This window comes from Triticum urartu, chromosome 7A (assembly GCF_056163025.1).
Source record: "Triticum urartu cultivar PI428250 chromosome 7A, HENAU_Tu73, whole genome shotgun sequence".
In the NCBI taxonomy this organism is placed as follows: Eukaryota; Viridiplantae; Streptophyta; class Magnoliopsida; order Poales; family Poaceae; genus Triticum; species Triticum urartu.
In genome coordinates, this window is record NC_141879.1 from 454,132,924 (window position 1) to 454,205,012 (window position 72,089).

General features: G+C 43.4%; 1 protein-coding gene and 1 non-coding gene across 2 annotated transcripts; one reads left to right on the forward strand and one right to left on the reverse strand.

Moving 5' to 3' along the window:
- Window positions 1–37,516: 37,516 nt before the first annotated feature.
- On the reverse strand, window positions 37,517–44,301 carry LOC125525145 (WD repeat-containing protein 26 homolog). Its single transcript, XM_048690162.2, has 5 exons — window positions 43,885–44,301; window positions 41,066–41,958; window positions 39,995–40,096; window positions 38,610–39,239; window positions 37,517–37,960 (listed from the first exon to the last, which is right to left on the reverse strand). Exons 2-5 carry the CDS (start codon window positions 41,855–41,857, stop codon window positions 37,691–37,693), a joined length of 1,794 nt encoding a protein of 597 aa, XP_048546119.1. The 5' UTR covers window positions 41,858–41,958; window positions 43,885–44,301; the 3' UTR covers window positions 37,517–37,690.
- TRNAD-GUC (transfer RNA aspartic acid (anticodon GUC)) lies at window positions 42,457–42,530 on the forward strand. Its single transcript has one exon. It is a non-coding gene; the product is annotated as a tRNA-Asp (tRNA).
- Window positions 44,302–72,089: the final 27,788 nt, after the last annotated feature.

The window sequence follows — 72,089 nt, forward strand, 5'->3', positions numbered from 1 at the left end:
ATGCAAGTTGATTCTTGTTCCCACAAGTTGTTTGCTCACAAAATCCTTATGCATAGGAAGTGGGTTAGACTTAAATGTGCTAGTCATATTCTTCATGATGCTCTCTTATGTTTCAATTCTTATATTTTATGTGAGCATCATTGAAATCATCATGCCTAGCTAGGGGCGTTAAACGATAGCGCTTGTTGGGAGGCAACCCAATTTTATTCCAATTCTTTACTTTTTGCTCCTGTTTAGTAATAAATAATTCATCTAGACTCTGTTTAGATGTGGTTTTATGTTTTAATTAGTGTTTGTGCCAAGTAGAACCGTTGGGAAGACTTGGGTGAAGTCTTTGCGATCATGCTGTAAAAAACCGAAACTTTAGCGCTCACGAGAATTGCTCCCATTTTTATTTGGAGAGTGCTATTTAGTTAATTATTTTTGCAGATGATTAATAGATAAATTCCTCACCTCCAGAAATTTATTTGAGAATTTTATGAGTTCCAGAAGTATACGTTTGATCCAGATTACTACAGACTGTTCTGTTTTTGACAGATTCTGTTTTCATTGTGTTGTTTGCTTATTTTGATGAATCTATGAGTAGTATCGGAGGGTATGAACCATAGATAAGTTGGAATACAGTAGATATTACACCAATATGAATTTAGAATGAGTTCATTACAGTACCTTATGATGGTGATTTTCTTTCTTATACTAACGGAGCTTACGAGTTTTCTGTTAAGTTTTGTGTTGTGAAGTTTTCAAGTTTTGGGTAAAGATTCGATGGACTATGGAATAAGGAGTGGCAATAGCCTAAGCTTGGGGATGCCCCGGAAGGCATCCCCTATTTCGTCTTCGTTCATCGGTAACTTTACTTGGAGCTATATTTTTATTCGCCACATGATATGTGTTTTGCTTGGAGCGTCATTTTATTTTATTTAGTTTTGCTTGTTGTTTGAATAAAATACCAAGATCTGAAATTCTTAAATGTTAGAGAGTCTTAACATAGTTGCATAATCATTCAACTACTCATTGAGCTTCACTTATATCTTTCGGAGTAGTTTGTTGTTGCTCTAGTGATTCACTTATATCTTTTTAGAGCACGGTGGTGGTTTTATTTTATAGAAATAGATGAACTCTCATGCTTCACTTATATTATTTTGAGAGTCCTAAACAGCATGGTAATTTGCTTTGGTTATGAATTTAGTCCTAATATGATGGGCATCCAAGAGGGATATAATAAAAACTTTCATATAAAGTGCATTGAATACTATGAGAAGTTTGATACTTGATGATTGTTTTGAGATATGAGGATGGTAATATTAGAGTCGTGCTAGTTGAGTAGTTGTGAATTTGAGAAATGCTTGTGTTGAAGTTTGTGATTCCCGTAGCATGCACGTATGGTGAACCGTTATGTGATGAAGTCGGAGCATGATTTATTTATTGATTGTCTTCCTTATGAGTGGTGGTCGGGGACGTGCGATGGTCTTTTCCTACCAATCTATCCCCCTAGGAGCATGCGCGTAGTACTTTGTTTCGATAACTAATAGAATTTTGCAATAAGTACGTGAGTTCTTTATGACTAATGTTGAGTCCATGGATTATACGCACTCTCACACTTCCACCATTGCTAGCCTCTCTAGTACCGCGCAACTTTCGCCGGTACCATAAACCCACAATTTACCTTCCTCAAAACAGCCACCATACCTACCTATTACGGCATTTCCATAGCCATTCCGAGATATATTGCCATGCAACTTTCCACTGTTCCGTTTATTATGACATGCTTCATCATTGTCATATTGCTTTGCATTATCATGTAGTTGACATCGTATTTGTGGCAAAGCCACCGTTCATAATTCTTTCATACATGTCACTCATGAGTCATTGCACATCCCAGTACACCGCCGGAGGCATTCATATAGAGTCATATTTTATTCTAAGTATCGAGTTGTAAGTACATAAAAGTGTGATGATCATCATTATTAGAGCATTGTCCCAGTGAGGAAAGGATGATGGAGACTATGATTCCCCCACAAGTCGGGATGAGACTCCGGACAAAATAAAAATAAAAAAGGCCAAAGAAGCCCAAATAAAAAAAGAGAAAAAAGAGGCCATAAAAAAAGAGAGAAAGGCCCAAATAAAAAATAAAATAAAATAAAAAATGAGAGAAAAAGAGAGAAGGGGCAATGCTACTATCCTTTTACCACACTTGTGCTTCAAAGTAGCACCATGATCTTTATGATAGAGAGTCTCCTATGTTGTCACTTTCATATACTAGTGAGAATCTTTCATTATAGAACTTGGCTTGTATATTCCAATGATGGGCTTCCTCAAAATGCCCTAGGTCTTCGTTAGCAAGCAAGTTGGATGCATACCCACTAGTTTCTTTTGTTGATCTTTCATACATTTATAGCTCTAGTGCATCCGTTGCATGGCAATCCCTACTCACTCACATTGATATCTATTAATGGGCATCTCCATAGCCCGTTGATATGCCTAGTTGATGTGAGACTATCTTGTCCTTTTTTGTCTTCTCCACAACCACCATTCCATTCCACCTATAGTGCTATGTCCATGGCTCACGCTCATGTATTGCATGAAGATTGAAAAAGTTTGAGAACATCAAAAGTATGAAACAATTGCTTGGAGTACTTGGAGGACGACTCTACTACTTTACAAAAAAAAACCTCGGGGGCTCCCACGATCGCCAAGGTGATCTGGCGGCGATGACGGGTGAGACGGCGGCCTCGACACCGGCAAATCCGTCGGTGCAGAGGCGATTGATTCCTGGAGGGGGCCACGAGCTGGTTCTCTTCAGCGGGAGGGAGTGGGAGCAAATCAAGGAAAGATCGCGGCGGATCTTTCGGGGAGCGACAGATCGGGACCAAGTCTTGATCCGGTCGAGAAAAAGAGCGAAGGAGATAGCTGATTTGTTGGCAGGTGAGATTCCGTCGAGATCATGGGAGGTGATTAGGAGAGGAGCGACCGCGCCCCTCGCGGGATCGGAAGAGTGTATCTCGCAGGGGGTGGGCGTGGTTTCCGCCGGTTCTTTAGAGATAGTTTCAGTAGATAAGGCTAGTTATTTATTCCTTCAGGATTGTAGAATCAGATTGCAGCCGGGATTGAAGGTTGTTTCAATTTTGTTTCCTGCCTTTGGGAATTCATTTGAGGGAAAGGGAGGAATTCTTGGAGCAGTTATTAGGAAACTGCTCATTCATGGCTGTTTATTCACTTTTAATTACATCAATTTCGTTCCTGAGGTTGTTTGGGAAGGATTTGTTGCTTGCTATATCTAGGGACTCGGGAGCGGCTGTCATCCATCTTCTCTTGATCCCAAGCACACCCATATTCTCTCTGCACAGTCCACCTCTTGCCGTGAACTAGCCTGTACTATGGCGGGATAGGGAGAGCTTGTGAGCAGTGAGGTGGGGAAGAAACCTGTGACCGTGGTGGGTTCCGGGGGGACGACGGCTGCATCGACGGGTACTTGCTCCCAGCCGGTGCTCGACCATGTTGGCTCCTCCTCCCACCTAGTGCCGCATGTCCAGCCGAGTTCGATGATCCTGGGGCGTGGCCAGGGAGAGGGCCGTCCTCTCGTCATTGACTTGGAGGCTGCCCGCAAGGCCGTCAGCGGATTCCTAGTGGTGGGGCGCCTCCTCTCCCCTTTCTAGGTCAATCCGAGGGTCATTGTCGACGACCTCCGGAACACGGCCTGGAAGAACCAAGGGGAGTTCACCATCCAAGAGGTGGATAGCGCGGACGGGAGGTTTATCCTCAATCTCGCTGCTGAAAGCGATCGTCGATTTGTGCTAAAGGCGCAACCTTGGCATTTCAAGCGTAACGGTCTCATCTTCGCCGAGTTCGACGGCAAGGGGGACCCAGCAGAGGTCGACCTTGGTGTCATGGCCATATGGGTCCAGGTACGCGATCTTCCATTCGAGCTTAAGACTGAGAGTATAGGGAGGTCTCTTGAGGATCAACTAGGTGAGGTGTTGGAGGTTTCTCACCAAAACCATGTAATCGTTGATAAATACCTACGGGTGCGTGTCAAGATATTACTGCATGAACCTCTAAAGTGTTCTGTAGAGTTTACACCTCTAGGTAGTTCTAAGGTTTTTAAGTATGATGTAAAGTATGAAAAGCTTCCCCTGTACTGCGAGTGTTGTGGCATTGTTGGCCACACTTCTGAGAGGTTTTGTAAAATCCCTCGTGATAAGAGGGTTGTTTGTTATCCTAGAAATCTGAGTGTAGAACCCTACTGGAAGAGCCAAGGAGCTAGTAAGAGGGGTCTCCTCTTCGGGAACTATCTTCGCGACGGCAAGAATTCTTCTTCAGGCACCGTCAACAACACCGCCAAGACCATGGACGTCGTCAAGGTGGCCACTTCCGTGAGAGGACTCACGGTCTCGGATAAAGGGGCCGCCTCATCCGTCAAGTTGACACTCGGCCAGGAGGGCCGGGAGCGGGGGCTCATGGCGCCTGTTCCGGCTGACGCAGCACTTGGTAGGGAGGACCAGGCAGGCGCGCCGGCTGATTCTGGCGAGCGAGACGGGCGGGGCAAAGAGCCTCTGGTGCACCCGCACCATGGAGGACCGCACGACCAGGAGGGTCAGGTGCGCCACACTACTGGTCTGAACCAGTCTCTCCTAGGGGGTCTGAAGCCCAAATCCTCTCAAGTGCTGGGCATGCACAGCCTAGTCCCAGGGGCTAAGGATGATGAATTTCTTTTCCAGCCGGGTGTGCTGGAGGCTTTAACAAATGCTGTTGCTGCAAGAATGGGTATGGCAGGTGGCGACCCAGAAAATAATGCCCTATGTTTTAAGTTCAGTGCAGGGAAAAACCATATGAAGGGGAGCTCAAAAAAGAGAAAAAAAAGAAAGGGGGAGCAAACAGAGCTGAGGATGCTCATAAGAAAGTTTTAGGGAAAAAAGGGGACATTCTTTTGGGGCCCAACCGACGGGTAGTGACTTAGAGTTCTCTTTTGAAAAAGAGATGGACAACTATGAGCACATGTTATATGGCGATGTAACCGCCTCATCCAAACGGGTGTGTACTGGTAGAGTTGAGGTAGTACAGGACAAGGAGGGGGTGTTATGCATGTTACAAAGGAGATAGATGAGAAGGAGGAAGAATATACTCCGCAAGGAGTGGAGTTGGTGGGTGAAGAAAAAGATGAGAATGGCGCATCGGCGGCCTCCGAGGAGGAGGACCGCCGGGCCAAATGAAAATCCTAGGATGGAACTGCCGTGGTATGCTCTCCAACACGGTAGTTCGTGAGCTTCTGGAACTACAGGAGCGTACAAGGGCGGAGTTAATTTTCCTTTCCGAATCCCATTTGAATAAGTGTAAAGCCGGTGAGCTTCGGCGTGTCCTAGGTTTTGATTCTATGTTTATAGTGGAAAGTGATGGTCGGGCCGGTGGCCTTGTTATGTTTTATCATAAGTCAAATAAAATTGAGTTGAACTATGTATCGTCTTATTTTATTGATGTTCTGTTTATGTATGAGGATGTTGTAAAGTGGCGATTCACGGGCTTTTATGGTCATCCGAACTGGAACGAGCGTCATTTATCTTGGGATGATATTCATAATTTACATAGTAAGGGTGACCACCCTTGGCTGGTTTTGGGGGATTTTAATGAAATTTTATACTCCTCGGAAAAGGAGGGTGGTAATGCGAGACCAAATGGAATGATGAGGGACTTTCGTGATTGCCTTATGGACTGTGGGCTGGAAGACTTAGGTTACATGGGCGATCCTTTTACTTGGAGTAGAGGTGAAATCCGAGAGCGTCTCGATCGGGCAGTTTGCAATGTAGGGTGGGCACATAAATTTCCTCGTGCGGCGGTGATTAATGAAGAACATGTCCATTCTGATCATCGGCCACTGGTCTTGGACACAGATTATTTGGATGACAATATTTTCAGACGACCAAAGAGGTGCGTGAAGCAATTTGAAGCTAGGTGGTTAAAGGAAGAGACTGTTACTGAAATTGTTAAGGCTTCTTGGGAAAGAGCAAAGTTAGCAGGTATTGGCCCTTCACTAGCTGATCGAACGAGAGCCGTGCATGCCGATTTGCACACTTGGGATCATGTAACTCTCAAGAGCCCAAAGCGAAGAATTAATAAATTAAAAAAGAGTTAGAGAGACTGAGGCGTGGTCCCTTGAACACAGAATCACGATGCCGACAGAAGGAGATTATTGTGGTAATTGAGAACCTATTGGACCAAGAGGAAATTTTCTGGCTACAAAGGGGTCGTGCAAATTGGTTGATGCACGGGGATCGTAATACATCGTTTTTCCACAACGCAGCCACGGCTAGGAAAAAGAGAAATAATATAAAGAAACTTTTAGATGATTCTGGGATTTGAAGAGAAGGCAAGGAGCTGAAGAATCATATTACTGATTATTTTTCAAAACTCTTCACGTCGGAAGTCCAGCAGCCGAATCAAGAGGTTTTGTCCCTAGTTCGTAGGAGAGTGACGACTGAAATGAACAATGCTCTTCTTGCCCCTTATACTGCTGAAGATGTTCGCAAGGCGCTATTCGAGATTGGGGACTTAAAAGCTCCAGGGCCAGATGGACTCCATGCTATCTTTTATAAAAGATTTTGGCCTATGCTAGGGGACGATCTAGTTGAGGAGGTCCTACAAGCCATCAATACGTGTACTATACCAGCTGGTTGGAACGATACTGCGATTGTGATGATCCCAAAGGTTAACACCCCGAAAAAAGTAACCCAATTTAGGCCGATCAGTTTATGCAATGTGGTATACAAAATAATTGCAAAGATGGTGGCCCTTCGCTTGAAGGTTCTCCTGCCAGATATTATAAGCCCGACTCAGAGTGCTTTTGTGCCTGGCAGACTAATAACGGATAATATATTGATAGCTTATGAGTGCTTTCACACAATCAAAAATAAAAGAGAAGGTAGGGAGGGCTTGTGTGCTATTAAACTGGATATGCACAAAGCTTATGACAGAGTTGAGTGGCCTTTTTTGAAGGAGATTATGTTGAGACTGGGCTTCCGTCAAGATTGGGTGAATTTAATTATGCAATGCATCTCAACGGTCGAATACAGAGTAAGGATTAACGCGGAGGATAGTGAGAGTTTTAAGCCTACAAGGGGTTTGAGGCAGGGTGACCCTTTGTCACCATACCTTTTCTTGTTGTGCACAGAGGGATTGAATGCTCTACTTACACGGGCGGAGGAGATTGGAACTATTTCAGGAGTAAAAGTTTGTAAATATGCCCCGCCCATCACAAACCTTCTCTTTGCGGATGATTCTTTGATTCTCATGAAAGCCAACCAACATAATGCGGAAGCTCTGAAAACAGCGTTAGATTTATATTGTCAGGCATCGGTACAATTGGTAAGCATTGAAAAATCCAGCATTTTCTTTAGCCCAAACACGAAGGTGGAGATTAGGGAACAATTGTGTATAACGCCGAATATAATGACAGAGGCCCTCAGTGACAAATATTTGGGCTTGCCAGCAAATGTGGGTGTAGATAAAACAGATTGTTTCCAATTTCTGATTGAACGGATTGTCAAGAAAATTAGTGGCTGGAAGGAAAAATTATTGTCTGCCGGGGGAAAGGAGATCCTGCTCAAGGCTGTGATCCAAGCCATACCCACCTATGCAATGTCAGTCTTTAAAATTCCTAAAAAAATTGTAAAGGAGTGGGGATACGAGGAGAACCAGAGGAGGATGCACTGGATGGCCTGGTGGAAAATGTGCGTACCTAAAAACCAAGGAGGGATGGGATTTCGTGATATTCACTGTTTCAATCTAGCACTGCTAGCCAAACAGGCATGGCGCCTTCTGGATAATCCTGATTCTTTGTGTGCCACAATTCTAAGGGCTAAATACTATCCTGATGGCGATTTGTTAAATTCTAAGCAAAAGAAAGGCTCTTCTTTCACCTGGCAAAGTATTATGGCTGGCATAAATTCTCTGAAACGTGGCTATATTTGGCGTGTGGGGAATGGACAAAATATAAATATTTGGGAAGATGCCTGGATCCCAAATTGTGATACTAGAAAAGTTGTGACACCTAGGGGGGGACAACTGTTATCTAAGGTGGGTGATTTGATTGATCCTATTTCAAATTCTTGGGACGAAGATCTGATTACACAAACAATGTGGCCCATTGATGTTCAACGGATTCTCTCAATTCCAATATCGCAACATGATATGCCAGATTTCATTGCTTGGAGTTATACGAAAAATGGTATGTTCTCGGTTCGGTCTGCTTATTTTGTGGAGTGGAACCACCAGTATGGAAGTAGACTAAGACATTCTAATGGGATGGGGCGAAGTACAATTAATCCTATTTGGACTAAGATATGGAAGTTATCGTGTCCGGCAAAAGTCAAAAAATTTATATGGCGTACATTACATGGAACGCTTCCATGTCGGGTTACGCTCACAAATAGACATATGAAGGTCACGCCCATTTGCCCTACTTGCTCTGAGGGTTCTGAAGATACAAAGCATATGCTTTTCCTTTGCAGTAGAACAAAGAAGGTTTGGACCAGGCTGGGGATGGATGATATCATTGATAAAGCTTGCAAGGTTGACCTTGCTGGAGAGGCGGTGCTGGAATACCTACTACTTCTGCCAGACCAAGAGTTGAGGATAATGGGTCATCACAATGTGCGTGAAATGATTGCTGTTTCAGCATGGTATCTATGGTGGGAAAGGAGGAAATTAGTGCACAAGGAGACAACTCAGAATGCACTTCAGATTTCAATGGGGATTCTAGCGCTTACGTCAAACTTCGTAAATGCATCATCCCCCAAGGCTACTATGAAAAAGGGGGAATCGTCATGTCCTCCTAGGGGTTTTGTGAAACTTAACGTTGACGCTTCTTTTGACCATGACCTTCTTAAGGGCACGATGGGGGCAGTTTTGAGAGATGAAAAAGGTAGGTTTATCGCGGGGGGAAACGGGAAGATTGACTATTGCGATGATGTGTTGATGGCGGAAGCCTCAGCTCTTAAATTTGGTATAACATTGGCGCAAAGGGCGGGATGTAATCGCCTTATTATTAACTCAGACAACCTGGAGGTGATTGATACCATGAAGAACGAAGGACAGTCGGCGGGTGCGGCGGCGACAATTTTCGACGATTGTTTTCATTATGCTTGTGACTTCGTTGCTACTAGATTCGAACACTGCAACAAAGAAGCAAATAAAGTAGCTCATAAGCTTGCGAGTTTAGCTAGATTTTCGTTGGTTTCTGAATGATTTGAGGAACCTGTAAATGAAATTGTAATAACCCTCACAGACGATGTACTTGCTATCTCTAATGAATAAAGTTTTCGTTTATCTCAAAAATAATGAAACAATTGCTTGGCTTGTCATCGGGGTTGTGCATGATTTAAATACTTTGTGTGGTGAAGATGGAGCATAGCCAGACTATATGATTTTGTAGGGATAGCTTTCTTTGGCCATGTTATTTTGAGAAGACATGATTGCTTAGTTAGTATGCTTGAAGTATTATTATTTTTATGTCAATATTAAACTTTTGTCTTGAATCTTATGGATCTGAATATTCTTGCCACAATAAAGAGAACTACATGGATAAATATGTTAGGTAGCATTCCACATCAAAAATTCTATTTTTATCATTTACCTACTCGAGGACGAGCAGGAATTAAGCTTGGGGATGCTGATACATCTCCAACGTATCTATAATTTTTGATTGTTCCATGCTATTATATTATCAACTTTGGATGTTTATGGGCTTTATTATACACTTTTATATTATTTTTGGGACTAACCTATTAACCCAGAGCCTAGTGCCAGTTCCTGTTTTTTCCCTTGTTTCAGTGTTTCGCAGAAAAGGAAAATCAAACGGAGTCCAATTGACCTGAAACTTCACGGAACTTATGTTTGGATCAGAAGAAGCCCAGAATACTTGGAGTGCACGTCAGGGGATCAATGAGGAGGCCACGAGGTAGGGGGGCGCGCCCTCCACCCTCGTGGGACCCTCGTGGCCCCCCTGACGCACTACTTCCTCCTATATATCTCCATATACCCTAAAACAATCAGGGAGCACAATAGATCGGGAGTTCCGCCGCCAGAAGCCTCCGTAGCCACCGAAAGACAATCTAGACCCATTCCGGCACCCTGCCGGAGGGGGAATCCCTCTCCGGTGGCCATCTTCATCATCCCAGTGCTCTCCATGACGAGGAGGGAGTAGTTCTCCCTCGGGATTGAGGGTACGTACCAGTAGCTATGTGTTTGATCTCTCTCTCTCTCTCTCGTGTTCTTGAGGTGATACGATCTTGATGTATCGCGAGCTTTGCTATTATAGTTGGATCTTATGATGTTTTCTTCCCCCTCTACTCTCTTGTAATGGATTGAGTTTCCCCTTTGAAGTTATCTTATCAGATTGAGTCTTTAAAGATTTGAGAACACTTGATGTATGTCTTGTCGTGCGTATCTGTGGTGACAATGGGATACCACGTGATTCTCTTGATGTATGTTTTGGTGATCAACTTGCGGGTTCCGCCCATGAACCTATGCATAGGGGTTGGCACACGTTTTCGTCGTGATTCTCCAGCAGAAACTTTGGGGCACTCTTTAAGGTTCTATGTGTTGGTTGAATAGATGAATCTGAGATTTTGTGATGCATATCGTATAATCATCCCCACGAATACTTGAGGTGACATTGGAGTATCTAGGTGACATTAGGGTTTTGATTGATTTGTGTCTTAAGGTGTTATTCTAGTACGAACTCTAGGGCTGTTTGTGATACTTATAGGAATAGCCCAACGAATTGATTGGAAAGAATAACTTTGAGGTGGTTTCGTACCCTACCATAATCTCTTCGTTTGTTCTCCGCTATTAGTGACTTTGGAGTGACTCTTTGTTGCATGTTGAGGGATAGTTATGTGATCGAATTATGTTATTATTGTTGAGAGGACTTGCACTAGTGAAAGTATGAACCCTAGGCCTTGTTTCCTATCATTGCAATACCGTTTACGCTCACTTTTATCATTAGCTACCTTGCTGTTTTTATATTTTCAGATTACAAAAATCATTATCTACTATCCATATACCACTTGTATCACCATCTCTTCGCCGAACTAGTGCACCTATACAATTTACCATTGTATTGGGTGTGTTGGGGACACAAGAGACTCTTTGTTATTTGGTTGCAAGGTTGCTTGAGAGAGACCATCTTCATCCTACGCCTCCCACGGATTGGTAAACCTTAGGTCATCCACTTGAGGGAAATTTGCTACTGTCCTACAAACCTCTGCACTTGGAGGCCCAACAAGGTCTACAAGAAGAAGGTTGTGTAGTAGACATCAGGCACTGCCGTTTAGGTCATATTGGTGTAAAGCGCATGAAGAAACTCCATTTCGATGGACTTTTGGAATCACTTGGTTATGAATCACTTGGTACTTGTGAACCGTGTCTCATGGGCAAGATGACTAAAACGCCGTTCTCCGGAACTATGGAGCGAGCAACAGATTTGTTGGAAATCATACATACTGATGTATGTGGTCCGATGAATATTGAGGCTCGCGGCGGGTATCGTTATTTTCTCACCTTCACAGATGATTTGAGCAGATATGGGTATATCTACTTGGTGAAATATAAGTCTGAAACATTTGAAAAGTTCAAAGAATTTCAGAGTGAAGTGGAAAATCATCGTAACAAGAAAATAAAGTTTCTACGATCTGATCATGGAGGAGAATATTTGAGTTACGAGTTTGGTCTTCATTTGAAACAATGCGGAATAGTTTCGCAACTCACGCCACTTGGAACACCACAGCGTAATGGTGTGTCCGAACGTCGTAATCGTACTTTACTAGATATGGTGCGATCTATGATGTCTCTTACTGATTTACCGCTATCGTTTTGGGGTTACGCTTTAGAGACGGTTGCATTCACGTTAAATAGGGCACCATCTAAATCCGTTGAGACAACGTCTTATGAACTATGGTTTGGCAAGAAACTAAAGTTGACGTTTCTTAAAGTTTGGGGCTGCGATGCTTATGTGAAAAAGCTTCAACCTGATAAGCTCGAACCCAAATCGGAGAAATGTGTCTTCATAGGATACCCAAAGGAGACTGTTGGGTACACCTTCTATCACAAATCCGAATGCAAGACATTTGTTGCTAAGAATGGATCCTTTCTAGAGAGGGAGTTTCTCTCGAAAGAAGTGAGTGGGAGGAAAGTAGAACTTGATGAGGTAACTGTACCTGCTCCCTTATTGGAAAGTAGTCCATCACAGAAACGGTTCCTGTGACACCTACACCAATTAGTGAGGAAGCCAATTATGATGATCATGAAACTTCAGATCAAGTTGCTACCGAACCTCGTAGGTCAACCAGAGTAAGATCCTCAACAAAGTGGTATGGTAATCCTGTTCTAGAGGTCATGTTACTTGACCATGACGAACCTATGAACTATGAGGAAGCGATGATGAGCCCAGATTCCGCAAAATGGCTTGAAGCCATGAAATCTGAGATGGGATCCATGTATGAGAACAAACTGTGGACTTTGGTTGACTTGCCCGATGATCGGCAAGCCATCGAGAATAAATTGATCTTCAAGAAAAAGACTGACGTCGACGGTAACGTTACTGTCTACAAAGCTCGACTTGTTGCGAAAGGTTTTTGACAAGTTCAAGGAGTTGACTACGATGAGACCTTCTCACCCGTAGCGATACTTAAGTCCGTCTGAATCATGTTAGCAATTGTCGCATTTTACGATTATGAAATTTGGCAAATGGATGTAAAGACTGCATTCCTGAATGGATTTCTGGAAGAAGAGTTGTATATGATGCAACCTGAAGGTTTTATCGATCCAAATTGTGCTAACAAAGTGTGCAAGCTCCAGCGATCCATTTATGGACTGGTGCAAGCCTCTCGGAGTTGGAATAAACGTTTTGATAGTGTGATCAAAGCATATGGTTTTATACAGACTTTTGGAGAAGGCTATATTTACAAAAAAGTGAGTGGGAGCTCTGTAGCATTTCTAATACTAGTAAGCTTGCATGTGCAATGCACGTCTTGCTTGCACATGCAAAGGTAAATAACGACAAACCATGATTAGATCAATGGTGGGCATAGGGTCCATTGATTTCTCAAGAAACATACTATGAGCAGAAAATAAATGTAATATAAATGAATAAAGAATTGGTAAGAAAAAATATGATCCGAATAAAGGTTGCATTATGATGGAGAAAAATGTAACATATGTTTTGGATAACAGTGCCCAACCATGTTATGAGTTTCGTACAGGCACTTGAAATTTGATTGTGAGATATTCTCTATTCCTAGTCGATAATGCATAAAAATACAACTGAAAAGGGATATAACAACCAAGCAATAATCAGCTTGGGCAACATTATCTCATCTCTGTTGAGATGTCTTCACCAAGATTCCGTTCTCTGCTTTCTCTTTACCCAACTTAATTACTGGAAAGGTATTTGAGTTGCTCATTGGTCAGCACACTACATGGGAGATCAATAATACTACCACTGTAAATCACTAAAAGGAGAGGACACTTCGCAAACATGTCTCACATTTCAGTATACTACTTTAGTACTTACCGCAGGTGTGGGAAGATGACAACAACAATCAAAAAAAGGTTTCTTGTCCCTGTAAAATCGGTGAATTGTTATATCTTAATCACATATTTGCTCCATTCAGTTGAACTAATTTTGACGAAGATCAATTTCAGGTCTAAAATTTCAAGCCTAATGAAAAACAAAATGCAATAGACATAACTGAATAATGGGTACATGATAGTAGGTTAAATAAGCCCATACAACTTGTGGTCTATGGAAATAAGAATTAGAATTCAAGCTCATACAAGTAAATAAATAGATTATCAAAAAGCTATATCAGGTTACAGAGCAACAATAGTGCTACCATGAGGTTGCAGTGAGGAATAGTGGAAAAGGAATAAAAAAATTGTGTAAGCATGAGAGCAAACTTCCTCCAATAATTTTTGTGTCAGTCACATAGCAGGTGCATTCCTGTTCTGATTAAATCAGATAACCAATGATGGAATAATCCCATTAAAGGGGATAGTTGCATTATTGTTCATGTTTTTCTTCACCGCAAAGATCATATATCTGAGTGTAGCCTCTGCAGCTAACTTTCATCACCTCCCGGACCGTCATGGTAGGTTGTTGATAACAACAACAGTAACACAATCGCCGCGAGAAAAATGTGTGATGTAGCACAATGGTGACACCAACGCCTCCCGGCTGTGCCCAGCTGTGGCAACTGCCACACCCCACTGCCACCGGACGGCGCCTCCATCCAGGAGTACACAAGTTGCCCCACGCCAAGCGAGATCTTTCAAATCTTCTCTATCATTGTCATTGCAAAAGGACTTTCATCAGTGGCTCGCTGACAATCTCCCCCAAACCCTACAAGAGATTCAAGTAAGTTTAAACTTCCATTTTGCACATGTGCAATTGAGTCACTCACCTTGCTAGAGTAGGTCAGATCTATTATCCATACCTAAGCCCTCCGAATTATTGTATTTTCCTGGCCAGATAATGGATCAACAAGCTTGTCCCTTCATATTGTCAAACACGGGCTGACTGGATCATCTACTTTGGTCATTCAAATTATAAAACACAATCATGATATTGAAATCTCATCTCATTCCATCATGTGAGCTTTTCCCAGTTTTTTTAAAGAGCTTTTCTTAGTTTTGGACAAACTGAATGACGGTGATGATTTGTATATTGTAGCTTTTTCTTTCATACGCTTCACTGGGTAGATGGGAGAGCGCGCTGTGCCCTATGTTCAACCCCAAAAACCTTGATTCAAGGTTTGTAGGTCATAGTAGTTGTCATCACTCGCAAGCTTGCTTGTGCACTTTAAAAAACTGCATGACGAAGCACATCAAGAGCAGCAAAGGTGCTCTCAAGTTGTTATGCATATCATATGGCACATGTAGGACAACAAAATGACAGTCATCAAGGAAAATATATAATTACCAAATCAACCCCAAATCAGCACTCGCATCTCCATCTATGTATCAGACTACTTGGAACTGAACTGAATGTAAAGCAAGATTTAAGTGTTGACCATTAGTCCTCAATGTCCCATGTGTTCTCCATCCTGCTCCTGATTTTACTGTCCTACTCTAGTTCGTAGTCTAAATTTAGTTACTGGTTGCACTCACCCCTAAGTGAACACTAAAAGTTTTAACAGGATAAATCACACAGATATATCATTAATTACCTTAGTCAATAGAGTCCTGGAATTGGGTCACAAGATCCTGACAAAACTGACCGGAGTTTTCGTAGTTCTCTGAAACTTTTCATGTCTGGTTCGCTACTACTCACAGTTCTTGGATTAAATAAGCCCCATGAAAGCAAATTTTCTTGGGGTATACGACTGAAAAGAAGGTTGTAAAATTCATCAAAATCATCTAGAACAAAACAGTATGACATACTTTTTGCACAAGTACTGTAAAAACAAGTATTACCTGTCCTAGCCTTTGTTTCTCAACAGTCTCTGGCTTGTACTGAAAAAACAGTATGACGTACTTTTTTACTCCTACAACTACCTTCGTGATGATCCGAAGAAAGTGTCGCAGACACTATGCACATTTATTTTGTTGGATTGTGCAGATCCAATTGAGCAGTCCCTAAAGCTGGAAGGACTTGAGAGAATTCAGTACACTATTATTAGGAGCCAACAATTCCGTTTCAGAACACAATTGCTATAGATATATGATGCTGAAAATTCCGTTCTTAAAATATCCTTCATATTTAAACTCGACATATCTAGAAAATGAGAGCTTTGGCCTTCTTCTGTTAACATGAAAGTAGCAGCTAGCAGCCATGTTGCAACTCCATATTTTAGACGCTTTCAATGAATACACAAGACATGCAAGGACCGCTCACAGTTTCAGCGGCAATGTGAGCAAAACAAGTCAGCAAGCACATAATGATTTCTAGGCTGAGAAGAGTGTAGATAGACGTGCATAACAAGTATTCCTATATACGACCCTTCAGCACTTATCTGCTTCTAAAACAAACCATATACTAAAAGCTGGAATACAGATCACGAAAATGTTGCGATAATTCTGATTTTTGCAGTTGACAGAACAATATTAGTAGAAGGTAAGTAGTATTGTTCTGGAAATTTAGTGAAACGGAAGCGTGATTAGCATATCAAAATACCGTATTAATCGACCCATTGTATCTGGAAGAATAGGGCGGCATATCTCACGGGGTCATCCATGATCGCAGTGGATGTAAATCGCTTGGTGATCGGTGATGAAATGGGGCGAGATGGATGCACCCGATGGACGTTTTGAGCACAGTACTTGACACAATAGCCTTGATCTTTGCGACCCCTCTCCAAAGCTGCCTTTCTATCCTGAAATCTCCCGAAAAAACCAAACTCTGAGACAGATGGTAGCCGGTGAGGGGAACTGACCACATGCTGCTGAAGTAAGCTTCTGCTTTTTATGTTCTGAGAGGTCAAATTTCAGGCTGGTTCTAGTGATACTTATCAGCCTAAAACTACTTGGTCACATATGGACATGAAGTCCAACTGATTGTCCGGTAGCTAAATAGTTCAAACTTTTTCACTACACGGTTTGTGACTAATAAGTCAGTCATATGTTAGTACTACACAGTGCTTAATGACATTTTAGTTTTTTTGCAAAAAAAAAGAATTATAGCAATTGGAGTTCACTTGTTCGTTTTTTCTATAACTAATGAGAAACAAATAGGATCTGCTTTCTTGCTAAAAATTCTTTAAGCAAGGGATCAACATAGCTTCCGTCAAATTCTATGAAATCATGTGATGCTAGATAACAATAACAGCATCAAACTCTACAAAATAAATGCCTCGGCATTTAAAAAAAATCCATGATGAGCTCATTGATGAGAAGCAGACAAACACTATGCCAATAAATAATTACCACTACCTAAGCATCATTGAGCTACATACTATGACACTCTTGTTTATTCAGTAGAAGAGCAAGAAAAGTCTTCCTTTCAGCGTGATAATTGGAAATATTTCAGATGCAGAAGAGTAGGAAAAGAATTTACCAATGGATGAACAGTTTCAATATGAAAATACTTATGTGCATTATAAAGATTATTCAGTTTATGGAACTTTAAAAAGTAATAACATGGCAAAAGCTTTTATATTGTCTTCAGAGGATAAAACAACCATGCATGTTTGAAAAAAGTTCAGAATCAAGTTGTAAACCAGATACCTTTCTAGTTGCAATACCTCCTTCAGCATCCTCTTTCTTGTTGTAGGAAAAAATAAGCTTGAATAATGATCCAAGAGCAAAGGCGTTGGGACTATCAGTGCCACCCATCAGCAGCATTGTCGACTTATATTTCTTCCTCATTGGACCATCACATACTATGTTCTTCTTAACTATCACCTACTCAAGGCAGTTCCAGAGCTTTGCATATAATTTCATATTATTTCAACATAAATAGCACAGCTTATCAAATAACCCAGTATAAAGAGATATGCATGAATTTCAGCACAACACAAAGATCTAAACTTCATGCTTTTACAAGGGTAGTAGTAGATGAACACTATACCACTACAATAACTGACAATAGTATCTGAATTGTGGAGCACGACCACAATGTTCAGAAAAGACGCATGACATTTACCTGAACATGGATAACCTGTTCGTCAATCAAGAAGGCATGTCTCTTCAGAGAATAATATTCAGTTTCGCTGGTTAAAACTGCTTCTTGCTTTTAACTGCATTTCGCTCAAATTAGCCTAACCTCAAAACTGAGGACAGATCAGTCTACTGCTATTGCAGCAAGCAAAATGAAATTCATTCAAAAACAGAAGATAACATAGAGAGCAAGCATGACATGGTGGATAAAATGCGATAGATCGGTAGCTGGTACTCCCTCTGTAAACTACTCCCTCCGTCCCAAAATTCTTGTCTTAGATTTGTCTAAATACGGATGTATCTAGTTACATTTTAGTGTTAGATACATCCGTATCTAGACAAATGTAAGACAAGAATTTTGGGACGGAGGGAGTAATATAAGAGCATTTAGATCACTAATATAAAACTGGTTCAATGTGATACGAATTGCAACAGATGTCAACACCTATGAAGCTACAGACGGGCAACTCCCAGTTCATTGAAGTATACCACAACTGTATATATACTGCTAAGGACATACAGAGATCAGAACCAAGAATAGGAAGTGGTGGTAACCTTAGCTGCGACTGCGGCAGTTTCAAGATGGCCTAGGCGAGGCGGCGGAGAACCGGCAGGCATCGTGGGGAGTGTGGTCGCGAAGGGGCCAGCGGTGGGGCGTCGTGGTCGCTGTTCGGGGATGGCCTGAATTGGGAGAGGCGTGCGTTTGTGGAGTGCGAGTGGGGGTGGGCAGCAGCCGGCGTCACCGTGCGCGCCGCAAGGAAGCAGAACCCGGCGGCCACCTCGACCCTCCTCGCCGCCTTCCGTCTCCGCCTCCACCTCGACCGCGCGCACCGTAAGGAAGCAGAACCCGGCCTCCACCTCAACCCTCCGCACCGCAAGGAAGCAGGACCCGGCGGCCATCTCGTTACTCCCCCGCCTCCGCCTCGCCGCCTTCCGGGACACCGCGCTCACCCTCCACCTCCTCGTGCGCGGCGGAGGAGGCCAAGCTGAGCGGCGGTGGCGGAGGAGGGCGAGGATTTAGGGCGGCGGGTGGCGGCGGAGGCCAAGTGGATAGGCGGGCGGCGGACGGGGCGGACGACGGGGGAGGATCGGCGTCCGCTGGGAGGTGGAGCGGGCGAGGTCGTGGTGCAGGTGTGGTGCGGGCGTGGTGTGCGGAGCGGTTTTTGTTTTTCGAAGCAGCGGGTAGGATTAGCGATCGATAGTGTGGGCGTGGCTTAATTCCGTGGCTTGCAGCGTTAAACACGAAACGATTAGGAGCCATTAGATTTTGATGATGGATGGATGTGATTGTTTGGATCTGCCCCTCTCTTCCTTTTATAGTGGTAGTAGATTATATGTGGATGACATACTGTTGATTGGAAATGATATAGAATTTCTGGATAGCATAAAAGGATACTTGAATAAGAGTTTTTCAATGAAAGACCTCGGTGAAGCTGCTTATATATATATTGGGCATCAAGATCTATAGAGTCAAGACGCTTAATTGGACTTTCACAAAGCACATACCTTGATAAAGTTTTGAAAAAGTTCAAAATGGATCAATCTAAGAAAGGGTTCTTGCCTGTGTTACAAGGTGTGAAGTTGAGTAAGACTCAATGCCCGACCACTGCAGAAGATAGAGAGAAAATGAAAAGTGTTCCCTATGCTTCAGCCATAGGCTCTATCATGTATGCAATGTTGTGTACCAGACCTGATGTGTGCCTTGCTATTAGCTTAGCAGGGAGGTACCAAAGTAATCTAGGAGTGGATCACTGGACAGCGGTCAAGAACATCCTAAAATACCTGAAAAGGACTAAGGATATGTTTCTCGTGTATGGAGGTGACAAAGAGCTCGTCGTAAATGGTGTCGATGCAAGCTTTGACACTAATCCGGACGATTCTAAATCACAAACCTGATATGTGTTTATATTGAACGGTGGAGCTCTCAGTTGGAGCAGTTCTAAACAAAGCGTCATGGCGGGATCTACTTGTGAAGCGGAGTACATAGCTGCTTCGGAAGCAGCAAATGAAGGAGTCTGGATGAAGGAGTTCATATCCGATCTAGGTGTCATACCTAGTACATCGGGTCCAATGAAAATCTTTTGTGACAATACTGGTGCAATTGCCTTGGCAAAGGAATCCAGATTTCACAAGAGAACCAAACACATCAAGAGACGCTTCAATTCCATCCGCGATCAAGTCCAGGTGGGAGACATAGAGATTTGCAAGATACATACAGATCTAAATGTTGCAGACCCGTTGACTAAGCCTCTCTCATGAGCAAAACATGATCAGCACTAAGGCTCCATGAGTGTTAGAATCATTACTTTGTAATCTAGATTATTGACTCTAGTGCAATTGGGAGACTGGAGAAAATATGCCCTAGAGGCAATAATAAAGTTATTATTTATTTCCTTATTTCATGATAAATGTTCATTATTCATGCTAGAATTGTATTAACCGGAAACATAATACATGTGTGAATACATAGACAAACATAGTGTCACTAGTATGCCTCTACTTGACTAGCTCGTTGATCAAAGATGGTTATGTTTCCTAACCATAGACATGAGTTGTCATTTGATAAACGAGATCACATCATTAGGAGAATGATGTGATTGACTTGAGCCATTCTGTTAGCTTAGAACTTGATCGTTTTAGTTTACTGCTATTGCTTTCTTCATGACTTATACAGGATCCTATGACTATGAGATTATGCAACTCCCGATTACCGGAGGAACACTTTGTGTGCTACCAAACGTCACAACATAACTGGGTGATTATAAAGGTGCTCTACAGGTGTCTCCGATGGTACTTGTTGAGTTGGCATAGATCGAGATTAGGATTTGTCACTCCGATTGTCGGAGGGTATCTCTGGGCCCTCTCGGTAATGCACATCATTATAAGCCTTGCAAGCAATGTAACTAATGAGTTAGTTGCGGGATGATGCATTACGGAACGAGTAAAGAGACTTGCCGGTAATGAGATTGAACTAGGTATTGAGATACCGACGATCGAATCTCGGGCAAGTAACATACCGATGACAAAGGGAACAACGTATGCTGTTATGCGGTTCGACCGATAAAGATCTTCGTAGAATATGTAGGAGCCAATATGGGCATCCAGGTTCCGCTATTGGTTATTGACCAGAGAAGTGTCCCGATCATGTCTACATAGTTCTCGAACCCGTAGGGTCCGCACGATTAACCTTCGTTGACGATATAGTATTTATGAGTTATGTATGTTGGTAACCGAATGTTGTTAGGAGTTCCGGATAAGATCACGGACATGACGAGGAACTCCGGAATGGTCCGGAGATAAAGTTTGATATATGGGATAATAGTGTTTGGTCTCCGAAAGGGTTCCGGATGTTTCCCGAAATGTTTGGGTACGAGAACACTTGATTTGGGCCAAAGGGGAAAGCCCACAAGGTTTTTGGAAAGCGCAAAAAGGAAGTTTTGCGAAGTCCAGGGGCCAGACGTCAGGGTCCCTAGCGTTTGGGTCCAGACGCCGGGAACCCTGGCGTCTGGCCCTGGAGTCCGAGAAGGACTCTTGCCTTTCGGGTGAAACCGACTTTGTGGAGGCTTTTACTCCAAGTTTCGACCCCAAGGCTCAACATATAAATAGAGGGGTAGGGCTAGCACCCAAGACACATCAAGAAACACCAAGCCGTGTGCCGGCAACCCCGTCCCCTCTAGTTTATCCTCCGTAATAGTTTTCGTAGTGCTTAGGCGAAGCCCTGCGGAGATTGTTCTTCAGCAACATCGTCACCACGCCGCCGTGCTGCCGAAACTCATCTACTACTTCACCCCTCTTGCTGGATCAAGAAGGCGAGGACATCATCGAGCTGAACGTGTGCTGAACACGGAGGTACCGTACGTTCGGTACTTGATCGGGACGGATCGTGAAGGTGTACGACTACCTCAACCGCGTTGATAAACGCTTCCGTTTTCGGTCTACGAGGGTACGTAGACATACTCTCCCCTCTCGTTGCTATGCATCACCATGATCTTGCGTGTGCGTAGGAATTTTTTTGAAATTACTACGTTCCCCAACAGTGGCATCCGAGCCATGTATCCTCCCAGAATCTCGTAGAAGTACCGTTACCGACAATAAACTTTGTCCGATTGAAAAAAACTGATCTAACTCCCATCAGTCCTTTCCAAAAAGGCGAGTCCATTGGCCTCACTGTCACCTGAGATAAAGTTTTGGAATGAAGGTACTTATTATGCAGAATTTGTGCCCATGTAGCCTCCATCTCAACAGATAGCTTATACAACCATTTGCTGAGAAGACATCTGTTCTTCACCTCAAGATTTTCGATACCTAGACCCCCTTGGTCTTTCGGTCGACAAATAATATCCCATTTGGCGAGTCTATATTTTCTCTTCAGATCATTTGCGACAATGTTATTGTCATTAATGTTCTAGCGGCATTATTTATAGTCCCCAAGGCATTATTTATAGTTCATAATTTTTACATAAATCATAAATCTGAAATGTTCAAGAAAAATCATATGACTTGTTTAGCTCGGAGATTGAGAGATGTAGGAAACTAAATTCTTTCATGTCCGAGACATTTCTTTTGAGTTCAATTTTCTCCAACATCTTATTCTTAGGGATGTCTAAACTGATAGAGAGCAATTAACAGCAGAAATTGTCTCAAGAACCTTAGGAGCTTAATGTGAGTGAGCTTTGCATGGAACCAAATTTTCAGTTATAATGGCACAAGATTTAGTTTTGTCAAGTATCTCACTCACGGGCATATCTCATGTACTGGAGCCATCCACACCGACTGTATAGAACCAGGCTTCCGCTGCTCCGGTGCTTCACCAGGCAGGCGGCCACCAGGGTTATGTTCTACTCTCCATCCTTCCTTTCTTCCGCATCCATTCCACTCACTGCATTTTTTTTGCTTGAAGTGCGAGGAAATTGGACTAAAGATGATGGATACTAATGGGGAGATGGGACAGTGGGAGGATTGCCGAAGCTGGCCAAGCAAAAGTAAGTGCTTCTCCTCTGTGTTTAAGAAATAAAAAAATCGGTGTTTAAATGTTTGACCCATGGCAGGTGCAAAGAATGCTAGCTTCTTCTGCTTGCGAGAATGATATGTGAGAATATATTAGTTTATTTCTTGAGGGGAGGAGAATATATAAAATTCGTGCATAAAACATTGTTAAACATGTATAAAATAATGCTCTTGATGTATAAAAATGTATAAAGTTATGTAAAAAGTAGACATAAAAAACATATTTAAAGAAATGCTAATCATGTATTCGAAAAATGTTAATTATGTGCATAAAAATGTTCATGGTGTGCTACCTGATGTGCTACCACCATAGCCTTATCTAGATGCTGCAAGGGCAGCAGTTGGACACCGTCATCAAGTAGGTAGTACAAATCCCCCTCGGCTCCCTTCATTGTTAGTCATTGTTTCGATATGAGTGGAAAGATTCTGGCTAGAGATCATTGTGATGTTTGATGCAGAATGATATTTGAGTTGATGTTGCTTTATGTAGTTATGATCATATGGTTGTCATTTCCTGCATGTCACGATCTAAAAGGAGAAGAAAATGGATGCAATCATTTACATGTTGTGTATATTAACTTAAAGGATCCACGTATCATGGATGGGAATTGGATGCATGAACCTAATAAGTAGTCCTAATAAGGGATTTCTCATTGTGCTAACCATCTTCATTCTGATAAGGTTCCATGTGAATCTGAGTCCCCTGATGAAGTCGCATTTGTTATTCAATTAGGGTAAGAGTTCAACAAGAGGGCGCATACAAGCACGCCAAATTTCATATTCAACAGTATACTTGGCTTCAGACACAAGTTCCATATACAGATCACACTGTCAAAATTTACAATCTTTAAATCATTATAAATTCAATAGTACTTTCAATTCACGCCGTCCTTTGTTTGTCGAGAAATGGTTAATTAGTTGATTATTATGATCAACAACAACCATGATCATACCACTTCCTTTTTACAGGGGCCCTGCATCGAGGTTGATGGAGATGATTGAGCTGCTCGCCGATTATTGGTAACAATGTAGAGCGGCTCTATCAAATTGCCTTGGTTGGAGCAGAACCATCGGGTTCAGGTTGCAGCTCACTGTGCACTTAAGATCACAGGGTCAAAAATTCCACGTGAACTCTTTAGTTCATATCGTCTTTACTACCAGCTTGGCTAAATTTTCATTGGGATACCAGCTTGGTTAATTGTTGCCCTATCTTTCATATAATTGAGCCGATAGGTGGTACCGACAATACTATAGATGTTTATTTTGTTATATGGATCCAATCTTTGAGCTCGTTTATGATCAACTACGCTTAGTGTCATTTCCCTGTTCTTTTGCGATAGTTCATATTTTCTGCAGATTTATGTTATAAATGAACTATGTTGTCATTTTACTTCTTTGAGAGAGACCTGTGTTGAAGATGATCAACTCAATTTACTGGAAACAAAGGTATGATGAAAAGCAGTTAATCTTACGTATGAATAGTAACTTGGTGGAACTTGGTGCACTCAGTTGTAGGTGCACCCAATATACAAAAAAAGGACTTGAAAAATGTCAAAAAGACCTGACGTTGTACACGTATAAAAAGTTTCATGAAGGAATACTTTCCAACATGACGAAAACAAAAATCACCATTATATACAAGTTACTGTTCATTAGGTTTCTACTAGGATTTTCTTTTTGTCTGAGGTCAACGGAAGTTTATTCCCGCACTTAATTTTTTATACGGATACCAAAATAGGTCAACTTTGTTTCAAAAATAATTTCAGGATTTTTTACTTTTTCTGTAATTAATAAATTATTTTTTTCCTTATCAGGCGCACTTTATATATACTATCCAAAAGCTTGTAGGACGATGGCTTTTTCTCTGATTTCAATAATGCCAGCCGCCGTCTCTAACTTGATGTATTATATTTACAGATGAGACAAATGTAACCGAAAAAATGGTGGAGCCATTAAGAGTTAACTCGGATAAAGAATTGCTCTACCGGTGTTACAAGACTGGCGAGTTGAACTTTTATATTTTTTGGTTATTTGGCCTCAAAGAATCTTTGTTGAAAAGAGCCTCCTCGGCCCTGGGGGTGATGAGAAAAGGAATCCACTAAGAAAGGGTTGATTATGCCACACATGCATATGATGGCTTCCCCTCTATTGTTTTTGGAAAGATAGTGATGAGAAAGGGTGAATTTGTGTGCTTTTTGATAATTTTGTTGGTTTGTTAGTGTGAGAAAGTATCACATAGTTAGAATACTTGTGGAGGCCATGGCTGGTACATATGATCTAAAGTTTACCACATTCTGACCTTACTATTGGAGATGTACCTGATGTATACGAAAATGTAGACTTATGTGAGGTATTGGAGATGGAAAGTGAGGGGGGTCTTTTTTTATCTTCTCTAATGGATACATAAATTTGTACACTAAATCGGGCATGTGCGCACGAGGGGGAGAAGAGGAGAGAGACATTGACATTTTTCATGCTTTGAACAAACATTTTCTATTCGTAGCTTTCTTTTTTTGTGGCAGTGCGTGAGCGTGGCGCCTCGTGATAGAGCCCGGGATGAAGGGTGGGCCCAGTACAGAACCAGGAGGTACTTGCACTAAGATAGAAAGACGGTTGCCACCCTTGTCCCTTGTTGTTGGCATGCAACGGTGGTGTCGATCACTAGCTCACTTAGAACACGAGTTTGTGGATTTTGTTATGAGAGTGATGGTTGAGAGTGAGCGGGATGGGGTTGGGTTTGCCTGTTCAGTTGCGGCTGTATGACCGGAATAAGTTTTCTACTTTAGAAAATGTAGCAAATTGCATTTCATTAGAGACAACTTTGCAGCAAATTGCATGAGCGAGCGGTTTATTTTTTTCATCAAGTCGTACAGTTTGTGGTTAGGATAGAAAAACAAATGCATTAGTTCGTTGCTTCAAGAGTTTTTTTTTTGCGGGGTGGTTGCTTCAAGAGTTAATAACGGAAACATGGCGTATCAGTTGCATGCCCAACAATGGACATCATACTTTTGTTTCTTGGTAATGCACGACATTTAAATGTATGTTACAACGTGCAATGGCTCAGGAGACATTGCATCTTCCTTCTTGGCTCGAGGACGTTATGGTCGGTGCATAGCTCCTCCCCCTTGACAGTGATGGTGGATCAATGTGAACATAGGAGGGGATCAGGGCGGTTGGTGGGGGACTCCTCTTTGGCGGTTCGTGGGGAAGTACGGTCTGAAGGATAGAGGGCGACATGACGAAGGTGAGGTGGACATCATCTAATTTTAAATGAGAGGGCCCCAACAAGAAACGTCCCGTTATAGTGGGCAATCGAGTGGAAGGGGAGGGTCCAGCAGAAAAAAAAGAGGGGTGCGTTATGGGGTGGGGTTTTTTGTGAGACCACATATTGAAGATAACATGGCGGATAGTACGGACAACCACATTTCTTCCTCACATACTAGTAATCGTACACGTGCAAATGCACATTTATCTAAAATAAAATTGATCCTTATTCAGTTTTCAGACTGGTATAGGTGTGAACATATAATTTTAGTGATCTAAAACGTCTTATATTTGTTTATAGAGGGAGTATATTTTATTCCAAATTGTTGCTACGATAGAGATCTTATTTGAGAAGAAACCATCCAAATATATTCACACGATTTTTTTAAGGGAATATATTCACATCGTTCACAGCAAACATCAATAGAAAAAACTCTGTATTAATATTTCAAATGACTTAAATGACTTCCACTCTACATTGGAAAACTGAAAACATGTCTATGCTTATATGGTTGACTTACAATTCCATGCATGATTTGATTCCATTGTTTGATACTCCATCCAACTCTAACTCTTCTCTATAACTGAAAATCAACCAAGCAAAACAGAAAAGAGAAACAAACTATAAGAACATGAGTAAACCTTATCTCGCTTCAACACAAATCATGGATGATTGTGGGCGCCCAGCCGCTGATTATGTAAAATTACCTAGCAGGTCCAGCTCTGATGGTCCTGCAAGCAAGTGTCTTGTCTGGATATAATAGTTCTAGGCACAAACTTAAAAACTTTATTAGATGCCCCTGATGCACTGTAAGGCCTTGCAGTGTTAGCTCGAACAGCCCAACTGTATGGACATGTAAATCAGGTATCGACATGAAAACATGGACGAAGATTCTATATATTTTTGTAGGTGAAAAATAAATTTCAGTTAGTAGTTGCCGCAAGTATATATGTATTGACACATTCCACATACAGTATGATATATCAATAGTAAAAGTTCATATTATAACATTGTACAAATAGTAAGATATTTGCTCAAGATAACACATCGATTCACAAAACCAAGTCCCAAAAAGGTAGACCATCCTTCTGCATATTTGCACGGCAACACAATAGTCAGACATATGGAAAACTTAGCTGCATGTCAAAATCATACGATTAGAATCCATTAATCTTTAGAAATATATACTTGTTTTATCTAATTCAATCAGCAAAAGCATATAGGTCCAGGAATAGGAGTTAATCTGAAGCATGTGTCTTGTTCTTAACTTCTCTTTGGCTGCTCTCTTCTCCTTCTGGTTGATCTGTTGAGATCCTTTTCCAGAAGCATATTCAGTAGAAGGAAAAATAATACTTTGAAGGAGAACCGTATTTTGATATTACAAAAAAGCACAAATTTAGTACAGGTAAGATTTAGTAGCTCCCGATGTTTCAAGTCATTTATGCAACTCAGAAATACCACAAAATATAACCAGGACTGAATAATTGCACAAGGAAAAGAGTAGCAAGTGTCCAGTAAATGCAACTTGGCACACGATCTAGCTTACGAACTAATGAATAGATTGAAAGGAAGTATTGCTACATGCATATATAATGAACATACAGTGAAGTACTGTCACAATGCACATGTCAGTGAATTTGAACATTGTTCTTTATGTAACTGTAAAAACTAAGAATAAAGACCGGAACCATTTGTAATGAGTAAGAAGCCAATCCTTGAATTTTGGAAAATGTACAGTAAAATAATTAATCAAAGTTCAATGCAAAATAGAAAGATGTCCATTAAGAGACATACTCCTTTTCCAGGTTCCTTATGATCACATTTAGCACACCATCGATGTTAATAAGCTCATACGCAGCCTTGATCAAGCACCTGGATTATAAGAGAACATACATTGGACACTTTAGTAAAATGATGCTTCATGAACAGCTACATGCATATGTACCAGTCTGAAAGCGATACCTCCAGATTGCAAAAGTTTGTGACCTCTTGAGTTACAAATTTACAAGCACAAGGATGAAGAAAATATAAAGGGAAAGAAGAGAAGAATGCACCAAGCTGCGTCTGCGTGACTACTGTAGCAATTAGCAGTGTAATCATGCATCAGCAAGTCTTCTGAAAATCTCTCCGATTATAGTAGGTGGTTAAGGCCCGGTTTAATGAAATGTCTCCAAAGTGGCAAAGCTAGGAGATAGTACATTTGTAGCGAGAAAATAATTACAGAAACGATCTTTAGAAATGCATGCTTCAGTTCAGAGTAGTTGTTTCAAGAAACCAAACAACCCATTAAAAAATGCCAACTACAAATTGAGTAGCGGGCTTCAGAATTCTCGGAAGTCAAAATTGATTCATGCAATCTGTACACACTTGAAACCTACACCCCGTAGTCCGTGAACAGTTGAGGAAACTTGGTATGTGCAATCTGTACACACTTGAAGCAGTCAAGCAGCAAACAGAAAACTGAATATGAAGCTCTTTGCAATGGTTTATGAAAAGGAAAATCACATGAGTATGAGGTACACCGCACTGGAAACTGAACATGAAGCAGGCCCATCCATGGTGTTTCATGGAACCAGATTTCCTTCGCTGCTCCTCGTCTTGCATGTTCTTGCAAAAAATATAGAGTATGAGGATACACCGAACTGGTGGCTTGATGTTAGGTGTTAAGATAAAATAAACCTGATCAAAGTTCGCCCGCGTGGTAGCGAGGGCCCCAATGTGGCGGTGGTGGCGGCCCGCTCTTGCATCTGTGGGGCAGTAGCCGACCCGCGCTCATGTCCGTGTGGCAGATTCGAAGGAGCGGCGGGGCGATCCATGCTCACATCCGTGAGGCAGAAGAGGAGAGCAGCCGCCGCCGGCGGCGATCCGCTCGCGTCTGTGAGGAAGCAGCGGTGGGCGGGACGTTGGCCGTGCGCAGCCGTTCGTCTGGCAGAAAAGGAGCGTTGGCAGAGGAGGAGCAGCGAGCGGCGGGCAGCGGGGGCAGAAGGTGCAGGCAGTTTCTATTTTTGTTGAGGCGTAGCGTGCGGTTAGTTTGATGATGACGAGCGGTACGGGGATTAGATCGGTTGATCAGTGGCTTGTTGCCTTAAACACAGAGATGTTTTAGACCCTTGGATCGGCTAGATAAACGGTTTTGGTTATTTGGATCTGCCCCCTCTCTTCCTTTTACAGGGATAGTAGATAAGCATTTGTAGCTAAGAATGGATCGATCAAACTGTGACAAAGAAACAAAATTGTGTACAGAGTTGTAGCAAGGAATCAAAATCAAAGGGGTTCCAAATCTGGGTTGAGGAAACCTATCAAACTTGCAACCTGAGCAAGCTAAAAAGGCGATGAAATCAATGCTCTCACCTAAAGCAAGGAGGAAGCTTGCATGTGGTTGACAGTGAGGTGCAGAGATTGTGGTTGTTGAACAATCACACATACAAAATTTAGGATTTTCTATTCCGTTATGAAACACATACCTTCAATAATGAAAGAGTGACATTGCAAGACACTGGATATTACAATACATTTCAATTTAGCATTTAGAAATTGTTTTCCCGGTGGCACACCTGCAGGCATAGAAATATAGGACATCGCGGTGAACAATTTGAATAATATATTCTTATTGAAGTACAGTGAGAGCAAAACATAGCACACAAAGCGTAAATAGCAGACCTGAATATTCCAGCAGGAGTATTCAACTATTAATGGTAAAGACAAATGAACAGGTTTCCATTTCATTGAAGATGCTCTAGCCATAGGGTTAAATTCATTTGAAAAATCTGAAAACACACAGTTGTAAACCATTGCCTACGGAACTGAACACACATATCCAAAACACCTGAAATCGGGTTTTCATAATTCTTTGTGGTACACAGCTAAATTGTAAACTTATTCATATATTTCATTGCTTATTTGATTCTACAAAGAAATTTTTGGACACCATTGAGGACATCAACACTATAAGAGTGTGATGCATACTGTGTATATATTTCTAGAGCATATGTAAGTATCATGAGTAGGCGTATTCTTCAATGATAGACTTTGGATCGGATAGGCTTAGGGATCTTGGTGGTCCTACCTTCACCTTGTGGCTCGAGGAGCTCCCGGTGCCGGCCATGGCGACGGTGGCCTGTTGTGATGGCAGAGAGTAGTGGGCGAAGTGGTGGCGGCGCTTCCCGTCAGCACTGCACTAACCCTAGATCGGTAGGGGATTAGGTGGGGTGTACGGCGCTGGACAAACCTTGTGATGCGAGCCGCCGGCCCCCACCTCTTTATATAGTGCAGGTGACAGGGGCCCGTCACCCATAGTGGGTTGAGCACCCCCGATCAGGGCGCGGATCTAAGGGCCCGGTGGGCCGTTGGGCCCACACGGTGAAGATCATCCTAACATTCTCCCCCTTGATCTCAACTTTTACTTTTGACCGTATACTTTTACTTTACTCGTTTCATAACAGATCAATACATAGAACATGTTTCATTGTCACAGCTCAATTGCCGATAGAATCAGACAGCCACAACGTACCTCTCTGTTTTGAAACAAATTCTTTAACCTTGGGCCCTTTTATTGTCCGGAAAATTTTAGACTATACCATGAAACCCATGTCGACTGTGTGTTCTCCGAACACACTGGGCGGTAAGCCTTTAATAAGCAGATCTGCAAATACTTGTCTATTGCTTTTATGCTTCAAGCATTTTTTCATAATTCCGGACTTTCTCCTTTACAACGGATAACTCTGTGTCAGTGTGTTTGGCATCAACACTTGACTCGTTGTCATAGGAGAGAAAAACTTAAAATGGTTATCGCTGTTGTCAACCATTATCAACTCCGGGTACAAGTCTTCATAACCATTTTGCCTGTCCCTCAGCCTCATATTAAGCTATAGCATATCTTTGCATCACATTGATGATAATTGTTTCATTCTTTGGAGCTTTTCCACACAAAAACCTCCAAGTATGAAAGTTAGCAACAATTGTGGATTTTGCTATACATTTCACAAGTCATGTCTTTGTACTCACAATCTTTTGAGAGCACTTATTTCTTTCAGCTTGAGGCCGATATCTTTGACTCCATTCCAGTGATCTACATATGGACTGGACATTGCCAAAACAACCCGGATATGTGAACTGTGTCAGGGTAATGTATTGAGCTTCCAACAACTGAAGCATATGGTACCATATCCGTTTTCAATCTTTTCTCATCAACTCTTGGAACACCATAGTTTCCAGTTCCATTACCCTTGACTATAAGAACAGGCGTAGGTTTTCTCGCATGCATACTTTAGAGACCTTTCTTAGTATGTCCATGCGACATTACTAATACCCCATTTTATTCTTTTCTTGATGAATCTCGATATTTATAATGAGACACTTGCCGAGAACATTCTTTTGAACTTTGAGGACAAGAACTTCTTTCTCCTCCCGCAGTAGATTGACATTACCACTAGCAAGTAGGACTTCATCCACATGCACAGGATTAGGAAATTAATTTCCCATTCTATAACTTTGCACGAATACAATTGTCCTCTCATTTTCTTTAACCCAAAACAACATTTGATTGCTTTAGTCCATAAAAGACTTCTTCATGCAGTATCCCATGTGTTCTTTATTTTCATCTGATGTAACTCAGATCATGATATCTTTCATCTGATGTAACTCAGATCATGATGTGCTACCAACACTCATTGTAATCTATTCAGTGCAAAACGCGCAAAAACCTTTCGATTTAAGTCGTGTTTTACACCTTTACATATTTCCTTTGGAGTCACATTGTCCTTGTAGACTCTGTACAACCTACTGTTTTGGCTCCATTGGAAATTACTCATAGTCCCGAACATCGTCGGGATTCACCAATTTCATTTCATCTCACATAGTCTCTTATCATTTAGATAAGCAGGCACTTCTCGAAGCTCGAATGAGCGCTTTAAATGAGGTGGGATCAACCTCCATTTGAATTTCACTAACATAGACTTTATAGTAATCAGAAGTATCTGATTTTCTCATTCCTTGAGACCATCAGTGTCTCATATGGGGATGTGTTTTATAGGTCATACAACATGCTCCCCCAGATTACTCCATCTTCACTAAAAATGGCGTATCGTTAAACTTTATAATTTGGGTTTATTCTGTTAAAACTTTCTTCTTTATGGCACTTTAAGCACCATCTTAGTATTCCTTACTCTGCTTTCGGAACTGTAAAAGATCCAAAAATACAAATATTTCTTTTCTTTAGGGGTATGATTATGACCGTCGTACTCCCCCAGACGATCACATTCTTCATCACGTTATCTAAAGTATAGGGGATTTTCATCAATCTTAATTTATCTCATATTTCTTTCTCCCCCTCGAAATGTGACAAGAACTTTTCTGCCACAATTTCGAAAATCATTGATAACTCTTGTGAATTGAGGAAACTTCGATTATCTACTTCATTCATCAGATTACTTCATACGAAATGAAGTTATCTCTTCATACAAAATGAAGTTATCTTTTAACTGGTATGGGAGTACTTTTTCCTCATTTCATTTCAGAAACTCAACAGAGTTCTTTATCATTAGTACTTTTGCAAGTCACACTTGCATATCATTCTTATCTTTAGGTTCATCTGTAACTTTTAATCTCTTTGGATTTAGTGAGTGCTTAATGACCATTACACATAAGGTGTACGGTCGATACTAGGAAAGCATAATAGCTACTCCATACTTTTCTTCTAGAGTGAGACACATTAAGCACATGAGTCATCATATCTTTCTCCTGTCATACAGGATAAGTCCTTTGCCAGAATTTCTCCTGACATATAGGATTTTTGACATAATACTATGACAACTTTACCCAGTTACGCAGGTATTTTCCCAGACTTTCCCCGCCATGCGGGTTTTATCATAATCCTCTTTCCCGCTATGCAGGTAATTCCCTGTAAGGAACATGAATGCCAGAATTGGCTCTTTTGACTACATATTCAATCATCAAATTTATAAATAAATCCGAATGCTCTTTGACACACATGCTTGATCTGACGTTGGTCAAATTAAACACGCATGTTGCTTGTTTTATCTCAAATCATAGAGAGTACATGAAAGACATTCGTCAACCAAAACTCTCAATGATCTATCTCTTTTCTTTTGAAACCATTCTTTAGAGAGAACATACTCCCTCACGTTATGATCTTTCTTGGTCGTCTTTCGGGTCACAAGTACCCAACCATTCGCTTTCATGAATGAAAGCATGAACAACTTTTAGTCTGAGAAAACTTAGCCAATAATCAACAATAATGAGCATAAAAAATAACCCCATGTTGGCCTGGTTAAAAAAAATATGCACATTAAACTTTGAAAAACTTTCTTTTATATTCTAAATCACCGCTGGGCAGAATTAGAATAAAACATCATCCTTCTACATTAATTCCATATCACCGTTGGGCGGAAAATGGAAATAATGCATATAACTCGTAAATAATGTGATGATGAAATTTCTATTAAGCGACTTTGCTAAGAAAATAATCATCATTATCAACTTTATTGCAGCGGAAAACTTTTAATATACATTTCTCAATCTTTATCAAATGCTCTGAAAATTGGTCACTTTGATACAAAAATTATCAGAGATTTGAACTTTTAACTATAAGACTCATTGAATTATAATATTGTCATCATCAACGTTGGTCAGAAAATAACAATACCATAATTAAACTTTAATCAAATATCTTTCTACTGTTATAGCAGAAGCTATCTGAATCTGATTTCACCCACAAGTGAAAAAACTTCTCTCAAAAAACTGTTCATCCAATTAAATATTCCCGTTGGTTCCAATTTAATTGGAGGATAATACTTTTTCTTTGCAGCGGAAACTTTCTGAATCTATTCAGAAACAATTCTATACTCTTTTACTCTCTAAGCAATTTCAACCGATTGGTTCAAAAATGCATTGGAGAAACAACAATTTAATCTTTTACTTTAGTTCAATTCACTTTAAAAAAACACTTTTATTTTATTTGCAGCGGAAAAACATGAATAAAACATTCATTAACTTTTTTTTCTTTACAGAAACTTTTCTTTGACCAAATAAAATTCATGAACTTTATTATTTTCTTTATTAAATTCATGAACAATTATTTTCCTGAAATTTTTCTATTTTTATTTTCAAAGACTTTTTCTGTTTACTTCTCAGAACATTTTCTTTTACTTTTCTGTACTCTAAACAAAAGTTTGTTGGAAAAACGAATAGCCAACTCCAGCCGGCCTCGTCCTAGGCACAGGAGGCCCGCAGTGGCTCACGGCCTTCTCCCCCAGAGCGCTCACGCGAGCCGAGCCGCCTCCACCTGGCCTGGGCCGCCCGTGGCTGCAGCCGCGGCTCCTTTTCGGCCCAAAAGCCCATGCTGAGGCTAGGGTTTTGATCTCGGCCGTCAGACGCGATCCAACGATCCAGCGCCGATCTCGCCCGATCAAAACGGTCCAGCCGCGCCGCTCGGGCAAAACCCTAACCTATTCTTCCGTTTCCTCTGTCGGTCTCGCACGCGGCTCTCTCCGGCCACTCGGCTACCGCGTCGTGCCGGTCGTCGACGACGGCCATCGCGCCGCGCCGTGCCGCGCGAGCTCTTGCTCTTTCCCTCCCCACGCGTCGCACGAGCCCCTTTTTCCTCTCGCTCTCGCCCGCACGCGGCTGTGTCTGTCCAGGTCGCCGGGCCACCGCGCCGCGCGCAGTTGCCGGCGACGGTCACCGCGCCGTGCCAGGTCGCCGCACCTTTCTTCCTTTCCTCCCTTCATTTCTCCCCCCGAGTCAAGCAACAGAGAGAGAAAGAGACGAGCGGTCAAGCCCTCCTTTGCCCCCGTTCGCGCCCGAGGGCCGTGGAGCGGACGGCGGCGGCGCCGTGGCCTTCCCCCTCGCCGGCTGTGCGTCCACCTTGCAGTGAGCGCGTCGCCGTCGAGTGGTTTGGCCGCGGTGCATCCTTTGCCCTTTTCAGGGTTGGTTCTTCGTCCGGCGCCTCGGCTTGCCGATGCGCGCCCGGATCGAGAGGAACGGCGCGGCCATGATGGCGGCGCTACTTTTTCCGGTTTGGATTCGTTCTTTGCCCTGTCAATTAGGGTTCCAGGGGAGGGGGTAATATCTTTTCCTTTGATTTCAACCGAAGAAACCCTATGCCCAAACCTGTCTGATACCATTGATAGACTTTGGATCGGGTAGGCTTAGGGATCCTGGTGGTCCTACCTTCACCTTGTGGCTCGAGGAGCTCCCGGTGCCGGCCATGGCGACGATGGCCTGTTGTGATGGCAGAGAGTAGTGGGCGAAGTGGTGGCGGCGCTTCCCGTCAGCACTGCACTAACCCTAGATCGGTAGGGGATTAGGTGGGGTGTACGGCGCTGGACGAACCTTGTGATGCGAGCCGTCGGCCCCCACCTCTTTATATAGTGCAGGTGACAGGGGCCCGTCACCCATAGTGGGTTGAGCACCCCCGATCAGGGCGCGGATCTAAGGGCCCGGTGGGCCGTTGGGCCCACATGGTGGAGATCATCCTAACATTCAGATCTTTAAATGGGGAACGCTCGGCTGATCCTAACGCAAACGGACGATGATTCCTCATCTGTGACATGTATTGGGGAACATCCTAAATTAGTAGAATGACAAAACAATGGTACATAGGGATCTTAAGAGTAGGTATGAGCTGTGATGTAATATTGAGAAGCTTAATTCTTAAATCCTAAATCAGTCCAATGACAAAACGATGCTACACAGGGATCTTAAGAGTAGGCATGCGGAGTTGTCATGTAATATTGAGAAGCTCAATTCATAAATGTTTGAGTAAATCAAACTGTTAAGTGTTTTAGTAAATCTGAAACTGTGACAAAATGGACCTTAGATGCAGGGAATGGTGATGAGTGGGAATGCTCTGAACCTGTATAAATAAAGTAGGTGTTCTTAGGGAGGAGGCAAAAATAGTACTCCCTCCGTTCCAAATTACTTGTCGTAGGTATGGATGTATCTAGATGTATTTTAGTTCTAGATACATCCATTTCTGCGACGAGTAATTTGGAACGGAGGGAGTAGATATAAAATATTGTGAGTGAGATTGCCTAAATATCTTTGATCAGAAAGCTCAGAATCTTCTGGATGGTAATTTTCGTGCCACCCGAGGAATGTGCAGGATTTTGAGAGCATTGAAAAGGTAATTGGAGTGACAGCAAACAATTTGTGAACCATACAAAGAGCTTAAATACTCATAAATCAGATTGAGCTTAAATACTCATAAACCAGACTCTAACCCTTTTAGTGCTGGGTGTGGCATTGGCGTTGGATCGTGATAATTCACCTGCGGCAATTGTCCCAGAATAATGGTGATTAATTTTGTTTGCTGTGTGGAAGGATCATCTATGCACTAAAATAATCATAACCAGAAGGATCATGTATGCATCAGATTGTCTTGTTTGGAAGGAACATAACCACAAGCATGCTGTTCAAACAATTCACAATTCAATGTAAAGAAAACTTACTGGCTGGATGAGGTCGTTGTCGGCAGCAGAGGAGGACACCGCCACCCGGCCGCGCTCGCGTTTTTCCGAGTGGCAGCAGAGGAAGGCCGGCGGGATGCTCTCGCTCTCCCACCTTGTTGGGGCAGCAGAGGAGGACCGGCGGGCGACTGCTCATGCTCGCGGCGGAGGAGAAGAGGATGGGCGGGAGGAGGGCGGCAGAGGACCGGCGGGCGGCGGAAGGTGGGCGAGGATGAGCAGGAGGCGGGAGAGGATGGCGGGCGGCTGCTGACGGTCGCGGCGGCTCCGGCTGTCCCGCGGCGACGGGCTGTGGCGGCTCCCCCGGTACGCGACGGGTGGCGGCCTCCAGCTGTCCCAGGGCGAAGGGCGCGACGGTCGGCCGCGACTTGCGGCGACTCCCGCAGCGAAGGAGGGCGGCGCCCGCGGCGAAAGGCGCGACGGTGGTGTGATAAGAAACAATCTTCTGCCTAGATTAACTCATTATAATGAAATGTTGGGTTTCCACGAGAGGTTCTGGGATGGTCCGGCTCCCGCAGCGAAGGAGCGACGGGCGGCGGACGGCGCGGGGAGGAGCAAGAGGGGGCGAGAGGTTGTGCGGAGGGGGTGAGAGATCGTGCGTGCATGTTTTTTAAAGGGCGTGGCTGGTTAGCGATCGATTATGGGTGGGTTAGCTATCGATTAAGGGCGTGATTGGTTGCGTTAAACATAGAAAGATTAAGAGCCATTAGATTTGGATGATGAATGAATGTGATTGTTTGGATCTGGCCCTCTCTTCTTTTTATAGTAGTAGTAGATAGTAGATGAACTAGATTTGGGAAAGTTTGGGCTGACTGTCCAAATGGTTGGATTTTGGCTATGCGCCCGTTTGATGTCGGAACATATCCGGACGTAGGATGAGCTTTGACCTTCCAAACGACCTTAATCATTTGTTCAAATCATTTATATGGACTGTAGCCCGTAGCAACGTGATTTCCCGTATTTCGCAAGATGTGCCAAGTGCACATTTCATAATTTATTTTCGTTTGACATTGAATTGAGGAAATCAGGGAAAATATGAAATGGGTTCATCACTACGGTGCCATCACGACCATCACAAAATTAGAGGAAAGAAAGCTATTTTAAGCGCCAAAAATATTTGAATTTGTGTCCATCTTTGAATTGAGAAATAAATGTGACAATTGCGACACACGATGGAACAAGGGAGGCGATGCATAAAACCAAGCAGGTTTTCCGCTCCCCCCCTACACCGGTGCTGGACTAGGGTGTTCTTCCTGGAGGAAGGAAAGCAAAGCGCTGCATGTCGTTGTCACTTGCTGCGGCTCCCGTTGCACTGGTGAACGAAACCGTTGCCGTTGGCGCTGCCGTTCATGTGGATCCCATTACTGCCGCTGCTGCTGCCTGCGTCCCTTCGCTTCACGGTGGCTTTCTTTAGCCCCCATATGCGAATGGTATGATCATCGCTCGCAGATGCAAGCATATGTGGATTTGTAGGGTTCCAGCTTACGCAGTTGACTGCACCCGAGTGGCCAGACAGGGTCTCGATAACATCTCCACTAGCTCTGTGCCATATATAGACCTGACAAATTAAGAAAATTCATGACACGGAGTTGTCAAACTGAACCAATGACACTGAAAATGTCACAAATGTTGTATATACAGTTATGCTTTATTAGATATACAGTAGAAGGCAGCTTTTCCAGTTCAGTCACTAGGTTCTCCAGTAACATTGGCTTGCAAGATACTCCCTCCATCCCAAAATTTTTGTCTTAGATTTGTCTAAATACGGATGTATCAAGTCACGTTTTAGTATTAGATACATTCGTATTTAGACAAGTCTAAGACAAGAATTTTGAGATGGAGGGAGTAGCAAATATAACTTCAAAGTTTCTGGAATCTACTCCCTCTGTTCCTAAGTACAAGTCTTTTTAGAGATTTCAATACGAACTACATACCAATGTATATAGACCTACATTAGAGTGCAAATTCACTCATTTTGCTCCATGTGTAGTCCATATTGGAATCTCTAAAAAGACTTACATTTAGGAACGGAGGGAGTAGCATTATCTAGAAGCTACTCCCTCGGTCCCATAATGTAAGTGTTATAATAACACTCACATATTGGTTGTAATAACATCTTATATTATGGGATGGAGTAATAAATAATAGAAATGATGCGGACAGCATAATTTATTGATTTATTTGCATCCACAGTCAATATATCATACCTTTGCGTCTTCGCTTCCACTGGCAATAAAGGCCTGCTCAGATCCACCGAAACATGACCTTATCACAAACCGGCTGCGCTTATGGCCAGTGTACCGTTTAACTCGAATGGGATCGTTCCTTATGTTCCACAAATGAATCTGCTCATTTACAAGATTTACAAGCAAGAAATCACCATCTTCCGAAAGAGAAAATGAAGTGACTGTATGCTCCTCTTCAATCAGCCTCTCCTGTTTTGTGTCCCTATTGAATAACAGAATTGCGGAATCTCTACTGGTGCTTATTATAAGTTTGCCATCTTTTGAGACAGCAAAATCAGATGTTTTCGTTGACCTCTGCCCTTCCCAGCAATCTGCTTGTTTTCCATCTAAATCCCACAAGCAAAGGCTTTGATCATTTAAACCAGACAATATTTGCTTTCCATCTGGAAACCAACCACATGACAACAGACCAACGCCATATTTTTCATAAACATGAATACATTCGCCAGATTCAACATCCCAGCGCCGGATGACTTCTTCCATTCCACATGTGAGAAGCTGGCAATCATCAGGGCTCCATGCAACCATCATCACTGGTTTCTCATGACCAGTCAATGTATGCTTCAGCAATAGTTCTCCATCTTCATCAACCTAGGATAACGAATACTCACATTACTGCAAGCAAGGAGAAGACTGTTTTGTGTTGCATCAACTATCGAGGTGATCGTGAAAATGTAACTTCATCATCATTATCAGTAAACAAACATACGAGTGGAATGCAGCTAGCTTCCTGGAACAATGCGGAAGAGGAAAACAGAAAATCGGGTTCATGTTCATCTGGGTCTCGAATGGGTTCAAGTGTTGAAGGAAATAATGGAAATTTTATGCAGATAAGTTTTGACATTTTAAAATAAGGAGCAACAGTAAGTGTGTGACCACCAAAAAAAATCAGAACACCTTTCAGATAAGCTAACCATTCCTCACATGCATAGAGACCAAAGCTCTAGGGTTGTGGAGTTGTTCATTGAAGTGTAACCAGAAGAAACACACTTCCATGTTCAACGGTGACAGGCCAAGAGAAAAGTGTTTGGTCACATGATCATGGAGTAAAACTGACAAACATATTAATCAAATATATTTGGTGCTGAAGCTAAACATTGTACAAATAGGCTCCGATGAAACTAATCATGTAAAAAAGGCAATCTTGTATCTTTCACTTAAATTTGCACAAATAACAAAATATTCTGGACAACAATTTTCAGACAGAACAAATAGCAGGTGAGCAGCCAAGCATGAATGAGAGAGTGCATCCAGTTTTCACATGGGGTGCAAAACTGGAAAGTAAGGGGTAAGTGACTGCACTGTTAACACCAATTAAGAATGTCAAAAGTCAGAAGCATAGATACCTTCCATATGACTGCAGTTTTATCGTTTGATGCCGATGCTAAATACTTCCCATTGTTTGAAAATTGGAGAAACCATACTTCGTCACTGTGTGCACACAAAACCTGCAATAATTTTACTTTCTTCTGATTTAGTAGTACAAGTGATAAGTATACATCTAACAGTGTGTCATCATGCAACACAAAACATAACAGGCATTTACTGTTTTACACTAGGAATGAAAGGCACATCAGGACCCTCGGCTGATAGGATGTTTTCGTGAATAGAAAAATTGCACTCAGCTAACATCTATCTTTCTCGGCCAGTTGTCCATACAGAAACAGCAAGTCCAATACTTCCTCATGCAAATCTCAATTTGTTTGTACCCTTTGGAACCTAAATATATATTGTAAAAAATATTCGAATAGCAAGACAGAAGGGGGGGAGGGGTGGCGCTATACAGATGCTCAAGAGTTGAGAGGCTTATATGTTATGCATATATTGTAAGTAAAGTGGGCTTTCGCTTCTTCGGTTAAGATGACTATGTTTTACACTTTAACTATCCAACAACAGCAAAACCAAAGTATACAAGTAGTCAAACATACACGCTCGCGGCTGCAAGCACATACAATCCAAAGAGAAAGGGTAGATAATAGAACAGAACTTCTAATGATGAGACATCAAATAAAAGCAATGACACATAGTCTACTATCTATCTATCTACTCCTAATTAAAAAGCACGAGTTTGGCGAATCCAAATGATCTGAGCCATCCAACCACCTATATCCAACGTCTCACGCTGCTCCAATGATATATCATCGATCACATATCAATAATTTGGAAACATATTGATTGCATAGATCATAATTTGGAAACAACATTTGCATTAAACACAATTAATATTACTGCCAAACTGGACATGCGTGCAAGTACACGATTACTAGTAGGTAGTAAAGGAAAGAGCAGACACTACTGCTTCTATTGGTGCGTGACCAGTCCAGTCAACCGACAAGTGTGCAACCTTGATTTAGCTCTATGCAAATAACATGTAATAAATGCAAGCACTGAAATAGGGCACCAGCATGAGTTCTGACCTGCAGCGCTTGAGATGGTATCTGATCTCTCCCACAGTGATGATCGATATAGAGTGACAGGCCATCAACAGAATTATGTAGATAACAAGCTTCACGTTGTACAGTAAGTGCCTGTTCAACTAAATTCTCTAACCTCCTCTCAGGTACCATAACGGTAGGGGGGAGCACCTTTTGCAATTCCTCTAGGAGCTTAAACCGTGAGTTAGAAGATTCAATTCCAGGCTTTGAAAAACCAACCAAGACGTTTTGCGGAGAAGAAATTAAGCAACTTGCCATTTCATGAACTCTTTTTCTGTTAATGCCAAGGGGGGAGATTTCACTTTGCAGCGTCTTCATAGCACCCATGACATTGCCATTTCTCAGAAGTTCAAAAAATTTCTGCTCCAATAACAAAAATACTGCAGACTTCACAATGTTTTCATCCAGAAGATCAAGTGTGTTCAAGGTAACTACGGCACTGTCCCAATTCCCATCAAGCACCTGCTTTCTGAAAACATTCACTGGTGGGGAATGCAGTGTTATACCTGATTCTTCCTCAAGAATAGCTCCAGTTTTTTCATATCCTAGAGTATACAGAGATTTTGTGATTATCCTCACAAATTCATCCCTCTTAATTAAACCTTTAGAACCAACCATAACTTCTTTCCCTTGGGAAGTCAAAGGTCTAGCCATTGTACCTCCCAAAGGATTAGTGGGTTTAGAATAACAGGGGATGTCTGACAAAGTTGCTGATTCTACTGAGGATGCTCTTGCCCGTTTTGATGGCGGTTCATCATCTTCAAAACCTCCCATGAAATGCCAAAGTCAGCCCATATATTCTTTGCTTCTGTAGAGAATAATGTTACACAAGCAACGAGAAATTGCCACCACAGAAATCTGTAGGTTACTGCAGTCTGCAAATAAATAGCATATTACAGCCATGAATTATCAAATGCAACCAATAACAAATAGTCCATCTCTATCACTTACATCTAATAATGCATACCAACCAGGCAAATTCAAGAAATAAAATGATGCACGTAATGTAAGAAACTACAGCAAGACACAATGTACCATCTAATCTAACAACTAAATCCTTTTGTTTTTCTTCCATAAAATAAGATGTCTGATCTATAGAAATAAAAGATAAAGAAAAAAGGGGAAAAAATTTAATCCATATCTCTCTCATTCCTTTCTTACAAACAAAAGAGTTTTTCTTATTGAAGGCTGGATTATTATCCATTTTTAGTGATAAAAAATCACGACATACTAGTTATGTCACTCTCACTATACCCACGTATAATATAATATGTGGGTCTGTAGTATATGATTCGTCTATTTCTTAGAGTACGAAAGACGAATCGAATCTTCTTATGGTTCTATTTAAGAATGGGTATGCCATACACCCCGCGGGGATTGTAGTTCAATTGGTCAGAGCACCGCCCTGTCAAGGCGGAAGCTGCGGGTTCGAGCCCCGTCAGTCCCAAACTAGGGTTCAATGAATGGAGAAATTGATATTTCCTTTTTCCATGAAAAGAAGGGGCAGTGAGCAAGATCAAATACCCACAGGGCACCCTTACTTCACTTTTTTATTTTGCATCTCTCCTTAAAGAGGGAGGGAAGGCGTATAGGAATTTTTTAAGATAAAGAAAGACACACATACGATATGTGGATTAGTAGAACATCGAGACGATCTACAAGTCCATGTGACACACGTATGAGAAAACATGAATCACAATTCACGGCTGAAGCTCAGAGACGTAAGGCGCAGGTATTAGTGCTCCCAATTATTTTGTAAGTTGTGGGTCAAACATTATGCACACTCCAGAAAAATCCCCACAAAAAAGATCATTATGGGGGTCTGAACCACATAGCATTTGACTGTTATTAATCATCACATAATCCTAAAGAGAAACCATTTGTTTGCGACCAGTCAAAGGGAACCACGAATATGTGAGGTACAACTAGCGAGCTTATGTTTAGTAATCCTCATTTTAAAAACTAATAGGACTATAGTCATATTTCAAGCCTGTACTATCTGATCTCTTACCTGCTACCATATACAAGAAACAACACAGAGTCAGGATGATAGTTGGACCAGCATACCCAAAGACAAAGTCACAACATCAAAGCTTCTCGCAAGCTACCACTGATCCAGAACAATTGCTCCATAATTAAAATAGTACCATCGCGATACATTGGACCAAGATAACTAGTAAACCACAAAATATCTCACTCCAAGATGAGACGCTTGTTTTAGAGAACGTAGCCCAAGGCTCTGGCAGCAGAGGTTCTTTTTTGCCATGAGTTAGCATCAGAATTGGTAGTCAGTTGCTAAAATATGATAAATGACCACTCCACGCTCAAACCCTACCCTATGGCAATCCTTCACCAGAACTTTAATTAATTCATCAGTCCACTAGCACTGAGAAGTTGCAAATAGCCTCCATTGCGAACAAAAAACAAGATATCCATGAAATACTCACATAAATTGCTAGCAAGCAACAACAGACATACTAGACGGATGACCCCTGCAAATAACACGATCCAATTGTTCATCAACCCTTGTAACTACGCTGCCTAATTAATCACCACCAACCGTAAATCGCAGGGGCCTAGCCAACCCCGCGCCCTTCGTGATTCCACCGAGCTGCGAAAGATAAAGAAACTAAGCAAGCAGCGCCGCGACGGGGGACCGATCATGTACAGAACTCCGTTGCTGGATGAGTTCATCGTACGGTTGTACATACGCGCGCCGCCGCAGGAATCCCTCCTCCCGAATCCACAACCCCCACGTCAGAAATCAAGAGGCGAAGCAGAGAGTGGGGAAGGGCCCTGACCTGCAATCCGGTGCCTGATCCCCGCGTGACTGCACGTGCGCGACGCGGAGCAGACCGCCGCTGCACGTCACCTCGCCGCTCCCTCGGACGGCCGACGCTGAGCGGGGACTCTGCACGCCGTCGCAATCGGGCCGCAGTATCCGCGAATCAAGCTGCCGCCGCACCGAATCGAGCCGCCGCCGCCGTCGCACCAAATCAGGCCAGGCGCCGGTGGGGACAGCGAATCGAACCTGATGATGGCGCTACCGGAGGCCGTCGGCGCGACGCTGCGTGGGGTGACGAGACCGCCGGTCACCGCAGGGATCTTCACCGCTGGGGACGCAAATCCGCCGCTCGCTGCCTCGTCTTGTTCGTTTGGCAATGCCGCTGGCTTCCTCGGTGCTCCTGGAATAATATGATGATGATGAAAATAAAATAGAAAAGACGTGTGTAGGACGGTATGGTAGATACCATGTGTTTTTACCCTGCCAGTAACAGGGAGGGATACGTGATGTTTACCCAATGAATTGAAGACGTAATTCTAGGTTTCCGCTTCCTCTCGCCTCAAAGGAAATAATACTTTTACGCTTTCTTTTTACATAGATTGTCCTGCGTTCTACGTCTTCTCCAAAGGCCATCTGCGCCATGGAACATCTCCGGCGGCTCCACATGGAGAGTTTATTTCACGTGTCAACTACACGGCGCTTGTTTAGAGCAACTCTAGCAGACCATGTAAAAAACCAACCCGTATATGGCATTTACAGTTCGACGTCGAACTGTTGTGCAGGTCGAAATCGTGCACGGCAGAGTAAACCCCGTATATATAATTTAAAACTTTCGCGGGGGAAATTGCAACCACACTAGCTCATCACATACTACATGATCATACACTGCTTCATCATATACTAGAAGATCATACATTCTACTCCCTCCGTTCCTAAATATTTGTCTTTCTAAACATTTCAAATGACTACCACATACGGATGTATGTAGACATATTTTAAAGTGTAGATTCACTCATTTTGCTTCGTATGTAGTCACTTGTTGAAATGTCTAGAAAGACAAATATTTAGGAACGGAGGGAGTACATTCTTCTACTACTACTAGAGGGGGATGGGGGATCTCACGACGCGAGGCCGAGGTCGATGTACCAAAATTGACGAGCTCGCGGCCGAGGACGACACGGTGGAGGAGCTCTGTTGTAGGGTGAAACCCTAAGATGGATCTTTTCACACTTGGAGGGGAAAAGGAGATGAACACCAATAACACAAAGAGGGAATCACACCAACAATACCCAATTAGATTCCTCGAAAAGTTAAGAATTAGTAGTTCTTTTTCGAAAAATCCACTAGAATAGCAAACACAAGATCCACAAGTTCACAAACACAATCAAAAGAAAGATACAATGATAAAGTTCTTTTCACTCCTAAAGGAAAGATACAATGATAGAGTTCTTCTCACTCCTAAAGGGGCGAGGTCTTGAGAATAGTCTTCTCCTTGTGGAGGTCTTGAAATCCACAAGGATTCTTTTCAAAAGGGGTCTTGATCCACAAGAGGGAAGGTAGAAGAAGCAAAGATCACAAATATCTCACATATACTTTGCTAACCCTAACATATGGTCTAGGTACGAATTATATAGGCTTGGGGAGGTAGGAGACGAAGTGGATGCGAAGAGGAGGCCCAACAGCGATCTCGGCCGCTCATCCTATAGGGCCCGTGCGCACGGGGTAAGTTGGGCCCATGCGCACGGGGTGCTACAGCGCCAACTCCCTGGATAATCCGTGGGCGCGGGGTCTCGGGGGCCCATGCGCACAGGGTCGACTTGATGAAAATATGCCCTAGAGGCAATAATAAAATGGTTATTATTATATTTCCTAAATCATGATAAAGGTTTACCGAAAACTTAAATACATGTGTGAATACATAAACGAATACGGTGTCCCTAGTGAGCCTCTACTAGACTAGCTCGTTGATTAAAGATGGTTAAGGTTTCCTAACCATGGACATGTGTTGTCATTTGATAACGGGATCACATCATTAGAAGAATGATGTGATAGACAAGACCCATTCGTTAGCTTAGCATAATGATCGTTTAGTTTTATTGCTATTGCTTTTTCATGTCGAATACATATTCCTTCGACTATGAGATTATGCAACTCCCGGATACTGAAGGAATACCTTGTGTGCTATCAAACGTCATAACGTAACTGGGTGATCATAAAGATGTTCTACAGGTATCTCCCAAGGTGTTTGTTGAGTTGGCATAGATCAAGATTACGATTTGTCGCTCCGAGTATCGGAGAGGTATCTCTGGGCCCTCTCGGTAATACACATCATAAGCTTGCAAGCAACCGACTAAGGAGTTAGTCACGAGGTGATGTATTACGGAACGAGTAAAAAGACTTGCTAGTAACAAAACTGAATGTAACATCCTAATTTTCAATTTGGATGTTAATCATTAGGCCATCATATGCACCCATGATTTGTGCATTTTGAATTTGGTTTATTTGGACATTTTGATCCTAGAGACCTTAAGCAACTCAAGGACCATTTGAGAGAGTTGGAGGTTTTTACAAAAATCCATTTTTGAATTTCCAAAATTGGAAAATTAGATCAAAGTGATTTTTTATTTGAAATTATTTTTTCAATCATTTCCAAAATAAATAAATAATGGGAGAAGATAATATGACTTCTTCAGAAACAGCTAGGAAATATTGGAAATTTAATTTTGAATAAAAATATATTTTATTTGAATTTTATTCGGTTAAATTAGGGGAAAAAATTCATTTAAAAAAATGCATTTAACCTAGAAAATTGTTCACTTTGTCCTAAATATTAAGAGAGGACGGTGAAAATTATTTCTGAAATTTTAGGATTTTTATTTTATTTTATTTGGAATTTTATTCGTGCCGAATTAAAAAAAATTGGACCGACTGGGCCGAAGCCAAGCCGACCCATACCGCGCCACCGCCTTCCACCTCACGCCCGAACCGGACTCCTCCGGAGTCCGAGCGCCACACGCCGCCGGCCGGCCCCTGCCCAAGTCGGACCCACCCCGAGGCTCCTTACAAGCCGCCGCCCCCTAGCCCTCTCCTCCACCAAGCCGCGCCGCCTCCCGCCGCCTCGAGCCGCCGCGCCGCCTACACACCACCCCGCCGATCGCGCCGCCGAAGCCGCCGCTCGCCACTGCCCGCGCCGCCTCGCTGAGTCGCTACCGCACCACCCCGATCCGCCGGAGCCGCCGCCGCCGATCCGATCCGCCGCCGGTTTATTTTCACGAACTGGTATAACCGCCGAAAACCCGCCCCGGTTTTTTTAGTTTCTGTTTTTCTTTTAGATCGGTTTATTTTACCAGGTTAGTTTAATTAGCGAACGTTTGTTCATTTAGATCTGTTAGTGAATGTTTGCGTTCATTAGTTCCTGTTAGCGAACGTTCGTTCGTTAGATTTTTCTTTTTAGTTTTATTTTCGGCCAGGGACCTATCCGTGATTAGTTTTCTTATAGATTAGTCCCTGATCTTTAAACACTCACAAATTTTTGCTCGCTTATCCAAATCCAATGAAACCAACGCCAAATTCTTCGTTACGTTCACATCTGTTCAGATAACCAACTTAAACATGTTTTTGAAAATTTAAAATTTGGTTTCAAGCAGATTGAATTTGAACTTCGTTTGATCATAGTTTGAGTTTCGTAGCTCCGATTCGATTGATTCTTTTTGCAAATCAAAGCTCTTCACTTGAACTTTCTGTTTAGATCTTTTTATTTTGATTTTACCTTTGCATCCTATACTTGAGTGCTTATGTATACTATTGTTTGTTTACGATAGAGTTTCCGGAGTGCGAAGCTTGCTACTACGAATCTCTAGGGTTTTCCGATCGTCGGCAAGGCAAGTAACACTTTGATCATATCCCTTTACTACCCAGTTTTTATGCATTAGTCACAACCCTCAAACATTGCATGAGTAGGATTGGTAACATGTGGGTGTGGTTAAGTAGTTGATGAGGTAGGTACCTATTGTCTTTTATCAACCCTGGGATATTATACGTTATGCTCATACTGTTTTGCTATGCTCGTAGACGGGGATTGGTATGTGAGATTCATGAAAGCTGCGAGAGTAATATTATCTAAGGGAAACTTAAGGTGGCTACTTTAATACACATCTGGATGGAATGGTTGTGGGCACTTGGGGAATCCAGTGTTGTCCTAGGAGATCCCGGGGTACCTGTGTGATCATCCTATGGAATGCCACCCAGGCTCAAAGGGATCATAAGATTATTCATGCTTAGAAACTTCCGTGTATATTCACAAGCCATTATGGGCTCTGGCATAGTTAAGTAAGTTGTGGGAATCCTTTTCATGATGGGCTAGCATATGTAGGGGATTGTAGGTGTACCGGCCTATCTATCGGTTAGGAGACCTCCTCGAAAAGACTGTGTCTCGATCATCCGTTTCTCAAACATCATGCCGTGCGAGAAATTCAACGGAGGAGATCGAGTCTTGTGGGGAAAAGTGCGCAAACCTCTGCAGAGTGTACAAACTAATCATGTTAGTCGTGTCCCTGGTTATGGACATCTGAGTATCTAGTGCTTGAATTATTGATTTGATCTCATCACTTTACTTAATTAATTTTGTTGGGTTACAATTATTATTTTGGGATTGAGTTGGGGTTACCTTCTCATTAATGACGTAAATTTTGTAGTTAAATAAAATCTATTCCTTTGCTGTAGGGAAAAATTGGCTTTTTGCAAAATGTTAAACTTAGAGCCTCCACCAGCCAAACATGCATGTAGTGATAGTTGTTATTTGTTCATTGCTCTATAGTGTTATCTTGCCGGCATATTCCATGTGCTGACCTACACGGCTGCAACATATCATGTTGCAAAATTTTTAGACGAAGAGTAAGGTGCGATAGGTCATTGTCATGCACTCAGTATTGCCGTGGAGTTGGATGGACTCATTTATCTTCGATGCTTCCGTAGTTAAGGTGCGATAGGTCGTTGTCATGCACTCAGTTTTGCCGTGGAGTTGGATGGACTCATTTATCTTTGATGCTTCCGCAGTTATCTTATTTAGATGGCCTTCATCCATATTATTGTCACAAGTTCTCTTTTTGAGACAATCGATGTAATAAGTGTGTGATTGAACTCTGCTATAAATCCTCGAGTAATGTGTGTGTCAGCAATACCGATCCAGGGATGACACTTAAGCACAGATACTATGGTCCATTGGGATCGGGTCGCTACAAGATGGATCACACGCTGACTGTAGGACGCGGCCACTTGGAAAAGCCACATGATACTCTTCTCTACTCATTTCTAACTCTTCTCCATTTCTACTCTATAGATGGCGACCCAAGGAACAAGTTCACTCAACCGGATGACGACACCCCTTTCGGACGACACTTGAAGTGAAGGAAATATGCCCTAGAGGCAATAATAAAGTTATTATTTATTTCCTTATATCATGATAAATGTTTATTATTCATGCTAGAATTGTATTAACCAGAAACATAATACATGTGTGAATACATAGACAAACAGAGTGTCACTAGTATGCCTCTACTTAACTAGCTCGTTAATCAAAGATGGTTATGTTTCCTAACCATGGACAAAGAGTTGTTATTTGATTAACGGGATCACATCATTAGGTGAATGATCTGATTGACATGACCCATTCCATTAGCTTAGCACCCGATCGTTTAGTATGTTGCTATTGCTTTCTTCATGACTTATACATGTTCCTATGACTATGAGATTATGCAACTCCCGTTTGCCAGAGGAACACTTTGTGTGCTACCAAACGTCACAACGTAACTGGGTGATTATAAAGGTGCTCTACAGGTGTCTCCAAAGGTACATGTTGGGTTGGCATATTTCGAGATTAGGATTTGTCACTCCGATTGTCGGAGAGGTATCTCTGGGCCCTCTCGGTAATGCACATCACATAAGCCTTGCAAGCATTGTAACTAATGAGTTAGTTGTGAGATGATGTATTACGGAACGAGTAAAGAGACTTGCCAGTAACAAGATTGAACTAGGTATAGGATACCGACGATCGAATCTCGGGCAAGTAACATATCGATGACAAAGGGAACAACGTATGTTGTTATGCGGTCTGACCGATAAAGATCTTCGTAGAATATGTAGGAGCCAATATGAGCATCCAGGTTCCGCTATTGGTTATTGACCAGAGACGTGTCTCGGTCATGTCTACATTATTCTCGAACCCGTAGGGTCTGCACGCTTAAGGTTACGATGACAGTTATATTATGAGTTTATGCATTTTGATGTACCGAAGTTTGTTCAGAGTCCCGGATGTGATCACAGACATTACGAGGAGTCTCGAAATGGTTGAGACATAAAGATTGATATATTGGAAGCCTATATTTGGATATCGGAAGTGTTCCGGGTGAAATCGGGATTTTACCGGAGTACCGGGAGGTTACCGGAACCCCCCGGGAGGTATATGGGCCTTAGTGGGCCTTAGTGGAAGAAGAGTAGAGGCGGCCAGGGCTGGGCCGCGCGCCCCTCCACCCCTAGTCCGAATAGGACAAGGAGAGAGGGGGCCGGCGCCCCCCTCCTTCTCTCTCTCTCTTTTCCCACCTCACGAATCCTATTCCAACTAGGAAAAAGGGGGGAGTCCTACTCCCGGAGGGAGTAGGACTCCTCCTGGCGCGCCCTATGATGGCCGGCCGGCCTCCCCCTCTTGAACCTTTATATACGGAGGCAGGGGCATCCCATAGAGACACAAGTTGATCCACGTGATCATATTCTTAGCCGTGTGCGGTGCCCCCTTCCACCATAGTCCTCGATAATATTGTAGCGGTGCTTAGGCGAAGCCCTGCGACGGTAGTACATCAAGATTGTCACCCCGCCGTCGTTCTGACGGAACTCTTCCCCGACACTTTGCTGGATCGGAGTCCGGGGATCGTCATCGAGCTGAACGTGTGCTAGAACTCGGAGGTGCCGTAGTTTCGGTGCTTGATCGGTCGGGCCGTGGAGACGTATGACTACATCAACCAAACGCTTCCGTTGTCGATCTACAAGGGTACGTAGATCATACTCTCCCCTCTCGTTGCTATGCATCACCATGATCTTGCGTGTGCATAGGAAATTTTGAAATTACTACGTTACCCAACAGTGGCATTCGAGCCTAGGTTTTATATGTTGATGTTATATGCACGAGTAGAACACAAGTGAGTTGTGGGCGATATAAGTCATACTGCTTACCAGCATGTCATACTTTGGTTCGGCGGTATTGTTGGACGAAGCGGCCCAGACCGACATTACGCGTACGCTTACGCGAGACTGGTTCTCCCGACGTGCTTTGCACATAGGTGGCTTGCGGGTGACAGTTTCTCCAACTTTAGTTAAACCGAGTGTGGCTACGCCTGGTCCTTGCGAAGGTTAAAACAACACCAACTTGACAAACTATCGTTGTGGTTTTGATGCGTAGGTAAGATTGGTTCTTGCTTAAGCCCGTAGCAGCCACGTAAAACTTGCAACAACAAAGTAGAGGACGTCTAACTTGTTTTTACAGGGCATGTTGTGATGTGATATGGTCAAGACATGATGCTAAATTTTATTGTATGAGATGATCATGTTTTGTAACCGAGTTATCGGCAACTGGTAGGAGCCATATGGTTGTCGCTTTATTGTATGCAATGCAATCGTGCTGTAATGCTTTACTTTATCACTAAGCGGTAGCGATAGTCGTGGAAGCATAAGATTGGCGAGACGACAACGATGCTATGATGGAGATCAAGGTGTCGCGCCGGTGACGATGGTGATCACGATGGTGCTTCGGAGATGGAGATCACAAGCACAAGATGATGATGGCCATATCATATCACTTATATTGATTGCATGTGATGTTTATCTTTTATGCATCTTATCTTGCTTTGATTGACGGTAGCATTATAAGATGATCTCTCACTAAATTTCAAGATAAAAGTGTTCTCCCTGAGTATGCACCGTTGCCAAAGTTCGTCGTGCCCAGACACCACGTGATGCTCGGGTGTGATAAGCTCTACGTCCATCTACAACGGGTGCAAGCCAGTTTTGCACACGCAGAATACTCAGGTTAAACTTGACGAGCCTAGCATATGCAGATATGGCCTCGGAACACTGAGATCGAAAGATCGAGCGTGAATCATATAGTAGATATGATCAACATAGCGATGTTCACCATTGAAAACTACTCCATTTCACGTGATGATCGGTTATGGTTTAGTTGATTTGGATCACGTGATCACTTAGATGATTAGAGGGATGTCTATCTAAGTGGGAGTTCTTGAGTAATATGATTAATTGAATTTAAATTTATCATGAACTTTGTCCCTGATAGTATCTTGCTTGTTTATGTTAATTGTAGATAAATGGCCCGTGCTGTTGTTCCATTAAATTTTAATGCGTTCCTTGAGAAAGCAAAGTTGAAAGATGATGGTAGCAATTACACGGACTGGGTTCGTAACTTGAGGATTATCCTCATTGCTGCACAAAAGAATTACGTCCTGGAAGCACCGCTGGGTGCCAGGCCTGCTGCTGGAGCAACACCAGATGTTATGAACGTCTGGTAGAGCAAAGCTGATGACTACTCGATAGTTCAGTGTGCCATGCTTTACGGCTTAGAATCGGGACTTCAACAACGTTTTGAACGTCATGGAGCATATGAGATGTTCCAGGAGTTGAAGTTAATATTTCAAGCAAATGCCCGGATTGAGAGATATGAAGTCTCCAATAAGTTCTATAGCTGCAAGATGGAGGAGAACAGTTCTGTCAGTGAGCATATACTCAAAATGTCTGGGTATAATAATCACTTGATTCAGATGGGAGTTAATCTTCTAGATGATTGCGTCATTGACAGAATTCTCCAATCACTGCCACCAAGCTACAAGAGCTTTGTGATGAACTATAATATGCAAGGGATGAACAAGACTATTCCCGAGCTCTTCGCAATGCTGAAAGTTGCGGAGGTAGAAATCAAGAAGGAGCATCAAGTGTTGATGGTCAACAAGACCACTAGTTTCAAGAAAAAGGGCAAAGGGAAGAAGAAGGGGAACTTCAAGAAGAAAAGCAAGCAAGTTGCTGATCAGGAGAAGAAACCCAAGTCTGGACCTAAGCCTGAAACTGAGTGCTTCTACTGCAAGCAGACTGGTCACTGGAAGCGGAACTGCCCCAAGTATTTGGCGGATAAGAAGGATGGCAAGGTGAACAAAGGTATATGTGATATACATGTTATTGATGTGTACCTTACTAGAGCTCGCAGTAGCACCTGGGTATTTGATACTGGTTCTGTTGCTAATATTTGCAACTCGAAACAGGGACTACGGATTAAGCGAACACTGGCAAAGGACGAGGTGACGATGCGCGTGGGAAATGGTTCTAAAGTCGATGTGATCGCGGTCGGCACGCTACCTCTACATCTACCTTCGGGATTAATATTAGACCTAAATAATTGTTATTTGGTGCCAGCGTTGAGCATGAACATTATATCTGGATCTTGTTTAATGCGAGACGGTTATTCATTTAAATCAGAGAATAATGGTTGTTATATTTATATGAGTAATATCTTTTATGGTCATGCACCTTTGAAGAGTGCTCTATTTTTGATGAATCTCGATAGTAGTAACACACATATTCATAATGTTGAAGCCAAAAGATGCAGAGTTGATAATGATAGTGCAACTTATTTGTGGCACTGCCGTTTAGGTCATATCGGTGTAAAGCGCATGAAGAAACTCCATACCGATGGACTTTTGGAACCTCTTGATTATGAATTACTTGGTACTTGCGAACCGTGCCTCATGGGCAAGATGACTAAAACACCGTTCTCCGGTACAATGGAGAGAGCAACAGATTTGATTGGAAATCATACATACAGATGTATGTGGTCCGATGAATGTTGAGGCTCGTGGCGGATATCGTTATTTTATCACCTTCACAGATGATTTAAGCAAATATGGGTATATCTACTTAATGAAGCATAAGTCTGAAACATTTGAAAAGTTCAAAGAATTTCAGAGTGAAGTTGAAAATCATCGTAACAAGAAAATAAAGTTTCTGCGATCTGATCGTGGAGGAGAATATTTGAGTTACGAGTTTGGTCTACATCTGAAACAATGCGGAATAGTTTCGCAACTCACGCCACCCGGAACACCTCAGCGTAATGGTGTGTCCGAACGTCGTAATCGTACTTTACTTGATATGGTGCGATCTATGATGTCTCTTACAAATTTACCGCTATCATTTTGGGGTTATGCTTTAGAGACGGCCGCATTCACGTTAAATAGGGCACCATCAAAATCCGTTGAGACGACACCTTATGAACTATGGTTTGGCAAGAAACCAAAGTTGTCGTTTCTTAAAGTTTGGGGCTGCGATGCTTATGTGAAAAAGCTTCAACCTGATAAGCTCGAACCCAAATCGGAGAAATGTGTCTTCATAGGATACCCAAAGGAGACTGTTGGGTACACCTTCTATCACAGATCCGAAGGCAAGACATTCGTTGCTAAGAATGGATCCTTTGTAGAGAAGGAGTTTCTCTCGAAAGAAGTGAGTGGGAGGAAAGTAGAACTTGACGAGGTAACTGTACCTGCTCCCTTATTGGAAAGTGGTACATCACAGAAACCTGTTTCTGTGACACCTACACCAATTAGTGAGGAAGCTAATGATAATGATCATGAAACTTCAGAACAAGATACTACTGAACCTTGTAGATCAACCAGAGCAAGATCAGCGCCAGAGTGGTACGGTAATCCTGTTCTGGAAGTCATGCTACTAGATCATGATGAACCTACGAACTATGAAGAAGCGATGGTGAGCCCAGATTCCAAAAAATGGCTTGAAGCCATGAAATCTGAGATGGGATCCATGTATGAGAACAAAGTATGGACTTTGGTTGACTTGCCCGATGATCGGCAAGCAATTGAGAATAAATGGATCTTCAAGAAGAAGACTGACGCTGACGGTAATATTACTGTCTACAAAGCTCGACTTGTCGCAAAAGGTTTTCAACAAGTTCAAGGGATTGACTACGATGAGACCTTCTCACCCATAGTGATGCTTAACTCCGTCCGAATCATGTTAGCAATTGCCGCATTTTATGATTATGAAATTTGGCAGATGGATGTCAAAACTGCATTCCTGAATGGATTTCTGGAAGAAGAGTTGTATATGATGCAACCAGAAGGTTTTGTCGATCCAAAGGGAGCTAACAAAGTGTGCAAGCTCCAGCGATCCATTTATGGACTGGTGCAAGCCTCTCGGAGTTGGAATAAACGCTTTGGTAGTGTGATCAAAGCATTTGGTTTTATACAGACTTTTGGAGAAGCCTGTATTTACAAGAAAGTGAGTGGGAGCTCTGTAGCATTTCTGATATTATATGTGGATGACATATTACTGATCGGAAATGATATAGAATTTCTGGATAGCATAAAGGGATACTTGAATAAGAGTTTTTCAATGAAAGACCTCGGTGAAGCTGCTTACATATTAGGCATAAAGATCTATAGAGATAGATCAAGACGTTTAATTGGACTTTCACAAAGCACATACCTTGACAAGATTTTGAAGAAGTTCAAAATGGATCAAGCAAAGAAAGGGTTCTTGCCTGTGTTACAAGGTGTGAAGTTGAGTCAGACTCAATGCCCGACCACTGCAGAAGATAGAGAGAAAATGAAAGATGTTCCCTATGCTTCAGCCATAGGCTCTATCATGTATGCAATGTTGTGTACCAGACCTGATGTGTGCCTTGCTATAAGTCTAGCAGGGAGGTACCAAAGTAATCCAGGAGTGGATCACTGGACAGCAGTCAAGAACATCCTGAAGTACCTGAAAAGGACTAAGGATATGTTTCTCGTATATGGAGGTGAAAAAGAGCTCATCGTAAACGGTTACGTTGATGCAAGCTTTGACACTGATCCAGACGATTCTAAATCGCAAACCGGATACGTGTTTACATTAAACGGTGGAGCTGTCAGTTGGTGCAATTCTAAACAAAGCGTCGTGGCGGGATCTACGTGTGAAGCAGAATACATAGCTGCTTCGGAAGCAGCAAATGAAGGAGTCTGGATGAAGGAGTTCATATCCGATCTAGGTGTCATACCTAGTGCATCGGGTCCAATGAAAATCTTTTGTGACAATACTGGTGCAATTGCCTTGGCAAAGGAATCCAGATTTCACAAGAGAACCAAGCACATCAAGAGACGCCTCAATTCCATCCGGGATCTAGTCCAGGTGGGAGACATAGAGATTTGCAAGATACATACGGATCTGAATGTTGCAGACCCGTTGACTAAGCCTCTTCCACGAGCAAAACATGATCAGCACCAAGGCTCCATGGGTGTTAGAATCATTACTGTGTAATCTAGATTATTGACTCTAGTGCAAGTGGGAGACTGAAGGAAATATGCCCTAGAGGCAATAATAAAGTTATTATTTATTTCCTTATATCATGATAAATGTTTATTATTCATGCTAGAATTGTATTAACCGGAAACATAATACATGTGTGAATACATAGACAAACAAAGTGTCACTAGTATGCCTCTACTTAACTAGCTCGTTAATCAAAGATGGTTATGTTTCCTAACCATGGACAAAGAGTTGTTATTTGATTAACGGGATCACATCATTAGGTGAATGATCTGATTGACATGACCCATTCCATTAGCTTAGCACCCGATCGTTTAGTATGTTGCTATTGCTTTCTTCATGACTTATACATGTTCCTATGACTATGAGATTATGCAACTCCCGTTTGCCAGAGGAACACTTTGTGTGCTACCAAACGTCACAACGTAACTGGGTGATTATAAAGGTGCTCTACAGGTGTCTCCAAAGGTACATGTTGGGTTGGCGTATTTCGAGATTAGGATTTGTTAATCCGATTGTCGGAGAGGTATCTCTGGGCCCTCTCGGTAATGCACATCACATAAGCCTTGCAAGCATTGCAACTAATGAGTTAGTTGTGAGATGATGTATTACGGAACGAGTAAAGAGACTTGCCAGTAACGAGATTGAACTAGGTATAGGATACCGACGATCGAATCTCGGGCAAGTAACATACCGATGACAAAGGGAACAACGTATGTTGTTATGCGGTCTGACCGATAAAGATCTTCGTAGAATATGTAGGAGCCAATATGAGCATCCAGGTTCCGCTATTGGTTATTGACCGGAGACGTGTCTCGGTCATGTCTACATTGTTCTCGAACCCGTAGGGTCCGCACACTTAAGGTTACGATGACGGTTATATTATGAGTTTATGCATTTTGATGTACCGAAGTTTGTTCGGAGTCCCGAATGTGATCACGGACATGACGAGGAGTCTCGAAATGGTCGAGACATAAAGATTGATATATTGGAAGCCTATATTTGGATATCGTAAGTGTTCCGGGTGAAATCGGGATTTTACCGGAGTACCGGGAGGTTACCGGAACCCCCCGGGAGGTATATGGGCCTTAGTGGGCCTTAGTGGAAGAAGAGTAGAGGCGGCCAGGGCTGGGCCGCGCGCCCCTCCACCCCTAGTCCGAATAGGACAAGGAGAGAGGGGGCCGGCGCCCCCCTCCTTCTCTCTCTCTCTTTTCCCACCTCACGAATCCTATTCCAACTAGGAAAAAGGGGGGAGTCCTACTCCCGGAGGGAGTAGGACTCCTCCTGGCGCGCCCTATGATGGCCGGCCGGCCTCCCCCTCTTGAACCTTTATATACGGAGGCAGGGGCACCCTATAGAGACACAAGTTGATCCACGTGATCATATTCTTAGCCGTGTGCGGTGCCCCCTTCCACCATAGTCCTCGATAATATTGTAGCGGTGCTTAGGCGAAGCCCTGCGACGGTAGTACATCAAGATCGTCACCACTCCATCGTGCTGACGGAACTCTTCCTCGACACATTGCTGGATCGGAGTCCGGGGATCGTCATCGAGCTGAACATGTGCTAGAACTCGGAGGTGACGTAGTTTCGGTGCTTGATCGGTCGGGCCGTGGAGACGTACGACTACATCAACCAAACGCTTCCGTTGTCGATCTACAAGGGTACGTAGATCATACTCTCCCCTCTCATTGCTATGCATCACCATGATCTTGCGTGTGCGTAGGAAATTTTGAAATTACTACGTTACCCAACATGAAGGAAGTCACTAGGTACCTGAACATCTACATACCAATCTTCACCGGAACCTTCACCGCCACTTTATCAGAAGAGGAGCGCTGGACGATTCAAGTTCGTGTTCTAGGAAGGAATTTTACACCAGTTACTGAGCCCATCAAGTTTCCTTTGATGCACCAACCTGGAGTTTGGGAAAGATCATGGCCGCCCACATCGCCATTGGACGCATAGGAGAGGTGTATAGCAAGGATCTTAAAGACACCACCTACCAGATATGTGGACGCCGAGATGAGCAATGGGAGATGATTCTGTAACGCCCCGAGACCGATGTGCCAGGTGTCTTCGAGTTATTTGTTGTTGTTGCCATGTCTTTTGCTTGCGTGTTGCATCTTTTCATGTCATCATGTGCATTGCATCATCATGTTTTCGAAACTTGCATCCGTCCGGGTCTTCCAGTTCCGTCCGTTGTCCGTTCTAAGCCCAGACACACTTGCACGCGCCCGCGGCACGTCCGAAATATTATTTTATAAGTAGCCGGAAAATGTTCTCGGAATGGGTTGAAAGTTGGCGTGCGGTGTTGTTATGTTGTTAGTAGGTCGCCCGCCAAGTTTCATCGCATTCGGAGTTCGTTTGATAGCCCAACCGTTAAACTATAGCGGCAGTATAGCCGGTCTTTTCGTCGCACATTTTCGGTCTCCGGAAACCGTGTCAGGCGGCATCTCTCCCCTCTTCTCTCAGATCAACCCGCTCTTCACAATCCGCCAGGCCCTACCTAACCTCTATCGTCAGCCCGCGACCCTCCTCGCGCGCGCGCCCGAAAGCTGTCCCGGACCCGACCCGGGCAGTCGTCACCGTTGTGTCCGGATCATCCCCAAACATCTATAAAGCGTCTCCATTTTCTTATATGGGCTCCCTAGCCTATTTATTCTCGACCGCCCGATTACGATCAGAGGGTCCTTCTAGCCCCTAATCAGCCACCTACTGTATATATAATGTACAACCCTAAAAATTAGGGGAGCTGTCCCATCCACCCTCCTCGCGCCGCCACTCTCTCAAAAATCCCCATCGGGATCTTCCCCGATCCAGTATTCCACCAATCAGCTCTTCACCAGATCCACCTCTCCCCCTGATGCACTTCCATCGATCCAGCCAACAACCAGAGAAGCCCCTGCCTCCTCCTTCTCGATCCCTGCTCCGAGCACGGCGCGCCTCCTCCCGAAGCCAGCGCCTCCCCGACTAGGAACCTCGCCAGCACCGCCCTCACCCGTGTCCAGCGGCCAGTCAAGCTCTCGCGTGAGCGCCTCCTCCCTCTGGCCGCACCTGAGCCCCTCGTCGCTGGCGAGCAGCAGCATGAGGTGTCGCGCCCGAGCCTCCCATCGAGTTCCACTGCCTCCGTGCCTACAAGATGCCGCCGTTCCCGACTGCCTCGTCAGCCCCGTCGTTCAAGGCGGACGCCGCCAGGAGCTCTCGGAGTTTCACTCCGTCACCGTCGTGCGAGCTTGCCGGCGCCCTCCATCTCGACCCGTCCTGCTCGCTGGTAACGCGCCATCGCTCTGCATCAAGCGTTGAACCTACACGCGCGCACCATTTCTTCTCCACATCGCCTTGTACCTCCTCACTCGCGGCTGCCGCGTCTGTCTTCTGCAGGAGCCAGGGTCGCCGCCTCCTTCAGTTCGTCAAGCCGCCCATCAAGATCATGCCTCGGCCCCGATCTGGACCGGATCCCCTCTGCTCCGCCGCCCACTGACTGGATCTGCCCTGTTCCGGCCAGTTCCCGCCGTCCCAACACCTCCTTGCCGCCCCTCGCCTGAAGTCGCCGCGCCATGCCTCTCTGCCTCGCCTCTGTTTCTTTCGAAGGAGGTAGACGACGCATCCGGCCGCCTCAGTTGACCGCGCTCGTCCCTGCCTCCATCCCGTGGGATCGACAGGGGCACGATCGATCCAATACCCGAGTGGGCCGGCCTGCCAGTGCCCTGCCGGCCTCCCCTCTCCACTAGCTGGGCCAAGGCCCGATGTGAGCAGCCTTTCCAGATCCCCTCTTCCTGTTGGGCCAACAGGATTCGGCCCATGTAGTGTTTTTTTCCTCGGGTCAAATTTTCTATTTATCCGGTGTTTGGCAATTTACAAAAAAGTCCCTCTAGGTCATGCATATAATAACTCATAAACCGTGCATTGGATTAAAATAATTTATATATGAAACTTGCTTAGAATTTTGTCTAGTCTAATAATATCCAACTTTCATCCATGTTTGACATGTTTAAAATGCTGTTTGTTTAAATTTACTTAAATAACTTGCTAAAATGATTTATTTCATAACTAAATAACCGTAGCTCCAAACCTAACAAATTTTATATGTAAATGGGGTAGAAAAATGCCTAGTTTAACATGGTGCACTTGTTTTTCATGTTTAATAACTCTAAAATTATGTTTAGGGCAGAACAGTACCAAACCTAAAATATGCACGTGAGGAGTTTCCGGATTTGTTGTTCGTTGCTTCCGGCCTCATTTAACCTTGACTAGATGTGTAGTCTTCTTTTGCCTCACCTCTTGCCATGTTTAACAACATTTAAATTTGTTGGGTACATAAACAAGATCGAACTAAATACGTCATGTGGTGTTTCGTTAATATGCAACCCGTTGCATATTGAGCTCCACTTAGTTTGTAGGATTGTTTGTGCACTTTGCCATGCCATGCCTCATTAAACCGGACATGCATCATACTTGTTTGCGCATCGTGCCATGTTTATGTGATGGTTGTTTACTAGGTTGTTTGATCTTTTCCGGTGTTGCTTCCTCGGGTTGGTTCCGTTAACATCGTGTTTGTGAGGATCCGTTCGACTACGTCCGTTTGTCTTCTTCATGGACTCGTTCTTCTTCCTTGCGGGATCTCAGGCAAGATGACCATACCCTCGAAATCACTTCTATCTTTGCTTGCTAGTTGCTCGCTCTTTTGCTATGCCTATGCTGCAATACCTACCACTTGCTTATCATGCCTCCCATATCGTTGAACCAAGCCTCTAACCCACCTTGTCCCAGCAAACCGTTGTTTGGCTATGTTACCGCTTTGCTCAGCTCCTCTTATAGCGTTGTTAGTTGCAGGTGAAGATTGAAGTTTGTTCCTTGTTGGAACACGGAGATCGTTCATTGTTGGAACATGTTTACTTGTTGGGATATCACAATATCTCTTATTTAATTAATGCATCTATATACTTGGTAAAGGGTGGAAGGCTCGGCCTTATGCCTGGTGTTTTGTTCCACTCTTGCCGCCCTAGTTTCCATCATATCGGTGTTATGTTTTGCCGGATTTTGCGTTCCTTACGCGGTTGGGCTATAATGGGAACCCCTTGACAGTTCGCCTTGAATAAAACTCCTCCAGCATGGCCCAACATTGGTTTTACCATTTGCCACCTAGCCTTTTCTTTCCCTTGGGTTCTGCAGACTCAAGGGTCATCTTTATTTTAACCCCCCCGGGCCAGTGCTCCTCTGAGTGTTGGTCCAACTGAGCGATGTCCGGAGCTACCAGGGGCAACTCTGGGCTGGCCCACCCGACATCTGGCTCATCCGGTGTGCCCTGAGAATGAGATATGTGCAGCTCCTATCGGGATTTGTCGGCATATCTGGGTGGCTTTGCTGGTCTTGTTTTACCATTGTCGAAATGTCTTGTAACCGGGATTTCGAGTCTGATCGGGTCTTCCCGCTAGAAGGAATATCCTTCGTTGACTGTGAGAGCTTGTGATGGGCTAAGTTGGGACACCCCTGCAGGGATTTGAACTTTCGAAAGCCGTGCCCACGGTTATGGGCAGGTGGGAATTTGTTAATGTCCGGTTGTAGAAAACCTAAAGTTGACCTTAATTAAAATACATCAACCGCGTGTGTAACCGCGATGGTCTCTTCTCGGCGGAGTCCGGGAAGTGAACACGGTGTTGGAGTTATGCTTGACGTAGGTTGTTCTAGGATCACTTCTTGATCATAGTTTTTCGACCGTGCTTTGCCTTCTCTTCTCGCTCTCATTTGCGTATGTTAGCCACCATATATGCTAGTCGCTTGCTGCAGCTTCACCTCATACCTTTACCTTACCCATAAGCTTAAATAGTCTTGATCGCGAGGGTGTGATATTGCTGAGTCCCCGTGACTCATAGATACTTCCAAAACCAGTTTGCAGGTGTCGATGAAACCGTACAGGTGACGCAACCAAGCTCAAGGAGGAGCTCGATGAAGACCTTGTCCTTTATGTTGTTTCGTTCTAGTTGATCAGTAGTGGAGCCCGGTTGGGGTCAATCGGGGACCTTGTCGCATTTGGGGTTCTTCTTTTATTTTGGTTCCGTAGTCGGACCTTGATTGTATCTGATTGATGTAATGCTTTAATTCATGTATTGTGTGAAGTGGCGATTGTAAGCCAACTATGTATCTCTTTCCCTTATGTATTACATGGGTTGTGTGAAGATTACCTCACTTGCGACATTGCTTTCAATGCGGTTATGCCTCTAAGTCGTGCTTCGACACGTGGGAGATATAGCCGCATCGAGGGTGTTACAAGTTGGTATCAGAGCCTTCCCCGACCTTAGGAACCCCCACTGCTTGATCGAATTAGTGGACGAGTTGAGTCTAGAAAAATGTTTTGAGTCATTTAGGGATTATATATCGGAGAGTTAGGAATTCTTTTTACTCCCCAGTCCCTTCATCGCTCTGGTAAGGCATCCTAACGTAGAGTTTTGACTCTTCTCTTTTCAAATTCCACTAAATTTTTTTAGGATCACGCGGGTATCTTGGAATCGTTCCGATCGATTTTTGACGAGAACATTGTTCTTGGTGCCTCCTGTCATTTAGGGGTTGTGGCAGTGTCCCGGGGAGTTGAGCTCCGAGGTGTTGTCGTCACAATTTTATCGTTGCAGTTCTGGAATACCTGAGATTAGTTTCGCCGACATCGAAAATCTCTTTTATGCAGTTGTTGGTGAGATAACCTCGACGCCACCCAGTACTGAGGCGGGAGTTCGGGAGTATCGCCATAACTTGTATAACGGATGCTTTTCGAAGGTTGAGGTAGACGATTTCCGAAGGTTTCTCGGTTATGTGTTGAAGGATGGATACAGCTGGATGTAGGATTTGCTAGTTTTGGGTGAGATATTATGCTTCCCTTGTATCCCCAACACCTGATTGCATAACTGAGAAAATTTCGGGAGCTTATAAGTGGGAATTCAAGTAGCTCTTAGGATATCTTTCCGACAGATGTATGATATGAAATTGGGGTTCGACGTCTAGTGGTCCGCCTATCCACGGTTGGTTTTACAGTGGTCTCGTTGTGTCTTAAAGAGTCCTTGGCTATGCCGACTCGGGGACGCTTCGTATGTCATGTGCACTGCCTTGTACATGATGGTGTTGTACGATCGAGCCCGTGTAGGCCCCACCACGAAAACTTCGGGCGAAATCTCTATCATATGTTTGTTCCGGCTTATTCTGCAAGCCAACCCTTTGTTTTTGTTTTGAGTTGTGGTATTCGAGTTGCTTCAATGTCAAGTGTTGATTCCATATTTTTCCTAAGCGCTGTTCTCATACTCCGATGTGAATACCAATCCTCATGATAATCGAGATTGTCATGTCAATCCTTGTCAACCGGTGTGCTTCTCTTCAAGTGGATCCGATCATCTCAACATCCGCAAAATCCAATCTCAGTTTTTCATCAACGTTGTTTGTTTCATCCGTCTCCAAGTTGCCTTCGTTTTTCCCACCCTCCCACCCTTGTTTCTTCAAGGACTAAGATTTCTTTATCAAGTATCTATCTTATGATTATGAAGTATCTCCATTCTTTTCCGTCAATGTCCTTACCCGGCGGTTCTCATGAAGATGCTCTTCAAGTTCGTTATTCTTCATTCTTTTTCTTCTCCGGTGGATTCAATTCAAGTTTTCTGTGTTGCTCACATCCTTTCCTCGTTTTAAATGTCTTCTCTTGCCGGCGTACCTCTCAATCATTCCCCGTTTGCTATTCAATTGTTCCAGAGTGCTGAAGATGTCTCGAAGATTCGTGTTTCCACTCTTAATCCGTTCAAGCTATTTTGAGGATGTTATCTAATTCAAACCATTTAATTAAACCAGTGTTTTCTCTCTTAAATCGTTCAACGGTGTTTCTTTTCAGTGGGCCCTAACCACAGGTCTTTCCCAGGATCTTACCTGACTCTTCTTATTTTCACCGGAGCTATTCTCAAATCTTTTGAAGTGTGACGTAAGAATGAATTTTCATCAGTCAGAGGGTTTCTCCAAGATATTTCAAATTCTTTTCATCATTGGCTCTACCTTTTCTATTCTTCATTCCGGAGTGTCTAAACAATTATTGGCGGCATTTCCCGTCGTAATTCTCAGATTTTGAAGACAGAAGAAGATTTTCCCTCCAAATCATATCCGTTCTCTCAAGATTCGTGATTCTAGCTTGTTGCCATCCTCTCATAATTATCTTCGGTTGTGAGATTTTTTTTCACCTATCCGGAGCAATTCAGGAGTCTTTTCAGTCTGATTCTCTGGAGGCCATCATCTCATTATTATCATTTCAGCTGGCAGTTCACATTCTCCAAATCTTACCGGTGCATCGTTCGAATATCCTCTAATTAGTTCATGATCTCTTTGTTCCCATGGATCTAAACCCTCTCATGTATCTTCGTTCATTTGCTAATTTTTCCTGGTGTTTCTTTATCTTTACTTCGTTCATTTTCAATCCTACCGGTGTTTCATTGAAGACCTTACCAAGTTATCGATATCTCTCCTAATCCTTTCAACGAGAATAAGTGGTATGCCAAATCCGTTGCTTGTCATCAATTTAAATTGGTGAAGGATACGCATAACATAATTCTTATTTTTGTTTCATTGAGTGAACTCAATTCCCTGTTCCGGAGGCTCATCAAATTCTCGTTTTCATTTGTTCATTTTTTCCTAGAGTTCCAAGTTCTCTCAATTACCTCGTCACAGAGATCCATCTAAATCATTACAAATTTTCACCTTGTGTTTTCAACTCCTTTTTTTCCTTCCGTTTGATCATTCTTTTGTTTAACGGAGTTCTTCATCAAGGTTCTACATGATGGTTCTTCAAGGATGTAATTTCCTTCTCAAAGTTTTTCATCGAGATTCTTTTCTAAGAAGCTCAAGCTTTCTTCATATTGTAATCCGGAGTGCAATTCTTTCTTCCGTATCATTGGAGGTGGTATTATGTCATTCTTGATAATTTGAATTCATGTTTCATGATTCACATGTTGTCATGAATGAGGTATTTTAAATCCATCAACCTCTTCGTTGGAGTTATCTTGTGTCATGTTTCACCTAAAGCCTTCCCTAAGGTTTGTTGTTTTATGGTGCTTATAAATGACCCAAGTTCTTCATCTATCCTCCCGGTGAAATATTTTCTCGTCTCCTTGTTCATATCAATCCAATTCTTTTCCCGTGAGTGGCAGGTTGTCACCTCATAATTTGAGATGTATTCCATAAGACCATATCAAGATTATTCTTTTCGTTGTTGGTTTTCCAACAACTCCGTTCTAGCATTTGTTGTAACCGTGCTCTCTCAAGATCTTGTTTTCCCTGCGTTCCGGAGGCATTGTGATGTTGCTCTCTACAACCCATCTTCTTGTTTTGTCAGGATCATGTTCTTTTCGTCCTTATCCTTTTAACCGGAGTGTCGTGCCCGCTTTTCGAGTTCTTCCCATCCTGTCAAGTTTTTGCCTCCCTTCTCAACTGGAGTGCTGCCTGAAATCGTTCTTACCCATTGTGCCATTCTTTCAATAGTTCCGGAGGCAGTGTATTGTCGTTTTCATCAAGTATCCCCTCATCTTGTCAAATTCATGTTCAATTCCTTCCTTTACAGTCGGAGTGCTGTCCAAATTATATCATTATTAATCCTTCTCTATCTTGTTTTAACCGAAGTGGTTTCAATATATATCTTGTCCTTCAACCTCAAGGTTTTTTCGCAATGTTCTTTGTCCCTCTTTTCTAACGGAGTGTTTTCGACTTTGTTCACCTTCGTTGTATTCTTTTCTCGAATTTGTTCAACCTCGCAAGGTTCTTTGGTTTCACTCGTTTGTCAGAGAAGCAACATAGTTTCACCTCACCTCTTCCTCTTCCTTTCCCCTCCGGTGCCATTCTAGATCTCGGGACGAGATCCTCTCGTAGTGGTGGAGTGTTGTAACGCCCCGGGACCGATGTGCCAGGTGTCTTCGAGTTATTCGTTGTTGTTGCCATGTCTTTTGCTTGCGCGTTGCATCTTGTCATGTCATCATGTGCATTGCATCATCATGTTTTCGAAACTTGCATCCGTCCGGGTCTTCCAGTTCCGTCTGTTGTCCGTTCTAAGCCCAGACACACTTGCACGCACCCGCGGCACGTCCGAAATATTATTTTATAAGTGGCTGGAAAATGTTCTCGGAATGGGTTGAAAGTTGGCGTGCGGTGTTGTTATGTTGTTAGTAGGTCGCCCGCCAAGTTTCATCGCATTCGGAGTTCGTTTGATAGCCCAACCGTTAAACTATAGCGGTAGTATAGCCGGTCTTTTCGTCGGGACATTTTCGGTCTCCGGAAACTGTGTCAGGCGGCATCTCTCCTCTCTTCTCTCAGACCAACCCGCTCTTCACAATCCGCCAGGCCCTACCTAACCTCTATCGTCAGCCCGCGACCCTCCTCGCGCGCGCGCCCGAAAGCTGTCCCGGACCCGACCCGGGCAGTCGTCACCGTTGTGTCCGGATCATCCCCAAACATCTACAAAGCGTCTCCGTTTTCTTGTATGGGCTCCCTAGCCTATTTATTCTCGACTGCCCGATTACGATCGGAGGGTCCTTCTAGCCCCTAATGAGCCACCTACTGTATATATAATGTACAACCCTAAAAATTAGGGGAGCTGTCCCATTCACCCTCCTCGCGCCGCCACTCTCTCAAAAATCCCCATCGGGATCTTCCTCGATCCAGTATTCCACCAATCAGCTCTTCACCAGATCCACCTCTCCCCTGATGCACTTCCATCGATCTAGCCAACAACCAGAGAAGCCCCTGCCTCCTCCTTCTCGATCCCTGCTCCGAGCACGGCGCGCCTCCTCCCGAAGCCAGTGCCTCCCCGACTAGGAACCTCGCCAGCACCGCCCTCACCCGTGTCCAGCGGCCAGTCAAGCTCTGGCGCGAGCGCCTCCTCCCTCTGGCCGCACCTGAGCCCCTCGTCGCTGGCGAGCAGCAGCATGAGGTGTCGCGCCCGAGCCTCCCATCGAGTTCCACTGCCTCCGTGCCTACAAGATGCCGCCGTTCCCGACTGCCTCGTCAACCCCGTCGTTCAAGGCGGACGCCACCAGGAGCTCTCGAAGTTTCACTCTGTCACCGTCGTGCGAGCTTGCCGGCACCCTCCGTCTCGACCCGTCCTGCTCGCTGGTAACACACCGTCGCTCTGCATCGAGCGTTAAACCTGCATGCGCGCACCATTTCTTCTCCACACCGCCTTGTACCTCCTCACTCGCGGCCGCCGTGTCTGTCTTCTGCAGGAGCCAGGGTCGCCGCCTCCTTCAGTTCGTCAAGCCGCCCATCAGGATCATGCCTCGGCCCCGATCCGGACCGGATCCCCTCTGCTCCGCCGCCCACTGACTGGATCCGCCCTGTTCCGGCCAGTTCCCGCCGTCCCAACACCTCCTTGCCGCCCCCTCGCCTGAAGTCGCCGCGCCATGCCTCTCTGCCTCGCCTCTGTTTCTTTTGAAGGAGGTAGACGACGCATCCGGCCGCCTCAGTTGACCGCGCTCGTCCCTGCCTCGATCCAGTGGGATCGACAGGGGCACGATCGATCCAATACCCGAGTGGGCCGGCCTGCCAGCGCCCTGCCGGCCTCCCCTCTCCACCAGCCGGGCCAAGGCCCGATGTGAGCAGCCTTTCCAGATCCCCTCTTCCTGTTGGGCCAACAGGATTCGGCCCATGTAGTGTTTTTTTCCTCGGGTCAAATTTTCTATTTATCCGGTGTTTGGCAGTTTACAAAAAAGTCCCTCTAGGTCATGCATATAATAACTCATAAACCGTGCATTGGATTAAAATAATTTATATATGAAACTTGCTTAGAATTTTGTCTAGTCTAATAATATCCAACTTTCATCCATGTTTAACATGTTTAAAATGTTGTTTGTTTAAATTTACTTAAATAACTTGCTAAAATGATTTATTTCATAACTAAATAACCGTAGCACCAAACCTAACAAATTTTATATGTAAATGGGGTAGAAAAATGCCTAGTTTAACATGGTGCACTTGTTTTTCATGTTTAATAACTCTAAAATTATGTTTAGGGCAGAACAGTACCAAACCTAAAATATGCACGTGAGGAGTTTCCGGATTTGTTGTTCGTTGCTTCCGGCCTCATTTAACCTTGACTAGATGTGTAGTCTTCTTTTGCCTCACCTCTTGCCATGTTTAACAACATTTAAATTTGTTGGGTACATAAACAAGATCGAACTAAATACGTCATGTGGTGTTTCATTAATATGCAACCCGTTGCATATTGAGCTCCACTTAGTTTGTAGGATTGTTTGTGCACTTTGCCATGCCATGCCTCATTAAACCGGACATGCATCATACTTGTTTGCGCATCGTGCCATGTTTATGTGATGGTTGTTTACTAGGTTGTTTGATCTTTTCCGGTGTTGCTTCCTCGGGTTGGTTCCGTCAACATCGTGTTTGTGAGGATCCGTTCGACTACGTCCGTTTGTCTTCTTCATGGACTCGTTCTTCTTCCTTGCGGGATCTCAGGCAAGATGACCATACCCTCGAAATCACTTCTATCTTTGCTTGCTAGTTGCTCGCTCTTTTGCTATGCCTATGCTGCAATACCTACCACTTGCTTATCATGCCTCCCATATCGTTGAACCAAGCCTCTAACCCACCTTGTCCCAGCAAACCGTTGTTTGGCTATGTTACCGCTTTGCTTAGCTCCTCTTATTGCGTTGTTAGTTGCAGGTGAAGATTGAAGTTTGTTCCTTGTTGGAACACGAAGATCGTTCCTTGTTGGAACATGTTTACTTGTTGGGATATCACAATATCTCTTATTTAATTAATGCATCTATATACTTGGTAAAGGGTGGAAGGCTCGACCTTATGCCTGGTGTTTTGTTCCACTCTTGCCGCCCTAGTTTCCGTCATATTGGTGTTATGTTTTGCCGGATTTTGCGTTCCTTACGCGGTTGGGCTATAATGGGAACCCCTTGACAGTTCGCCTTGAATAAAACTCCTCCAGCATGGCCCAACATTGGTTTTACCATTTGCCACCTAGCCTTTTCTTTCCCTTGGGTTCTGCAGACTCAAGGGTCATCTTTATTTTAACCCCCCCGGGCCAGTGCTCCTCTGAGTGTTGGTCCAACTGAGTGATGTCCGGAGCTACCAGGGGCAACTCTAGGCTGGCCCACCCGACGTCTGGCTCATCCGGTGTGCCCTGAGAACGAGATATGTGCAGCTCCTATCGGGATTTGTCGGCACATCTGGGTGGCTTTGCTGGTCTTGTTTTGCCATTGTCGAAATGTCTTGTAACCGGGATTCCGAGTCTGATCGGGTCTTCCCGCTAGAAGGAATATCCTTCGTTGACCGTGAGAGCTTGTGATGGGCTAAGTTGGGACACCCCTGCAGGGATTTGAACTTTCAAAAGCCGTGCCCACGGTTATGGGAAGATGGGAATTTGTTAATGTCCGGTTGTAGAAAACCTAAAGTTGACCTTAATTAAAATACATCAACCGCGTGTGTAACCGTGATGGTCTCTTCTCGGCGGAGTCCGGGAAGTGAACACGGTGTTGGAGTTATGCTTGACGTAGGTTGTTCTAGGATCACTTCTTGATCATAGTTTTTCGACCGTGCTTTGCCTTCTCTTCTCGCTCTCATTTGCGTATGTTAGCCACCATATATGCTAGTCGCTTGCTGCAGCTCCACCTCATACCTTTACCTTACCCATAAGCTTAAATAGTCTTGATCGCGAGGGTGTGATATTGCTGAGTCCCCGTGACTCACAGATACTTCCAAAACCAGTTTGCAGGTGTCGATGAAACCGTATAGGTGACGCAACCAAGCTCAAGGAGGAGCTCGATGAAGACCTTGTCCTTTATGTTGTTTCGTTCTAGTTGATCAGTAGTGGAGCCCGGTTGGGGTCGATCGGGGACCTTGTCGCATTTGGGGTTCTTCTTTTATTTTGCTTCCATAGTCGGACCTTGATTGTATCTGATTGATGTAATGCTTTAATTCATGTATTGTGTGAAGTGGCGATTGTAAGCCAACTATGTATCTCTTTCCCTTATGTATTACATGGGTTGTGTGAAGATTACCTCACTTGCGACATTGCTTTCAATGCGGTTATGCCTCTAAGTCGTGCTTCGACACGTGGGAGATATAGCTACATCGAGGGCGTTACAGATTCACACCAGGAAGGATAAATCTATTGCAGCCTACATACAAGAGTTGAATCAACACATTCGTCATTATGAGAACCAGATGTGCGCCAACATGATAAACACGAAGAAGGTGATGACCCGGAACATGGAGCTAGAAGAGGAACTCAAGGCTACATGATAATCCCCAAGTGCAGGGAATCATCGTAGCAATTCCCAAAGGTGGAAGTGATAAGTATGGAGTGTCAAACCCACAAGGAGCTAAAGGTAAGATCAATATTCTCTCAAGCCCTATTTGCCACTGATACGACTCTACGTATACCGAACGTTTGCTTCCAACTAGAAACGAGAAATAAAACTACGTTGTGGGTATGAAGAGGATAACTTTGCATGATATTAGAGAGCTAAAATATAAAAGTAGGTGCTGCTATCATAAATTTAGAATATATTACTAAATATTATAAATAGCGAGTGTGGAATAATGATGGGTCAGTGTGCGGAATTGTCCTAGGAAATTGTTAACAAGACCGATAGTCATCATTGCAATTTCATATGAGGGAGAGGCATAAGCTAACATACTTTCTCTTCTTGGATCATATGCACTTATGATTGGAAATCTAGCAAGCATCCGCAACTACTAAAGATCATTAAGGTAAAACCTAACCATAGCATTAAAGCGTCAAGTCCCCTTTATCCCATACGCAACAATCCCCTTACTCGGGTTTATGCTTCTGTCACTCAAGCAACCCACTATAAGCGAATCATGAACGTATTGCAACACCCTACATCGGAAATCCCTCATGCTTATGCGACATGGAGGGAACAATAGGACAACACCAAAATAAAACATACAACTCATACTAATCTAGATCATCAATCAACCCAAAGACAAAGGATATCTACTCAAAACATCATAGGATGGCAACACATCATTGGATCATAATATGTGGCATAAAGCACCATGTTCAAGTAGGGATTACAGCGGGGTGCGGGAGAGTGGACCGCGTAAAAGAGATGAGGATGGTGATGATGATGGTGATGTTGATGAAGACGATCACCGCGGCGATGATTGATACGTCTCCATCGTATCTACTTTTCCAAACACTTTTGCCCTTGTTTTGGACTCTAACTTGCATGATTTGAATGGAACTAACCCGGACTGACGCTGTTTTCAGCAGAGTTGCCATGGTGTTATTTTTGTGCAGAAATAAAAGTTCTCGGAATGACCAGAAAATCAACAGAGATTATTTTTGGAATATATAGAAAATACTGGAAGAAAGATCCACGTCAAGGGGCCCACACCCTGTCCATGGGGGTGGGGGTGCGCTCTACCCCCCTGGGCGCGCTCCCTGCCTCGTGGGCCCCCTGATGCTCCACCGACCTCAATCTTGACTCCATATATTCACTTTCTGGGAGAAAAAATCAGAGAGAAGGATTCATCGCGTTTTACGATACAGAGCCGCCGCCAAGCTCTAAACTCTCTTGGGAGGGCTGATCTGGAGTCCGTTCGGGGCTCCGGAGAGGGGAATCCGTCGCCATCGTCATCATCAACCTTCCTCCGTCACCAATTTCATGATGCTCACCACCATGCATGAGTAATTCCATCGCAGGCTTGCGGGACGGTGATGGGTTGGATGAGATTCATCATGTAATCGAGTTAGTTTTGTTAGGGTTTGATCCCTAGTATCCACTATGTTCTGAGATTGATCTTGCTATGACTTTGCTATGCTTAATGCTTGTCACTAGGGCCCGAG

What these genes read in the sequence shown, in the direction of transcription:
- LOC125525145 (XM_048690162.2), bottom strand. Translation starts at nt 41,857, where the DNA reads ATGGGAGGTTTTGAAGATGATGAACCGCCATCAAAACGGGCAAGAGCA. An exon ending in TACCATCTCAAGCGCTGCAG is followed by an intron (nt 40,097 to 41,065) that starts GTCAGAACTCAT and finishes AAATTATTGCAG; the next exon opens with GTTTTGTGTGCACACAGTGA. An exon ending in AAACTGCAGTCATATGGAAG is followed by an intron (nt 39,240 to 39,994) that starts GTATCTATGCTT and finishes TCGTTATCCTAG; the next exon opens with GTTGATGAAGATGGAGAACT.